General features: G+C 39.7%; 1 protein-coding gene and 1 long non-coding RNA gene across 2 annotated transcripts; both read left to right on the top strand.

Moving 5' to 3' along the window:
• Positions 1-33,221: 33,221 nt before the first annotated feature.
• On the top strand, positions 33,222-49,819 carry LOC122652452. The gene is made up of 3 exons (XR_006331599.1): positions 33,222-33,231; positions 42,366-42,370; positions 49,665-49,819. It is a non-coding gene; the product is annotated as an uncharacterized LOC122652452 (long non-coding RNA).
• A 5,784-nt stretch (positions 49,820-55,603) lies between these two features.
• Positions 55,604-56,507, top strand: LOC122652480 (probable proteasome inhibitor). Its single transcript, XM_043846229.1, has 4 exons — positions 55,604-55,645; positions 55,693-55,917; positions 56,025-56,196; positions 56,380-56,507. The coding sequence occupies exons 2-4, from the start codon at positions 55,743-55,745 to the stop codon at positions 56,393-56,395; spliced, it is 363 nt and encodes a 120-aa protein (XP_043702164.1). The 5' UTR covers positions 55,604-55,645; positions 55,693-55,742; the 3' UTR covers positions 56,396-56,507.
• The last annotated feature ends 15,582 nt before the right edge of the window (positions 56,508-72,089 follow it).

The raw sequence follows: 72,089 nt of genomic DNA on the forward strand, positions 1-72,089 counted from the left end.
TTACCTCGGATGATGAACTGCCCAATAGAAATGAGGTTCGAAATTATGATGCATCAGCTGCTTCGTCAGGAGCACCAGCGGCTGCTCAAGCCACTGCTGCCGCACCTTAGCCAAGTATGGTAGCCAATGAAGCGAGTGTTATGATGACAACCATGATGAGGACCATGCAGCAGCAACAAGAGCTGCTGGGCTAGATGTCCACGCAATTTGCAACCATGATGCATGAGCGTGCAACACCACCTCAGCCACCCAATCGGCCTGTATATTTTTCACCACCTGTACCTCAACACTTGGCAGAAAACTCTACCACTAAGGTGGTGGAAAAATTCAAGAAACTCCTACCGCTCGCATTTTCCAAGATAAATTTCGAGGCAATGCAGCCGGAGCAGTGGATTAGTGCCCTAGAGAAGGCATTTGAAGTGCTTGAGTGCACGAATGCACAAAAGCTAATATACGTGGGTTACTTGCTACAGAATGAGGCCGAAGCGTGGTGGAAAGCTACTAAGACAAATCTGGAAGCCACTCATCCAAATCCCACGTGGAACCAGTTTAAAGAAGTCTTCTTCAAGAACTACATCCCGGAGAGCTTCAGGGACAGGAAAGAAGCTGAGTTCACTGCACTAGTGCTAGGGACCAAGTCAGTGTTGGATTACCAATAGCGGTTTGAAGACCTGCTCCATTTCGCTCTAGGAAACCTGAGAGGGGAAGTTAATAAGGCAAAGAAATTTGAGAAGGGACTCAAAACTAAGATTGGATCAGTTCTGTCAATAATGGACATCCGGGACTATGCTCAAATGGTCAACAAGGCGAAGACAATGGAGGATAGATTTAAAAAGAAGGAGAAAGAGAAAGCTATGAGGTCGCCCGGGTTAGGCAAAAGGCCAAATAATTTCCAAACCTTTGGTTGGCCGAACAAGGTTTTCCGTAGAGCCAATTCATACCCCAACCCGACTCCATACCGCAGGCCGAACATGGGTCAAAACCCTTTTCGCCACACTTTCAACTGACCTGCTCAACCGGCTACGAGTCAGGCGACAACAGCAACTACAGCAGCTCAACCAGCCACAAGTCAAGTGAGCCAAGCCTCTACACCGACTTTTCCACCCTATAAGTGTTACCTATGCAACAAGGAGAGGCACATGGCCAGAGAATGTAGACTTCGTGGGAACAACAATAACTCTCCGAATCAGTCCTACGCTAAACCTTTCCAACCACAGGACAATCGGACACGAGGAAAGGTGTTTGCAATGACAAATGAGGAAGCTGAGGCAAACCCCAATGTACTGACAGGTAAGTTTGTTGAACACTACTTATTATAGGGAATAATTGGTTTACTTTATGTAACCTAAATTATGTACAAACCCTAGGTACGCTGAGTGTCTCAACCATACCTACACGAGTGTTGTTCGACTCGAGCACATCCCACTCTTTTGTTTCTACCACCTTTGCGAGTAGGATGAAAGATCAACCGAGAGACATTGGGCACGAACTAGTAGTCAGCACACCGACAGGTAGTGTCGTGAGTCTGAAAGAAGTCTATGACCCCTATTAGGTAGAAGTTTGTGGGAGGAATTTGACCGCACGATTGATAAAGATCAATATGAAGGACTTTGACGTGATATTAGGCATGGATTGATTGTCCGCCTATGGAGCGAACGTCATGTGTGCGGAGAAGAAGATAGCATTCAAGCTGGAAGATGGGTCAGTTTTCACCTATCAAAGTGAACCAAAATGAAAATTCAGAAGGATAACCTTATCCGCTCTCCAGGCGCAAAAGTTGCTAGGTGAAGGATGCCAAGGCTTTTTGGCCACTGTGATAGACACGGAGGCAAAGATAAAACCCTTGGAGGAACTTGACGTCGTCAGAGAATTTCTTGATGTTTTTCTAGAAGATTTGATCCAACTACCGCCTGACCATGAGACGGAGTTCGCAATTGATCTCACCCCTGGTGCAGCACCGATATCCAAGGTACCATTAGCACCTATCGAATTGAAGGAGTTGCAGATCCAATTGTAAGACTTATTAAAGAAAGGATTTATACGACCCAGCGTGTCTCCCTGGGGAGCACCCGTGCTATTCGAAGAAGAAGGATGGTAGTATGCGGCTGTGTATCGACTACCGCGAGCTGAATAAGCTGACCATCAAGAATCGATACCCATTACCACGCATCGATGACCTGTTTGACCAACTACAAGGAGCGAGAGCTTTCTCCAAGATTGATCTTAGGTCTGGATACCATCAATTGAAGATTAAAAACGATGATATCCATAAAATGGCGTTTGGAACTCAGTACAGACATTATGAATTTTTGGTATTATCGTTCGGGTTAACCAACGCCCTGGCAGCATTCATGGACATGATGAATAGAGTATTCCATGATGTGTTGGATAAATTCGTCATCGTATTCATCGACGACATTCTGGTGTACTCCAAGAGTGAAGAAGAGCATGCTCGGCACCATAAATTCATGCTGCAGCGGTTGCGGGAATACCAACTTTACGCCAAGTTCAGCAAATGTGAATTTTGGCTTCACCAGATTGGATTCCTGGGACACATCATCACCAAGGATGGCATTCAATGGACCCAGATAAGGTGAAAGCGGTTCTCAAGTGGGAGACTCCAAAGAGTGCCACTAAGATCCAATGTTTCTTAGGATTGGCCGGATATTACCGCCGGTTTATTGAGAATTTCTCACGCATCTCGGCACCTATGATAAAACTCACAAAGAAGGGCGCCAAGTTTGAGTGGAATGAAGCATGCAAGAAAAGCTTTCAGGAGTTAAGGAACCGATTGGTAACGGCTCCAGTTTTAACCATTCCGGATGGCACTGGAGGAATGGTAGTATATACCGATGCATCCAGAACAGGATTGGGTGGCGTCTTGATGCAGAAAGGTAAAGTAGTCGCCTACGCCTCCAGCTAATTGAAAGAGTATGAAAAGAACTATCCCACTCATGACCCTAGAGTTGGTAGCGGTAGTCTTCACGTTAAAGATATGGCGGCATTACCTTTATGGTGAAAAGAGTGAAATCTTCAGCGATCACAAAAGTCTGAAGTATTTCTTCACCCAAAAGGAGTTAAATATGAGACTTTATTAGAATTGGTGAAAGACTATGACTCTGAAATCCAGTACCACCCCGGCAAGGCTAACGTTGTTGCGGATGCACTAAGCAAAAAATCTCAGACTGCATCCCTCACTTCCTTGGTTGTAAGCGAACAGTTATACGAAGAAGCTCGGAAGCTTGATCTAGAACTCATGATCGAAGGACCGGGTACACAACTAGCAGCTATGGATTTACAGCCGTCAATACGAGAAGAAATAATTGCAAAGCAACCATTAGACCCCGAGCTAGCCAAGATTATTTGGGAAGTACAACAAGGAGTCCACAAGGACCCAGATTATTTTTTGGTCCATGATGGCGCATTGAAGTTTCGAGATAAATTATGCTTGCCTGATGATTATGATGTCCAAGACCGAATTCTTAAAGAGGCGCACAACTCACCCTATACAATTCACCCTGGGAGCATGAAGATGTACAAAGACTTAAAGAAGTACTACTGGTGGATTTGGATGAAAGAGACCATAGCGATATATGTATCCCAGTGCCTCACCTGTCAACAGATAAGTTACCAATGGAGAAGCTTGCCCAGATATATATCAAAAATATAGTCCGCTTACATGGAGTGCCTGTCAGCATAGTGTCTGATAGAGATACCCGATTTACCTCAAGGTTTTGGAGAAGTCTACAACAGGCACTAGGATCTCAGCTAAATCTTAGTACGACTTTCCATCCTCAGACGGACGGACAATCCGAAAGAACTATCCAGACTCTGGAAGACATGCTCAGAGCCTGTGTTTTAGAAATGAACGATAGTTGGGATGCCCATATACCCTTGGTGGAATTTGCGTACAACAATAGTCACCACTCCACCAGAGGCATGGCACCTTTTGAAGCTCTCTATGGTAGGAAGTGTTGTACCCCGTTATACTGGGATGAGGTTGGAGAGCGAAGATATCTCGGGTCTGAGATGATACAAGCTACTTGTGATAAGGTTGATGTTATTAGAGAAAAGATCAAGGCGGCCCAATCAAGGCAGAAGAGTTACGCCGATCATCGAAGGAAGGATATTCAGTTTGACATCGGAGAAAATGTATTTCCCCGAGTGTCTCCAACGAAGGGATTGCTACGTTTTAACAAGAAAGGCAAGTTAAGCCCAAGATTCATTGGTCCTTATGAAATCCTTAACAGGGTAGGACCCGCAGCATATCGACTGGCATTACCACCAACTTTGCAAGTCGTTCACGATGTCTTTCATGTGTCAATGCTAAGGAGATATATCAACAACTCGACAAATGTATTGTCAGCTGAACCTGAACAGTTGGACGTGGACATGACCTATGAAGAATAGCCTACAAAGATATTGGATAGAAAGGAACATAACCTCCGTAACCGCACGATTGCCTTTGTAAATGTTCGATGGGGAAACAACCCCGTAGAAGAAGCTTTGTGGGAACGTGAGGAAGAAATGAAGGAGAAGTATCCCCAACTCTTTGAGCAACAAGGTAAGCCAAGTTCGAGGATGAAATTTTTGTAAGGTGGGGAGAAATGTCAAACCCTGCCCCTGACAGACTGGAATTTTGATTGAAGGACAGGAACCCCTAACATGGCATCCAAGCAAACTGTGGAGTATCACTCCAGTGATTGAAATTGATGAGGAAACCCTGTGCATGTCTTCTTACATACCTGTCAGAAGGTGGACAGCTGACCCTTGCAACTGCACAGCTCATAGCATAATGTATTGCCTGGACTCCAAGTATTCTCTCTCCTCTTCACAACTGTGGGTCCCAGCCCTAGAAATGTGTGTAAAGGACCCTAAATGACATGTGGGGATAAGGCCCTGACCATAGATCAAACCCCTGTGCAAACCCATAGAGTTTCAGCCTTACTAAAATCTCTAGGAGATGCAGACAACGCCCAGAGCCATCGCTCTGTGTGCATAATAGCATTATTTTAAGGATTTAAATTATGGGGACCACCCATATTGGACATGAGCACCCGCCATAGGTGGAGGGGAGTTTGAGGGACCACCTCATAACCTTGGATCACTATGGACCCCACCTGAGTGCCCAGAATGGCCAATAATGCAGTCAAAAATACATTTTGGAAATGGACCTTAGCAGCCAAACAGGCCCTACTTAACGGTTGGGCTATAAATACCAGTGCCTTGGGTTCATTTTAGACCCTTGGCTACTATTCCAATCATCAGGGAAGGGAGAAGAAAGAAAGGAAAGAAAGGAGAGGAAGAAGAGGAAGAAAAGGGAAGGAGAAGAAGGAAGGGAGTTGCCTTGCCCTCCAAGGCCCTGATTTTGTGCCACCACAAGCCTGTACAGGTATACACAACCTTGCTCTACCTACTGCCCTCTTTGGAATCTCTATACTTTGATGGATTTCTGACCACTGGCAGCCCTGAACAGCTAGAGGCTGCCAAGTACCACCTCAGATCTGCCATGCAAACATGATGCATGGAAGATCTGAGTGCTTAATGATGTTTTACATATCTGATTTACTGATCCAAAACCGAAACTTGGCAGTGCTTGGCTGCACTGCTGTGTTACACAGAGAACTAGCTGTTTGGAGCCCTGGCTGCATGGGACCTAGCCCTAGGTGGTAGTAGCCTTGGATTGTCATTTCACATCTGATTCCAGCTTTGCATGTAGCTAAAACTAAGTTTTATACCTGAAGAATACCCTGTGTTACTATTTATTGGGCTGTCTGGGCAGCCTCTGGCAGCCAAGTGGTGGGCCCAGTTGAAAATCCATAAGGACCAGTGCAAAGTGTGCCCTTGGGGGTCCAAGGTGACCTAGCATGCATTGGGAGAAGATCCATGCACAACCTATGGTTCAAAACCTAGGAATCTCAGCCTGATTCTGGTTTTGCAATCTGTAGGCGATGCAGTCATCGCCCAGAGCCATCGCCCAGTGAAGGAAACTTTACTGTTTTGATGCTTTGACCTGGGGATTCTACCCCTAGGGCCATGATACATTGTAGGGAGGTGCAAAATGACCAGAATGCCCCTTCCCCACATCTGTCCATGGGTGTGAGTACTTGGGGTACCCAAGTGAACCCTGTAAAACTTGGAAACCCTGCCTGTGTTGGTCCTGCAACACTGTCAAGATGGGGACAGCACTGTGAGGCTATTGTGACCTAGGATCATGTACTAAAATGAAAAATGACCATTATGCCCTAGACCACCAACTCTGGATGATGCACCAAGACATAGGCCTAAGGCCCAGTGCAAGGCCCAGGGAATTCCAAGTGAAGATCAACTATACACCGAGTCAACCCAGTGAGCTTAGACCAACCCTAGGGTTTCCAAAAACATATTGGAATATTAAAATGACAATTTTTTATCTATATCTAGGATTTGATCCCACGCTCGAGGCCTACAACCAGACCGCAACCAGAACTGAATTTGCAACTGAATTCTTAGAACCAGACCCAGGTGAATGAAGTATATATCATATATGTATGTGTAACTATGATACTATACCGGCAATTAAACTCTTAAATTGTTAATACTGTGTCATTTAAATTCTGTTTAATTGTTCAAATTACTACACATTGATTGTCTATTGATCAACACTGTGATTCTTATCTGATGATAGTGAATGTTAGACTAGATGTTATAGCCGGCTTGGTAACGAGGCCGGTGGTAGCCTGTAGTATGGGATACGATTGACACCTCCCAACTCGTATGATGCCATATAGACAAGGGGTTAGAGTTTCATAACCCGTGCTACGCACCCTTGCCAATAGGGGTTAAGGTGTTGGATAACCGTGAGGACTACCGTTAAACCCTAGAGGTGTTTATGCCGGGAAGCCTCAGCACAGCTGGGATGCCCCAGGGCAGATTTGCCAGGAAGCCTTGGGCTATAAGCTTGGGAAGCACCGAAAGGTGAATTTATGGCAGAATGCCACATATAATGATTATGCACCGGTTTGGGTGTTCTGATATTGAGTCGGTTACCTCACAAGAGTTAATCCAGAGGATCGGTCGGGTTGTCTTGGATAGGGAGATGCTGGAGCCTGCTGATCTTATCCGACAACTCAATGGGTATATCGCCGGATGGGGTAACCAAGCCCACACCAGGGATACATGTATTTGGGATTGTAGTAGCACTGACCTGACTTAGCTGTATTATTAGGTGGCTAATTAAATAATTTGGACTTGCATATCATGTAGGGACATGTGGATTGTGGTTGCATATGCATGCATGATGATACGTTTTACTCACGAGCTCAGTGGGGCTCACACTCTGTTATATATGTTTTTCTTTAGATGATTATGCAAATCGATGCCACTATGGCATAGAGGCTCGTTACGAGGAGGAGAGCCCTCGTGATTATGACTTTATTGGTATGGACTCCGACAGAGGTCATGCCGATCCTGCGTGTGTTCTCGGTGGTCGTTGATGAAGACCAGTGAAGGGTGCACTTAATGCTTTTTGTCTTGGGGACTCCTTTTTGCTTTTGATAGGAGTTTATCCCTGTCTATGCTTTTGGTTTAGTTGTTCCCTTTCTTTCTTTTTGGGGTTGAGTTATCTCACCCTGTATATATTATGTATATATTTCCTTTTAGCTTTTGTCAGCTTTGTTTCTCTTTGTGGGTTGTATTTGGGTGGGAATGTTTCAAAACACTTTGTATATGTAAATATCACCATCTTTCCTGTATTGCTACACTTTCTCTCTTATTAAACATTGTAGATACTCTGCAGTACTCTGATCTTACCTGTAGTAATGTGATGAATGTGGGACCGTGAATGTATTAACTATTTCTAGATCCGTGGGATTTGGCGGATTGCCGTTATGCAATTCGGGTCACCTACCTAATCCTCCCACGGGGTGGTTTGGGGTGTGACATGAGTTGCTTCAAGATTTGGCCGAGCTTATTTCCACTAGGCCACCGCTTCATTTGACAACTGGTACCCAGCGCATATCAGTTTTTGGGCGTTGGTACATTCCAATACTTCAAAAGCCTTCTCCAGGGCACTAATCCACCTCTCAGGTTGTAGCGAATCTGATTTAACCTTAAAGAAAGATAGAGGGTGGAGTTTCTTGAACTTGTCCATTACTCTAGTAATGGAGTTTTCTAGTGTAACTTGAGGCACAAGAGGAGGAAAGTTTAAGGGATGGTTAGGTTGCGGCATTGCTCTCTGTTGCGTGGCAGCCATGAGTTGTGCGTTCATGCTCGTCATCCGCTCTTGCTATTGCTACTGAATCTACAGTTGAACTTGGTGCTAGTGTTGCATAGAGTGCATCATAGTAGCCATAATTGCAAAGATCTCTCCAACGGTCATAAGTGGTGGAGGTGGGGGTGCATGAGTCAGAGGAATCTCAGGTGCTAGGGGAACCTCATGTGTTTGTGTAGGAGGGACCTCAGGCACGCTCTCAGAGGTAGCAGATGTTTCAATGGTCGGGCCCGGATCACTGGATGGTCCCACTTCTTGTACGAAATGAGATTGCATCTCGCTACAAGCTCGCTTGTTTGACCTTGTCCTAACCATGATTTCTCTCTGAAAGGACGGTGGAGGACACTATACTAGTAATTTTGTGTTCCGAGGTATATCTGAATTTTCTATATATTTCTCAAAGCAATCATACATTCAAGGAATCGTAAATATTAGAACAACATTGTACATACAAGTATGCACAATTTTTGTATTACCAATCCAATTTAGCATGCGTCTTGCACTTTACTAAATGCATGCACATGCATGAATATCCTTAGTTATACATTTGTGTATAGACATACGCATTTTTAGGTACCTGAACTCAACAAGCTAGGCTCTCAAGTCGCTGTCCGGTCATATACGTGTCCACTGTCTAGTAGAAGATGTCGGATCTAGCTTGTTCCGCTAATCCAAGGAAAACTCTCTTTCCTCGATCCTACAGACTTCAGCCTAATCGAAATGTTCTTTTAGTACTCTCTTGGCTGCAGTCTTGATTGCACAGATTCTAGCTAGTCTCTTCCTTAATTTCCTAAGGTAACGCATGCTGCTAGAATTTTGCCAAGTCCAAGCAACATGACCATTCCCTGTCATAGGAAATCGGTTGTTAGTCCATTAGGGATGGTCCAGTCTATGATAGGTTTATCGGTCACATACCCTCATCAATACACAAATAAACATAACCACAGTAGCATAACAACATACTCATGTAGGGTCTTACACAACATCATAATTTCAGCATAGAACACAGTTAGAGACTTACATATCCGAATTAAATTACTCATTTCCCAAGTGTTTTATGCTAAGTAAATAACCGTGCCCACCCATTGAGTTATTGGTCTAATTTAAAATGGATGGATGGTGTTAAAATTGTTCAACCATAAGTTACTGAGTTTAGATGCAATCATGCGTTACATTTTTTGTATATCCATACATACAATCTTGTATATTTATTTTATTTATGTATGTGTATATACATATTTTATTCATATTGGGAGTGTACCCAATTATTACATACATATGCATTTATATATATGATTTTTTTTAAACATTGCAGAAGGGCTCTTAACTTTGTCCATGTTTGCAGATAAAAAAAAATTCAAAAATCTGTTACTATTTTCCTACTGGTCGTTTGGTATTGGTCGATTCAATCAACCAGTGAAATCGACCAGTGCATCAGGCAAGTTATAAGTCCAACCCACGATTCATTATCCTCATTCCTAAATTCTCTTTTGGCTAAGGGAGGGCTTCAAGAACGACCAAAGGGACTTGTACTCATCCTCCTTCATCATTCTAAGGTGGTTTCTAAGGTTCATTGCAATCAATCGAGGTGTCAAGGTGAGTTTTCATGAAAAACCTAAAATTTCTCCATTTCCTTTGCTATTTTTCGTTTTCTTTCTTGTTCTCTTCCAAATAACCTAGGGTTTTTGCATCTCGTCTTGTTTTCTTCATTTCGAGACCCCTTCTAAGTAAAGCCTATGGTTCTATTTCTTCATCTTATTGTATCCATGCTCTTTCATTAGATGTCAACACGCCAAACTCGTGGCAAGGCCAAGGAGGTTGCGACCAACAAACACCCAAGAGTTGAATCTGAGTTTTCATCGTCGAAACCTACATCTCAGGAGTCCTAGGAGTATTCTTCTGAGCATGACTCATCATCAGAAGAAGGTGGGTATGATGAGTTTTGGTTTTCCAACCACCAACATGATCAAGATTGGAGAGGCTTCCAACACAAGAAGATCAAGATTGGGACGATAGTGAAAGTAGATGACTTCCCAGAGTTCAAGGTATATGAGAGGTTCAATGCAATGGGTTGGGCTCCAATGCTAAACCCCAAGTTTTCCTGTTACCCAAATCTGGTTAGGCATTTCTACTGCAATCTCAGGCCAGCTGATAGTGTTGAGTGCCAAGGCTATGGTCTTGCAAGTTGGGTGAAGGGGGTCAAGATAGTGTTTAACTGTGCAGAGCTAGCTGCCTTGCTACAGGTAGCCAACAGAGGTACAAGGTTTTACTGCAGGGCAGGAGCTGACACCATAGAAAATTTCTCCATGGAATCCCGCAATCAGATATTTAAGGCATTGACTGGTAAGGAGGACCTTCCGGGATCAGAAGTTGACTTCAAGCCATCAGCTCGGTTGTTGAGCAGGAGGTGTGTTCAGTACAACATCTGCCCCAAAGGTGGGAACAGGTGAGGTGTTTCTATGTTATGGGCCTTTATTGCCTATTGCTTGTATAGAGCAGGCATTGGGGGTCCCGATATTTGCTTGCCATATCTGATCATGGAGGTGATGATGTATCATGCCAAGCACCCATCGGATGGCAACCTATCATATGGTAGGCTTCTATCCCAAGTGTTCAGGAATTTTAGGGTTGATTTTACTGGTGAGGCTGCAGGAGGGGAGGGCAAAGCTCCTATTAGTTCAAGACTATTGTTTGTCCAGAAATAATACTGCAAGCATACGTGTCGAACACAAGGAGATAAGTCACTCTATCTTACTCATTTAAAGTAACACAAAGTGAACCAGATTAAGATGATTAAACTAAATTAACGGTCATCCACACGCATCTACCGAATTGATGTCCTAACCATTCATCATCTAACCTATCAAAAATTAACACGGATTACGAGATTAATGGATTAAAATCACCACAGTCACAAACAAACAAAGAAAAATAAATCCAAGAGATCAAAGAAATAAAACCCGAAGATAGCTTGACCGGACTGAACTTGATTAGCTTTCCTCTACCACACTTGAATTTGTATCTACCAAAACTGAAAATTAAAACAAAAATTATTAAACTAAGAACTTAACATAAGGCATGAGAATGAGAGTAGATAAAAAATAAAATCCCAATAGAATGGAAGAAATAGAGGGGATGAGAGTGAGAATAAAATAAAGAGAATGAAAGACATAGAGAGAATAAAAATAAAAATAAAGGAAAAAATTAGAATCGATACTCCCTAGTCCCTTCTACCAAACAAGCAATTGAATTTGCTGAATGACCATTACATGAAAGTTGTTAATGAAGCTTTAAAAACTTGAATTAACTTGCATGCCTTCCTCTTCCACTTCTCTAGGTCCTCGCACAAGAATTAAAAACCTAGAACTAGAAAACTTAAAACAAAAACTAGAAGCTAAATATTGAAGAGATCACAACCACAATTGAAGAACACTCCTTGAATTAAACTTGCATAAAAATAATTACAACCATGGAAATAAAATTCATAAAAACAAGCTAGAAAACTAGAAGCCAAAAATATAAAAAAGACTAAAAATTTTGATAGCAATGAACACTCAACACAGCCCCAACCCCCTATGTATTTATAGGGAAAGGAGAAGGAAGAGAGGGGAAGAGAGAGAGAAGGAGGGAGGATCTCCACAATTTTGAGTGGGCCCCACCTTCCTTTTACATCAAAGCTTTGTTGCCAAGAAAAATAAAAAATATGGAAAGTAGAAGATACAAGTTCCTAGCTCAATACACCTGCTATTTTCTAAAAAGAGAGCTTTCCAATTTGACTCTTGTGTTTCCTTTTTCTTACAGGTGTCTTCTCCAAGTAATGTGAACAAGGCTATCTCCAATCTTTGACTTTTCAACTTTCCAATGATGAGAGAATATTCCTCACAAGATATCTATCACTAGTCAAATTCCCATAATGCCCTTGAAAATTTAGTGGAGAGAGAGAGTGTGTGATGATTGGGATTTTTTTCTTCAAGAATTGATTAAATTCCCATTCTGTCTTTCAGAAAAAAGGTGGAGCATGGGGTGCTTATATAGGCCTCACTGTTGCGTTCCTTACAAAAAATCACTCAAAATAGACCCAAATTTCGTCCAATTTGGAATTTGGGAGCCCAAGATATCTCAAGTTGAATTTGGACTGCTCTAAAGCCTTCCAAATGAAATCTTTCGGCTAACAGAAAAGTCAATTCTGGATTTATCGCAATATAGGCGCGTACGCGGAACTTCCGTGCCACGGCACCATTCTGGGTCATCAGATCTGCCTCTAAGAATCGGACTTGATATCAGCCTTTAGATCGGCGGCTACTTGAATTTTAAGATAACTTCTGATAATACGACCCCTCAAATCCGAACTTCTGCTTTACTTTGTCCCCGGCCAATTTTTGATAATTACAAATAAACCCCTACCATAAAAAATGAAAATAGTGGCATGCCATTTTCGCGTGTCATTACGGAAATGGCCGTAACTTCTTCGTTTCAACTCGGAATCAAATGATGTTTGAACCGTTACGAAGCTGATTCAACGGGCTACGCATCCATACTATTAACACCTCAAAATTATGCTAAGGGGTCCACTGTAATCATGTTCAAATTTGACTGATTGGCATGATCCTTTCAGTGCTCAATCCAAACTTGATTTTCTCGACTCCTGGGCGCTTCCGGCTACTGCCAAACACCACTAAACAGCTTAAAATGGCTCCTTAGCATCATTTGTTCTATTTTTACAAGAATTCACCTAAAACCTGAATACATAAACAAAAACCTTGAGTAGCTCCATTCCAAGTATAAAAATGCATGCTTTATGGCCCTAAGATTTCACACATAAATGTGCTCATCAACTACTATCAAGAAGATGGGGCTGATGGGTGCCCCGAGGAGTGATGATGAAGGTGGAAATGCAGGTCAAGCAAATGATCCAGCAGAGGCTGTCGCACAGTCAGGAGACCTTCCAGGTGCGGAACAGTTCACTGCCACGACCTCTCAGGCAGCACTTACTTCCCCAGAGACCTACAACATGAGGGACATGATGATGGAGCTTCGAACTATGGGTTGTCAGCTTAGAGAGCTTTCTACCACCATGCAGCAGGGTTTCTCATCACTAAAGGGCTAGTTGGCCACCATGAGGCAGAGGTTGGATTTTTGGGATGCTCTTTTCCAGGTTGATTCGCATCCACCTCAGCCACCACCTGATCCAGCTCAGCAGTAGTTTTATTTTGATTTTACCAGGGACTCTAGGACTTCATTTTCTGTCGATTTCTACTTTTGATTTTTTTCAAGTTACTAGCTATACTTTTTTTTTAACCTTTCTAGTATGTATTTTGGGAAGTAGTACTTCCCAATTTTTGTGTAATGGCTTTATGCCCCCTCTAAATATTATGTAATTCAAAGCTATGGATTTGAATCAATTCTCTATTATGTCATTCTATTTTATCGTTGTCTATCTATGCTAATGTTCTTATTTTTCTCATAACTAATTTGCTTTAATCCTATTTTCACTGCCTATGAGTTTAGAGAGCCTCTCGCTCTGATACCAAGCTCTGTCCCACCCCAAACCACTCCCTGGGTAGGTTAAGCGGGTGACCTGGATGTCGAACCACATCCGCCAAATCTCCGGGATATAAAAGCAAACACCGCTCAACAGACACATAACATTTATAGTATAATATTGGAAACGAAGTGCAATGGAAGCTAAAGTGTTATATTTTACATTATTAAGCCACCATAATCACATTGTTCAACGGTAACCCACAACCCACAGTACTTCCAGACATACATACATGGCCTTTTCATAGCCCTACATCATGATACAAATATACAAAAGCTACATCTGTAAGCTATACAAAAGAAAAGTGCCATCCGGCTATCCACAAAAAAAAATGTTCTATGAACATCAAAAAGAGAAGACAGCCGCCATCAGATCACCTCCTCCAGCCTAACTCTGTGCATCCGCATCAGAGGGATCACCTCCGTCTGGGTCCATATCAGAATGACCATGATCACCATCACCATACTGTCCGCAATGATCCTCCCATTCAAGGAGATATCTACCTGCAAAATTATCTAAAAGAAGCAATCCACGAGGGATGAGCTCCACCGAGCCTAGCAAATGAATAATAAATCATACAAGCAGGTACAACTATCATCATCATCATACTACATGCTTGAGTTCAATTTTATTACTCTAGTCCACCTAGCAACACAACTAAGTCACTAGGTATATGCTACTTGCAATGACTCGGACGACAACCTCAATCGCTTCTCTTTCATTCTTCGGTTGCCACCTCAATCATTACGAGTGGAACCCGCGCTGGGCAGTGAGCACCAACTTCTCCCTTGACAGATCCCCAAATAATCATGACAACCAATCCTGGATTCTACCCTCCTCGGCTTTCAGGAGGCCATGATCACCCAACACATACATCCCTGTTGGTAAGGGCTGTAGCATAAGGGTATGTTCATCTAGACAAATGATCTACATGATAAGTATGAATTGAGTGGTGTTAACCATATCTCATTCTACGAGCTACCACACACCTCATTTTCAAGTAGTACAGTGCTCCTGCAGCCCATACTACAGCTCACCATACCTTTCATTTCCAAGCCATCTATTACGGCATCCAATCTAACAGTTCACATAGCATGCATTTGAGTCTTTAATCATTCTATCAACATGTTCATAACCACATACCGCAGGCACATCTTGAATTCCAATATCCAAAAGCAGATAATTAATAATATAAAGCAAATATCAATAATGAGAAGTAATTTGTTATCTTCGAAGTGTTCACAAGGTTACACCTACAGGGATGATTCATATCCACTCACCTTGACTATACTCCACTTGTTCCGAAGACTGCCAGACCACAAAAGTGCTCGGATACGCGTCACTGGACAAATAATCAAAGCCTAGGTAAATAAATTAGAAAATTATATTAATACACACCGAATTACCGTAGGATTCTAGGGGTATCCTTGGTCTAGCTTCCAAACCAAAATAGGACACAAAACTGCCATAACAGCAGCAGTGGTCGATTGGCACTGGTCTATCCAATGGACCAATGGCAATGGGCCAGTAGGACTGTTGTGGCCAAAATAAAAAAAACGTTTGTGGGTTCTGACCAAAAAGGGTGCCTAGGTACTATTTTAAGTAACTTCAGGGGTTAAGGTCATGTTATTCAATCATGATCAGTACTGGTTGATTGGACTGGTCAATCTAATGAACCAGTGGCAATCAACCCATTGTTCAAAGTGTAAGAACAGGGCTGAGATGATGGGTTTTATGTTAGGGTTTATACCAATGGCTCTAAAAAGGGTGTTTCAAACCTTGGGGTAGGTTTGAGACAGCATTGGACTAAATTTCCTGTAGTGGTCGATTGGTACTGGTCCATCCAATGGGCCAGTAGGGTCACAGTTGCTAAAAGTGCAGGGGCTTTCAAGGTAATGGCTATGGTTTCACATAAGAGGTCCCTAGGTGTTATTCCAGTGGTACCACCATAGGCTCTTGGTCTCTGTTCCATTTAAACAGGGTTTGGTTGCCCAATACATGTCCCGGGAGTCAGTTCTTCCTTACAGGACAGCTACAGTGCATGGTTTTCACTTGGGCTTCCATGCAGGGTTCCATGCAAAGCAAATCAGGCCACAATTGCTAAAAGTGCAGGGGCTTTCAGGGTAATGGCTATGGTTTCACAAAAGAGGTCCCTAGGTGTTATTCCAGTGGTACCACCATAGGTTCTTGGTCTCGGTTCCATTTAAACAGGGTTTGGTTGCCCAATACATGTCCCAGGAGTCAGTTCTTCCTTACAGGACAGTTGTAGGGCATGGTTTTCACTTGGGCTTTCATGCAGGGTTCCATACAAAGCATCTCAAGCCTGTAGGTAGGTCAGGAATGACACAGGACTTAAAATCCTACAGTGGTCGATTCATAGTGGTTGATCCAATCGACCAGTGCAAGAGCAGCTCGAGAAGATTAAAAGGCACTACTGTTTTAGCTTGGATCTTTGGATCAGCACCATGTATGGATGATCAAAGGTTATAGTATTGGGGCTTTTGGCATCATGGTTAGCATGCATGGCTTTACATGCAAGGAATAGCAGAAATCACACATGACGAGGTTTATATCTGTGCTACAACAATTATATTTTAGGAAAACAATGCCTTGCATCTAACATGCTATGAAGCTAATAAGTTCTATACCCATAAGGCTCATTCAAAACTAACCATGGGCATGTGAATCAATTAAACAAGGCTGGTTTTGACAGTTACAGCATGTGTTCTTCATGAAACAAGTAGATGATAGGCCAAACATGGCAGATTCATACTTGAATGTAAGGATTTAAGCATGAAGGGCTAGTAAAACATGGCTAGCATTATAGGTGCATGAGAATATGGCTGTACAACCAACATCAGAGAATGGATCATAGTTACAACCATGGAAATGGCTAGGAAGAACAGCATAGAACAGCTAAGTTTGGGGGGTTACCTTGTTGGATCCCAAGCACAAGGAGTGCAAGCTCCTCCTTCCTCCACTTCTTCTCCTTCTCTTTCTCTCTTCCTTCTTTCCAACAAAATGAATAGGAGAGAATTTGGGCTGAAGACATGCTTATATAGGCCCAGCCTCTAAGGCCTGTTTGCCTAGTACAGCTTGATGTAAAATGAATTCTAGGCACGAGGGGGTGATTCGGGGTACGAGACACTGGGCCCCTCACATCTGAAGTGGATTTTGTGCAGTACAACAACACTGGTCGATCCAATCGACGAATATGGATGGACCAGTAGGTGAAACCTTGCTATTTTTGCATTTGGGTCCCACAAAGGCGTATGCCATGCCTGGGGCATTGTTCTTGTATAATTTATGGCCATCAAACAGTGTTTAAACATTTAAAAATAATTTAAAACCTAATTTAGTTAACTACGGGTTGTACCTTAGGTTGTTCATCAACTGTGTACAGAACAGCAACACAAGTCTGGTGGTTGTATCTGGACTGGTAGGTATGACATCACTGGGGTTTTCCCTTAAAAAATGATCACCGACTCAGTGCACCACAAGTTGCTAGTGGGTAAGACCCTGGATCCATCGGGTTCCGGACTTACATTCAGAGTTCGGGTCAGGGTTCGGGTACAACTATAACAATATAAATCCCCTAAAACTAGCCATGCATGCAGGATCTAAGCAGCCCTGAAGCTCAAGGCAATGATTCCATAGGAATTCCTACAGAGACAGCCATATGGCTTTGGCGTTTGGGTTCAAAATCAAAGATCAAAAGTGGGTCATGATTAGGAGACTGGTTCTAAGTTTGGTTGGGTTACCTTAGGGTTGTGGAAGATCTGGCCAAGCTCTAAAGGATCCAATCCTCCCTTTTCTTTCTCCTTCTTCTTCTCTTTCTCTCTTCTTTTCCTTCTCTCCACGGTTTTGAACAATAGGAATAACTTGAAATGGGTTGGGTCCCTATTTATAGCTTCTATAGAACTAAGGCCTATTTGGCAAGGCAGCTTCCTAGGCAAAATGCATTTTTAAAGTGATTCTTGCCCAGTTTAGCTATATAGGTAGGGCCCACATGGATTCCAAGATCGGGAAAGGGTTCCTAAAATTCCTAGGTACATATAGGAGGTATCTACAAGCAGTAGGTTCAATTCCCACATGTTTGGAGAAGAAAAATACAGGTTTCAGCATTCTCTGGAGCTTGCACTGGAGCTTTAGGCCAATCGTCGAGTACATCATCCATAGATTGCACTTCTGCTGAAATTTATTGTAGCTTCCACAGGGGTGGGTGCTTTCACATGGTACCTTTCCTGCACCCTACTACCAATGTAACAAGATCATATATAAGGGCATGACCCCTTGGTTCTCTTTAGAGAGAGATTACCTAGAGTCAGAGCTGTACATCAAGTGATGGGCTGAGCAGCTGCATGGGTCTGCATCCCACCTTCTCACAGGTATGCTGGATGTCATCCTTGGGGGTTCTCCACTAATTGTAACCACAAGGGTAATACTCCACAGTGTGCTTGAGTGGTTGGTCACAGGCTCATATCCTTCAGGCAAAGTTCTAGTCAGTTTGGGGCAAGTTTAATAGGACCATAGCCCAAGATCAAAGAATGCGAACGGCGTACGTTCTTCCAGTTTCTCAGATACTACTTTTGTGAGTTCTATTTATTTAATGGATTCTTTACCTTGATCTTTCTCCCTTCCTTTGTTTTCTATAGTTTGAATGATGAATCCAAGCAGTGCTTGCATTAGCAAACCTTTAAAGAGAGGTCTATAGCTACTATCAAAATTGCCCAGAAGGTCTCAAAGGTTTGGCTTTCTCTACAAGCATAATGGAAACATTCAAGTAATAGGGCAGAAAAATTTGGTAAGATAGTTAGAAAAAAGAAAAAGGCCTATGTGCTAAGCCAGAACAGAGGGGGTGTCAGAGGGGGTGTCAAGCCTGTCCCTAACTGGCTAGAAATTTTCAATGAAGGACAGGAATCTCTGGAAAATCATCCAAACACCCTGTGGAGCATCACTCCAGTAGCTGAACCTTTGAGGATGACCTACATACTTGCCAGAAGGTGGATTGTAGCCCCATGCAATTGCAGTGCCCACAGCTTAATGTACTGCATAAACCCTAAGTATTCTCTCTCCTATCCATAAATGTGGGGCCCATACCTGGAAAGATGTGTATTGAACCCTGGGTGAGATGTTAGTGCAAGGCCCAAGCCCCTGTGCAAGCACAGCGGAATTACAGCTTTGTTGTATTCTCTGGGCAATGCACTGGGCGATTCGACCTATCACCCAGTGAATCGCCCAGAGTGGCTGAATTGATTATTTTGGACTCTAGACATATGGGGACCACCTATACAGACCATGGACACTCTTTAGGGGTAGATGGGAATTTTAGGAACCATTACCTACCCTTGGACCCCTATGGACCCCACCTGAGTTGCCAGAATGGCCAAGAATTAGTTTAAAAAATGCATTCTGGAGGAGGGGGTTGGCTGCCAAACAAGCCCTAAATAGGGTTGGCCTGTAAATAGGCAATCCCAGCCTAAATTAAAACCTCTACACTGTTCAAACCGTAGAGGAGAGAAAAGAGAGAAAGAAAAAAAAAAAGAGGAGAGAAGAAGAGAAGCAGAAGCAAAGGAGGGGAAGGAGGACACTCGACTACTACATCCAGCCCCAGTTCCAGCAGCCTAGCCATTACAGGTGTTTACCTGGACTCCTACCCCCATATGCTGCTGCTGTTGTTCCTTATATTCTCCTATGGATCTCTGCTCTGTGGAGGTAAAACTAGCTAAGGACAGCCCAGAACACCTGGGAGCTGCCTTGTGTTGCCTCTGATCTAACATGCAAATCTCTTGCATATAAGATCAAAGCATTTTATGTATAGTATAGTTGTTGTTTTGCATCTGAGACTGAGATCAGTCTCTGTGCCAGACTGCACAGCCTAGTTGCACCCAGAACAGGTAGTCTGGACCTAGATTTTTGCACACAGGCTGCTCCTTGCCTAGCCCTGTATTGGAACAGTTTTTGACTAGGATATTACCCGTGGAATCACTCTTGCATCCAGCTCAAACCATGGCTGCGAAGCTGGAACATAGCTGGTTGCTGTTCTCTGAGCTGTCTGGACAGCTCCTGGCTTCCAATGGCAGACCCAAGCCATGATCCATATGGACCATTGGATTCCACTCCAATTGGGGCCCACAACAACCCCACATGCAAGAAGAATCAACCTAGGCACTGCCCATGCATAAAAATCCAAGAAAATGGGCATATTCACGCCTCAAACAGGCTTTGGGCGATTGCCCTATTACCCAGTGAATCACCCAGAGATTGAAACTGGACTGTACAACTATCCTGTCTCTATGGGCCTTCACCAGTGGGCCATATACAGTGTGAGGAGGTGGTAAATGACCAAAATACCCCCTTCACATCTATTCATTATTATCCATACCTTGGGTACCCAAGTGGGGCCCACAGGGCCTGGCATCGCTGCCAGAGATGGTCTAGCTGAACTGCTGTCCTGTGGACTGATTTGTAAGACTATCAGGACCATGTACAACTGATTACATTGATAAATACCAGATCTGACCCTGATCCACATCTCTGGATGATGCACTAGGACATGGACCCGAAGGCCCAGTGCAAGACTCGAAGAATTCCAAGTGATACCAGACTAAACACCAAGTCAGACCAATGAGCCTAGACCAACACTAGGGTATCCAAAATAGTTTTGAATAATTAAATAATACATTTTTTATTTATTACTTTAGGATTTGATCCCACACTCGAGGTGCACTGCCAGACACCGACCAAAACCGAACTAGTAACAACCTGTAGGACCAGACCAAGGTGAGTGAAATGTCATCGTGTATGTAGGTGTAACATAATTAATATGCTGAAATGAATCTTAACATAATGAATTGTGTTGTATTTTTAATTCATACATCTTGAAACCTGAAAACAACATTATGTTGACTGTTGGAATCTATGGTTGGAATATTGTATGTTGTATGTGATTGTTAGACTAGATGCCGTAGCCGGCTTGAAAATGAGGCATGTGGTAGCCCATAGAATGGGATGCGGTTGACACCACCCGACTCATATGCTCCCATATAGACATTTGGGCTAGAGTTTCATCACCCGTGCTACGCACCCTTGCCAACAGGGGTTAAGGTGTTGGATGCCTGTGGGAGTGACCATATATATGAGAAAAGAAAAGAAATGTTATTACACCGGAAAGGTGAATTATGGGCTTTAAGCCAAAGAAAAGAAAAGTGATGAAAAAAGATGGATGCCTCACAGGTTAATCACAGAGGGCTGGTCGGGCTGACCTTGGTGACTGATGCGGGAGCTGACTGGTCCTCTCCGACAACTCAATAGGTGTATCACTGGAAGGGGTTAAAAACCCGCACCAGGGATACATGTATTGGGGATTGTAGTAGCACTAACCTGCCTTAGTTGTGATGTTAGGTGGCTAATAAATAAAATGACTGCACCTCATGTAGGACTCATATGGTTGTGATTGCATATGCATGCACAATGATGTGTTTCATTCACGGGCTCGGTGGAGCTCACACTCTGTTATACATGTTTTCTGTTAGATGATTCTATAGGTGGATGTCACTGTGGCGGGGAGACTTATTACCTAGAGGAGAGCTATGGTGGTTATGACTATATTGGTGTGGACCCAGACGGAGGTCATACCGATGGTGTGAGTGTTCTCGGTGACTACTGAAGATGACCCGTAAAGGGTGTTGTTGATGCTTTTTTATCTTGGGGACTCCCTTTTTGTTTTGACAAGAGTTTTTCCCCGTATCTACTTTTAGCTTCCTTCTTTTTGGGGCTCGGGCTACCTTGCCCTGCATATATTTCTTTGTATATGATAGATATGTTTTACTATTTTATCTGTGGGTATGGGTGAGGGAATGATTAGACACAGTATTGTACATATTATTATTTCTTGTACTACTTTACTTTTACATGTTTTGAATGAAATTATAGTTTCCACAGCACTCTGAGTATTATGTGATGTATTATGGTGGATATGTATGTCTGTGAATGGATTAACTACTTTTAGATCCGTGGGATTTGGCTGATTGCTGTCATGCAATTCGAGTCACCTACCTAATCCTCCCAGGGGGTGATTTGGGGTGTGACAGGGGGTATTGGTTGTAATACTAGCAGTTATTCAGAAATTTCAACTTCATATGTTATTAATGATGACAGAGGTCCGTTTCTTTCTCTTCTTTCACCCTCTCTCTCTCTCTCTCTCTCTCTCTTACTAACAAGTTGTCCATGATATTGTTAATTCATGTTTACAGTTATTATCGTTTATACTGCTATTGTATTTGCATCTGTTTTTATCTTGTATGGCAGCAATTATCACTTTAGGTATCCTCTGGAGTCCATACAATTTGCTTTCGTTGCATCTGAATGTGGTCACTATGGCAACCACGGTTGCTAGGTCTTTGTAGAAACCACTCAGTGGAGTTTTTGTCTTTTTTTTTCTTCAAATGATTTTAGGTAAGACATCCATTTTTCATTATTTCTCTACAGCCAGGGGTTTTGCATATTGACTTTCCCTGTTTTAAGGACTCCTTTGATCTTTTTCTTTCTCACGTCCCTTTCTTAGAGACAAACAGTTTTTGGGATGATGCTTAGAAAGGAAAACCTTCATCATTCTTGGTTAATGCGATAGGTACCTCTTTCTCTCTCTCTCCCTCTCTGAGTTTTAGAAATACCCATCTGCCCTTTTAATTGTTCTTCGTTTCCTTAAATTCTTTTACTAATAGCCAGACCATTCATAAAGGCCATCAATCGATTGAATCATCTTTGAATATAGTGCAACTAGAAATCGCTTCAAGTTGGCATGTTCTTGCATGTTTTTTTTTTGTTAGAGTTTTTCTCCATCGTGAGTGGGTTGACTACTGTTGGGTTCCTCCTCTTAAATAAGGCCACAAGCTACGGAGCACTAGCGTTGGGATTATATCTTGGGTTTTTCTTTGTATCCATTTGCTACTTTCTTTCTCTAACTTCTTATATAGGTTAAGAGAATTAAAACATATTTGTTTATTTCTTTGCTCTTGGTTCTCCTTGTAAATCAAACACGGGCCAGGCCCGGTCCAAGCCACCCACAAGGGGCAGGCCGGACCTGACCCGATCCGTTGCGCATAGAGAGAACCAACCACTTAAGTGGCTGGGTCTCTTACCCCCTCTTTGATCAATTCCCAGTGGGAGTCTAAATAGGGGCAGGGGTCTTAGGGTTTTGGCTTTAAATAGAAAGCATGTAACTCTAAAACCATATCATCTGAGAAACCAAATTCTCCCGCTCTCCAGTGTTTTGTGTTCTCTTTGGGATCCACCGCTTCCCAGGTATTTGTGGTATGGAGTTCTTCTTCTTGGAAATACCTATCGCGTGGAGATTTGTTCGTGTGCATAAGCTTGGATATTGTTCCTTCTTCCTCTGCCTTTACGTACACATTCAGTTAAGATCCAAACCCTAGTTTATTTGGAACTGGTTTGTGTGATTTAACTGTGGATCAGAGCTACTAGTTTATGGTTCGCATGTTTGGGAAGAGATCTGGTTTTATTATTATTTTTTGGAGTGAACAAAATTTCCTAGTTTGGAAGGAGCATGAGCGTTGCCCATCACGCGCGGTTCATGCCTCCTCCCCTTGCTCCTCTCTCTCTCTCTCTCTCTCTCCCCCCTAGCCACTTGGTTCTAGGCGCACGCACACAGTAGAAACAGGCCACGGCCAGCTGCTGCCATGGGTGTGTACAGGGCACGCACGCACTAGCTGCGCACAGCAGCAGCAGTAGCGTGCCATGGCCTGCGGCTACCACGGGTTTGTGCAGCCAGGCCGCATGTCCTTGGTAAGGGCAGCAGTCGCTAGCTAGGCTAGCAGCCACTATAACCAAAAGAAGAAAAAAAGGGAAAGAAAAAAAGAGAAAGAAAAGAGAAGAATAAAGAAAAAGAAAAAAAATGGGACCTTTTTTTTTTCTTGATTTTGGTTTCTTGTTTATGGATCACATATATTGATCATTAGTATATTCTTAGGTTGATTAATTAATATTTGTGTTTATGATTTGTTCTTGTGACCCTCAACAAATTTGGTGATCTCCTCTGTGAGGGTTTCTTGCGTTTGGGATATATTTTGGGTTGATTTATATTATGTTTTGCTTGCCCATTAGCAAGAAATCATATATTTGAGATCCATGGGAAGGTAATGGGAAATAAGTAATAATCCCTAATCATCCCATATTTTTCCCATGAGTAATGGAGATCACCCTGGGTCTTTACCAATGATCAAGAAATAAATTATACCCTTCTGTGGCGGTATTGACCTTGTTTGACTCTACCATTTGGGTAATGCTGTCAAATCCCTATCCCATGTAACCCATATGATTTTATTTTTTGTATTTCATGGAATGGAATATTGATGCTTGTGTAAGGGATATGTTTTGATGTATGTGCAATAGAGTTGGTACCTGGACATGATACAAAGTGCGGTGCTCCCCAAAAGTGACGTAGTAGGATTCTTGAAAGAGCAGGTTGTAATTTTTAATATTTAATATTTTGAGAAGCCATGTAATGGGAGTCTACTGCACTGCGTATCATAACCTTGTATCAACTCGGCATATCACTTCAAGTACCAATCTGGGTCTCTTTTGTGAGTCACTTGCATACTCGATGTATGGCGCATTAAATTGTGGTTTGGAGATGACCTTTCCTCCAATTTTGTTTGAAATTAATTAAAATTATACGTTCCCAAAACCACACATTGTGAAATTTGAATATGAGCCTAGCAAAATTTCTGGTCTCACTGTGTGGAAGAGGGAACCATTAATTTTAATTAGGGTTTCTTGAACAGAAATATTTTTTTGAATGTATACTAAATGTCCTACCTTGCACATTGTATTGATGGCTACCAAGAATATTATTGCTGAACTTAACCAAGGCAATAAGTTGGATGGAACCAACTATGACATGTGGCATCGTAAGATGAAGTTCTTACTTAATGAACAAGATTGCCTTGAACACCTGACCTCTGAAATGGCTAAACCCGATGAGGGTACTACAGCCCGTCACCGTCAAGAAAAGGAAACCTATGAGGCTTGGTTTAAGAGAGACTGTAGTGCTCGCTTTATCATGTTAAGCTTGATGCACGATGATCTCATCGGCAAGTATGAAAAGTGCGAAACTGCCAAGTCCATGTGGGATCTGGTTAAGTTAGAATGTAGCGGTACATCAACTACAAGGATGCGGACCATGACCTTGAAGTTTGAGATGTATCGTAAGGACCCCAAGCATAGCATGGTTGAACACTTTAGGGTTGTGAAAGACATGATATGAAAGTTAAATGATGTTGGGATACACCTTATCGATGAGCAACAAGGTCAAGTCGTCATTAAGACGTTACCTAATTCCTGGGCCCAAATAAAGGTGATTTTCACACATGACAACATTGTCAAAACTTTTAATGACATTGCCGCTCATGTGGAGCTAGAGGCGACCCAATCACATGCCCTTGTCACCCAAGCGGGGCAACGTAAGACTTTTGGGTCTAAATGTAAGAGATAAAGGAACACAGGGAATCAGGGACAGGCTCAGAATGCTACACCATGTGGAGGCAAATCCGCCAAGCACAAACGTGGCAAGTGAGGTGGAAAAAAAGACATTACCAAGGTCAAGTACTATAACTGCCAGAAGATGAGGCTCTTCTCTCATGATTGCACTGAAACGAAGAAGGTACCATTTCTGTCCTTCTCTCCCTGTACTTTTATCTGTACATATGTTTTGGTTGTCCAAATCCGATCTGATTGGATTGTAGATACAGGAGCAACAAGACATATAGCGCATGATTGAGGGGGTTCGTAGATTATAGAAAGATTTCAGATGGCGTCTAGAACATCGACATGAAAAATGGCACGAGTGAAGCAATTCGAGGAGTTGGTACCTATAATCTCACCTTGCGCACTAGGCGCATCTTACTTCTTCATGATGTGCTATACGTACTGGAAATCCAATATAATCTACTTTCTATTACTACACTTTTGACTTTAGGTTATTCATTTGTTTTTTATGGTGATACTTTTGAGATACTTTTGGATAGGGCTGTAAATGGATAACCGAAAATCCGAATTCGATCCGCATCTATATCCGTTTAGGGGCATCCGTATTCGATTAGAGATATCCGAAAAAAAATCCGAAGACTCTGATAAAAATCCGAATCCGAATACTTAATTATAAAAAATTAAGTAAATAATGATCTTGAGGGTTTTTGAAGATTCAACAGGTTTTAGAATATGAGGAGAAGAGAATCATGATCTAAAATTATGGATTGAGAGTGAATTGTATCCACTAGGGGGAGGAAGGTTTGGGTTACACAAGGCAGAGGTGTAAATGGATGGTCAAAAATCCGAATTCGATCTGCATCCGAATTCGTTTAGAGGTATCCGTATTCGACTAGAAAATATCCGAATCCGATTACATCCGATCCATATCCGAGTCAAATCCGATCCGTTTACAGGCCTACTTTTGGATGGTAGTTCTTTTGGACAATGCAAATTTAAGAATGGTTTTATTAAATTAGACTTAATAACTCCTATGGTTACTTCTTCATTTTTTGTAAATAATACTGATATTTATTCATAATCAATTGCATGCCATGCTAGACTAAGACACATAGGTAGAGATAGGATGGGACGGTTAGCAAGAGAAGGCCTTCTTGGCCCACTCGCTAAGATCAACCTACTGACATGTGAGTCATGTTTAGCTGGTAAGGCCCACCAGAAGCCTTTTGGAAAGGCAATCCGGGCAACCCAGACCCTAGAGCTTGTCCATTCAGACATCTATAGACCAATGAATGTGAAGACACACCATGGTGCTTCTTATTTCCTTACCTTTATAGATGACTATTCGCGATACGGTTATGTCTTTTTGATCACTCACAGCTACGAAGCATTAGATTTCTTCATATGCTTTGCAGCAGTGGTTGAGAATCATCATGGTAAGAGCTTAAAAACTATACGCACCGATCGAGGACGCAAATATTTGTCAGATCAGTTCAAGAAACTGTGTGAGAAAAAATGAATCACCAGACAATTAACTATTCCTTACACTCCACAGTAAAATGGTGTAGCAGAGCGAAGGAATAAGATACTTCTAGATATGGTTAGATCAATGATGGCGCAGGCCAACCTCCCAATATTTTTCTGGGGGGATGCTCTATTGATCGCTGCCTACATCCTTAATCGTGTACCCTTATAGTCAGTTCCTTCCACTCCCTATGAATTATAGAAAGGCGCAAAATCCAGTTTGGGGCCGGACCCGACCTGACCCGCTGCAGTTGGAGAGAACCAGCCAATTGAGTGGCTGGGTCTCTTTCCCCCTCTTTGATCGATTCCCAATGGGAGTCTAAATAGGGGCAGGGGTCTTAGGGTTTTGGCTTTAAATAGGAAACATGTAACCCTAAGACCATATCATCTGAGAAACCAAATTCTCCCTCTCTCTCTTTCTAGTGTTTTGTGTTCTCTTTGGGATTCCATCTCTTCCCAAGGATTTGTGGTGTGGAGTTCTTCTTGCTGGAGAAATCTATCGTGATCGTGGAGATTTGTTTGTGTTCTCGTAACCATAAACTTGACTATTGTTCCTTCTTTCGCTGCCTTTACGTACACATTTAGGTCTAATCCAAACCCTAGTTTATTTGGATCTGGTTTATGTGATTTAACACTCCCAAAAACCCTGTTCCTTCTTTGTAGGAATCTCAAGAACTTACTCTCTCTCCATTTATATTCTGCTTATAGGCTTCGATTATTATCTTTTTCCTTTTAGTTTTTATATTGTAAACTACGTACTTGTAACTTTTTTACCTTGTTTCAATGGTTCCATCATTCATTTGACTAGTTTCTATTCGCATTCTTTTCTACTCATTTTTAATATTTTTTCAAGCGACAACAAATTTTTTTGTTTGATTTTTGTTTCAAGCTATTTCTTCCCACCTACCACTCCCTTCTTTTGTTCTTGAAGTACTTTGCTTTTGGCATTTTTGGTAACCCTTTGTTAATCTCTTCTTGTATTTCAGATTTTGTTATCTTATGTTAAGTTTTGCAGATTTGGTATCTTTGCCTGGTTACATATAGTTTTCTCTTTAGGTTTTTGTATTATGGTTTCTGAATTCTGAGGAGGCTTTTGGGATCCCCACCTCCCAGAACCCTCTTTTTTGCTTTTGTTTTTTCATTCCTTTTGAGGAAAATGGAAAACATTATATTTGATTGCCTTTCAAATTTGTTATAGGGATTCTCTGCTTTGTTTTTCTGTCTTTGTTTATGGATCTTACATAATATGCTTGGTCATTCTTGTGAATCTGACCATGTATTCTTATCTGAGCAAATAAGGTAGCATATGATTGGCAATTCTTTTAATATAGAATTTGAAGGAACATTATGGCAAATATGGGCCAGGTTTAATGAGCCATTTCCTATGATCCAAACATTATGAAAAGGTCCCCTTCTTTGTTTCATTCAATTGTCATTAGTGGTTTTGGCAATTTTCCAGAGTATTAGTTCAATGAAAAATTATTCCAGAATGATGAAACAATTCTCTGAGTTCATAATGATTATTCAAGCATTAAGATTTTCTTGAAAATCATAATTTTCCATGTGGGTTTTTTTTTTGGTAAGATAATTTGCCAAGTGGTTGAAACCTATAAAAGTTTCAATAGTTAATAATCTACGTTGTTTGATGAGCTTTATTTTACAAAATGATAGTATCATTGGCGCATATGATTGTTTTGCATGCCCTTCTAATGTTCTTCTGGGATTTCTAAATTTTTGTGTTATATATCCTTGGAAAGATACTTGTTTTACTGGTTTCAATTATCATTCTTTTCTCCATACAGATTTTTTAATTGGTTGGGTGTTAAACCTATGAGATTCGGATATTCATCAGTGCATTGTAGGACAAAAATATATCCACACTTAGTCGTAAAGTTTGTCCTAGATGATTCTAATTCTTTGCATGTATTGCAATCTATTGTACTCTTAACCTTTCCAGGTAAAGTCAACTGGGAAGATGTATAGTGAAGAAATAACAACTGATGATTAAAGTTCTTTTAACTGCAAGGAAGATAATTTTGTTATAAATTTTATCTGCAAATGTATTTATCGAGCATGTTCTCTTCATTTGTTCTTTTGAGGAGAACAATGCTAGTAATGTTGCTTCTATTGCTCTCATCATGTGGCTCACTCCCAATGATAAGGTATAGATAGAAGCCACATGTGTTTTTCCAAGTAGTTTTGCTCTGATCTACTTTTGTCTTTTTGAAGCTGTGGTCATTGCTCCTGGTGTGCATACTTTGGAAAGACTGCTCGGCTCTGGGACATTACAAACCAAATCAACCATTTCCAAAAAGTAAGCACAGATGTGTTTAATTTTCTTTACTTGTATGGAAGGTGTCCCGGACGGAAAATTTATTTTCAAATAATATAATAAATTTATCTCTAATTTTTAACCTATACCCTATTGTTCTAGTCTCTCGATTTCTGTTGATTTACTAAACTCGTTGAGGACTGCATTTGCGTCATTGATTGACCTGTTAATTCTATACCTCTTCTATCTTAATTCAAGTTTGTGCTGGAAATGCAGGATGAAGTTAGTATCTGTACACCATTTTTCCCTGTGAATTTTTTTTTTTTTTTGTATACTTATTTTCTTTGCCTTTCATAAAATTCATTCTCATTCTTTCTAATGTTTTGGTTCTGTAGAGCTTAATGTCATGAGTGTCATTGCTCTACTAAAAATCCAAAGGAATAGAGATCCACTTACGATGTTATTCACTATGCAGAAAGTATTCAGATTTTTTCTGTAAAAGAAAATGTAGAATTCACATTTGACAGATCCAAACATCCTCGATCTTCTGGAATCTTTCATGAATCATGTGTCTTGTTGTTACGTACGAGATAATCTACAAAATAAAATAACAAAAAGAAGATAAATAATGGGGAGAGGAAGATATGAGAGAGAGATAATAGGGGAAGATAAGAGAGAAGGATAGGGGTTTTGGGGTTTTACAGACGAAGCCACCAGACGTCCTGGCTCAATTGGGAGGTGGCCAATCCTCTTCTCAAGATAGCTCTTAAGAGATAATTTAGGATTTCAAAAGTCCCTTCTTTACTCATTGCTCTACTATTTATAAAACTCAAATTACAATAATAGTTATCCATAACTACTTACCCCTTCCCTAATTTAACTCTAACTACCACACTTCTCTCCACTACTTATAAATATTTAGCCATGTACTACAATAACTTCAATAATTAAACACAATAATAATAATAATAATTAAAACATATAAATGAGGTAATAAAATAAGTGGAGTATTCTCATCTGTTTTTGGAGGGAGAATGAACATGCATGAAAATTATTTATTCAACGGAAGATAAGAAGAATCCTTACTTCAGATGATGACCAGGAACCAGATGCAAGCCTGTCTGCAAAAGTTCACTGATGTGTTCCAGACGCTACCACTTGGCCAATAATCCTGCTCAAAAAAGTACACATATTAAGCCCACAAAGTGTTTAAATGTAACTATTATTAGGCAAACAGTCGAGTGAAAATAAAAAAGTAAATACTAAATATGTCGAGAGAAATTCTTTAGAATTTGAAATTCTAGGATTCTTGAAGGGCACAGACAATATGAATGAAAACAAAAAACACAAAGAAAGCTATCCACAATAACTCAACCATAATTCCATCCACATCAATTTAACAGATTTACATGATAGCAGCTACTCGGAGAACAATTTTCACATCAAACACTTGTAAAACGGGAATACCAAAACCTTCAGATAGCACCTAACCAACCACTCCACACCCCAATCAACCTGCACAAAAAATAAATAAAACAAAATAAAATAAAAACAACAAAGAAGAAAAGAAGAAGTGCCTTAAGCAAATGGGATTCAGACTTATAGTAGTGGTAGTTGAATGATCAACTTATCGGCTAAAACAATAGTCACATCCTTTGATTAGATAAGCACATAAACTGAAGTTGGCTATAGGCGTACATCCAGCTATATATTAAAAAAAATCATCCATTACCTTTCTTGTTGAATGTGAAAATTTCAACTATGGTTCCATTGAATGAGGAGAGTGCAGAGCATGTTCGACACTACACATATATAATAAAATAGTGTACACACTAACAGATGAGTCATCTCTGAACCGCAGGAGATAGTTTGCAATTATATGATTCACCAACTTCACTTATCAAGCTTTCATGATTATCTAGTGTTGATGCCCTAATTAGTAGTAGAAGACGAAACGATTCGATATGAATTGAGCACTATTGTTTCTAATCGAAATGAAAATTGGGAAAAGCAATTCAATGAAGCTTAGAGCATGAAACTGAAAAAACATGGGAACATGAAAACCTCCTAACCTCTTCTTGTCTCTGTATTAGGCCAGGCAAATGCAGCATTCCTGCTTTCCAACAGCGAGAACCAAAAAATCACAAACCCATTAATTCTTTACAGGTTATGAGAGCATCTTTTTGTCTTACTCTGGACTTCTTATGGGATAAGAACTTGCTCAATTTTCATTTCATTTAGCACCTTTTGTCTATCAATAAATTTTCTCCTTCCTCCTCTATTTTCTTCATGGCAGTCCAGTCCTCCAACAAGAAGCATTGCCTTAACATTTGGTAATGTTGAAAAATAAACAACTGCTCTGTTTATATGATCATGATCATAGTACCTTGCTTTCTCTAAGAAAGCTGATTTAAAAAAAAAAAAGGTTAATTCTACACAAAGTAACAAGTAAAAAAGATAATGAAATACCAAAGAAGAGACGATTCAATTCAAGAACACGAATAGAAGTTGTGTAAAGTAATCATGCAAACGCACTTGGTGACATTTGTTCAATGGTGGAGAGAGAAAATGTAACCAGGTGAAGATACCTAGTATAATGCATAATTAATATTTTCAAATTTTTACCTCATCTAAACTTGGAGGACAATTCCATAATCAATTCATTTTCCAGTGTAATAACGGTGAACGTGTAGTACATTATCAAATTGGGCAATAAATTTTGAATTAAGTACACACAACATCGGTAAAGTATAGACAACGTGAAAAGTGAGAAAAATTGTAAAGATACCATCACTCAAAGATAGAGAGGTAATGGACTCCAAGTTTCTACTATTTACATTTCACATATAATGCATAAGGTACAAAATCAATGCAGTTACTGACCTGCCATATTCATTTATAATCCCAAATATTATACAACATGTCATCCAATAAAGCAAATAATTGTAAAAAAAATATATATTACAATTCCCTTTGGTGAGCTTGTCAGCAATTTTTGTGCCTTGTGGACTCGGAGCTCATAAGGCAACCAAACATGACTGCTCCTAGTCAGTTATAACTTTTCAAGCACCGAAAATAGGCATGATACAATCTGGTGTTAATGGGCAAGATAGCAGGATAGCAAGATAGAACGAGAAATAGGGGAGGTATGAGAGACAGAGGAATGAGGGAGGGAAAGGGTTTGCAAAATAGAAGAAAAGTGGAGAGGACGACAGAGAAGAAGAGGGAGAGAGAGGAACGCAAAATCTCATACTTGTAAAGTAGAAATGCTTGTTAATGGCGAATCGAAGCCTCTTCAATCTGAGAGCCAATAAGCTTCACTCATCAGGTGGAATGTACTGTCAAGGCGAGATTGGAAACGCGACAAACACCCCACTTCCAAAGTTCCACTGCTGCAGTAACTAAACATCATAAATTAAATAAAATCAACTTTCTCAACAAGTCAATTACAAATTGAAGCCCAAATTAGGGAGACCCAAACAATTGTAAAACCTTCAATTTGTTCTACTGAAAACGGATAGAACAGGTACTGCATCTTCACCCAAAAACAAAAACAAAAAAAGAAAAAAGAAACCAATGATAGAAAATTAAAGTAGAAGCAGAAACAATGGTATAATCAGAGTAATATTGAAGCTTTTCTTTAGTGATTAAAACCTTCCCCAACTGCCCATACACTTTCAGAATTCACACGACGTGCCACTGGGGTGGAGTTCTTATATATAAAGTCAAATGTTCTCTGAGTAGCAGGGCAGGGTACACTAGCACCTCATTATCAACTTGCTGGTTTCTTATGTATGATATTGTTTTAATGCACATCATTGTTAATCTTACCTATGCCGTGCTTGCTCAGAGATCCCTCTCCCAAAATTTATTTAGAATGGAGTTTCCTTTCACCAATGGTGAAAAAAGAGAATTTATTCAATCGCTAAATTGATCCTTTGATTCAACAGAGTAATTTAGACATTCCCCAATTGAGGGAGGCTTTTAATGATGAAACTCACTATTTCATGAGTCTAATCATAACAACAAATTGCCATAGATGAAGAGATTTTCTCTGTTCACAATGGGTGACAAAAAACAGTTGCATTAGAGATGTGATTGGAATCCTGTGTCATCATTAACTCCCAACCATTAGTATATAAGGTTGAAAGCACCCTTCCCCATGCTAATCAAAGGGTTTAGATTAGGGTTTGAAAACCTAAAATCAGGATTTGGATCAATCTTAGTCGAATCCTGTCGATCACGATCGGTGAGGAATTAGTAAAAATCGGCCCAAAGTTCCCCTAACATAAGATTTTAGAATGAGATTGACCGATCCTAATCATCCATAATCGAGATAGTCTATCTGTATCAGTCGATTCGGACAATGATATTTAAAACCCTGGTTTAGATCTCCATCAGGGTTTTAAGATTCAGTCGATCCATACCGGAATTGGTCGAGGCCGATCTATTAACACAATGGGTGGATTTTGCCCTTTTATTAATTGAAATATGAACAGCTTGGCAAATGTATGGACGTTCAACCTATTTAACTACTTTTGCTACCATTCCTTTTATTTTTCCCCTTTAATATTGTACAATATCCGAAGGTTTCCCTGGTAGTAGAATAGAGATATTGTTCAGGCCTTCAAGTGTTTTATCTCAAAGGGAGGGAAGATCATTCTTATTATGTCTGACCTCTCTACCATTTTGACTTCTGATATGCCCTTGTTCTTAATGCAGCATTTTTGCCTCTAAATTTGGAAAGAATGCAGCATTCTTTGAAGGAAAGAAATGCTGCTTCAGGAAAGGACCAGCAAGAAAGTGGGTAGTGACGATACAATTCAGTTTTGAGAGGATTGTTTAGGCCTGTGTGTGTTGGGGGGGGGGGGGGGACATTTGTTCTTGGGAAGGACACAACAATCAACCATCATGATCATGGGGTACAGGAATTTGAAAACTAGGTGTCTTGTAGGGTTTCCGGAGTTCATTAGGAATTTGAAAAGCAGTCTAATCACGATCATGGTCTATGTGATTGTAATTGAAACTTGTTGTCTATTTTATGGAATGGAATAACAAATTTTGAGGAATGGAACCCCTTCTTTTTAAGGTTCGATGGCAAGCCTTTTCACTTTCTACGATGAATGGTACTTGTTTTCTTTTTTCTTATCATTAGTTTTCTGCACGTCCATTGCAGATAAATGCTTCTTTTGTTTCTGATCAGTTTATTCGTATTGCTTTCACATTAGTTGATTGGTTTTACCATTCAGATTTGCATTCTCTAGATTCTTGTTAGCTTGGCTCTTAAACCTTATTTCGGTGATAAAATTCAGATTTCTGTCCATGCCTTATTCAACTAGAACCTATTTCATTCTAGCATTCCTATTTTGGCCCATTACCTGTACGGTCTCCAATTTTCCTTCACAACGCTAAGACTTTGGCGGGTTCTCTTTAGTACCCCAATCAATCTGAGAGCAATGCCCGTTTTGGCTAAATGGCATTGGAACTTTCGGTAAAAAAGAAAAGGCAATAGAAGTGCTGTCCCAAAAAATTGAGAGGAACTAAATATTATAGTCAGTTGTCTCTAAGGTCTGTAAGTTTCAATTGAGAGGTTTTAAGAAGGATAGAAGGAAAGTTATTTTGTAAATTTCTGATTTCTTGTTTTACACAGTTCTTCCCTTGAAGAGGATTGGCCTTGGTGCAATAGTAAGGTTGTTCTATTGCAACCTAGCGATCGCGAGTTCGAGTCAGTAAACAGCCTCTCTGCAAAGCGGGGGTAAGGCTGCGTACATTATGAACCTCCCCAGACCCCACAGTGGTGGGAACCTCGTGTACTGGGTACGCACTTTCTTTTAAGGTTGTTCTCTTTAATACAGGAATGGTTTCTGCCCACTTTTATAGAATTTTTAAATTGAAAGTTATACTCCAAAGAATAATCAATAAACAGCAAATCTACAGAAAACATAATTAGAAAAAACATTTCAACCCAAGAATATCATTAAGCAGGGGACGACACATTGGATGATAAAAAATAAATAAGCATAGAGATTTGCAGTCTTTAACACTAAAAGAGACTTAATAAACTTGCTCAAGCCAAACTTGATTGTTGATGCCGAATCAATATGTATCCTTGAAGTAACTTACAATGCATGACCAAGAACCTATTGTAGAACCACAAAACCCAATATAGGGTTATGGGGTTAACTGATAGCTCATACCTTCCAGCATACGGAAAGCAGGGGGAGCTTTGATTCATCAATATGGGTATTGAGCCGTTACTTGATGAAAATATAAAGCAAAATGAGCAGGAAATCCATAATAAATATCTTGAACTGAAAAGGCTTTCGAAAATATCACATACCGCATTCATCAAGGGCACGTAAATCGCGTCTGTAAGATGAGCCAAGGTTGTACCACTGTCGATTATAGTCTCTTGGTTAGCTAATGCACTTTCCGGAAGTTCTAGATGGTATATTCCCATCCATAAATTAAATGATTGTTCCCGGTGTAGCGATGTATTGGTAAAAATAAACAAATAATGGTTCCTCATTTGATAATTAAAATAAATTCATTGATTTATTTATCTGAAAGAGAAGGAGATTACCTGGAAGCCGAAGAGCGGCCAAGGAACCCATTTTCTGTCCCATCATCGATCAAGTAGTCTGCTCTATCTCCCTCTCCATCCCAACTGTTCAGTGCCTCCCTGGGGAAGGCAGACCCCCTGAATGCATGGAGAAGAACAGGGGTTCTCACTGAAGAAGCACAGATAATTCTGGTCGCGGCAATGGCTGCGGTGCCGGGTCAGGGTTGCTCGGCGACCGAGACACTGTTGTCGAATTGGGCTGAGAGATAGGACTGAGATTTCTCAAGCGTAAGCGCCCAACACACGAGAGAGATCCAAAGTCATGAAAGAGCGAGGGGAGAAGCAAAAACCCTAAGAGGTGAAAGAATGAAACACGTTGGTGGAAAGACATTGAATTTTAGAACTAAAAATTAAAAATAAATAAACAAATCAAGTTAGGGGTAAGTACGGAAAAAAAAAGAGTAAGACCAAAAAACATTATTAAGAGAAATATGGTATTTAAATAGAAGTAGAAGACAAAGATGTCACGTGAAAAAGTAGCCACAAAGCATGCATTGTGCATTTGTGCCTTAATGGTAAACTTCAGTTTAGGAAATATTGCAATTCTTAATATTGAAGGAAAATCTTTGTGATTCTAATCCTAAATTACTGCATAAGTATCTTTGTGGCATTAATTGTTCAGAACATGAATGAGTCAATGACAATAACAGTTGGAAATGTTTCAAGTATTAGGATTAGAGGGCTTTAGTTCCATTCTTCCCTCTGATCCTCTAGTAAGATCTCTTTCTTTTGGGGCGAGGGGGGGTCAAATATCAGGGTTGAATCGGGCATGTTACATCCGTAACCAAACCTATACTAATTTAAACTCGTGTGTAAGGGTGGAGCTCTATTATGTTGGGGACTTCTAGAACATCGCCATGAAACCAACCTATAGGGTCTTCAATATGTCTGATGGCGAACCTGTTGAGGAAAAGTTCCTCAATAGGATTCAAAGAAGGTTCATCAACGATTCCACACATGTCAACCTTCCCTCGGCACTACCCTCCTTGGACGAATGAAGGTGTGTTCATTTTACATTATTATATTTCCAATTATGCCCTTGGAAAATTGGGTGTGCCAACGCTCATGATTGATGTCTATTATTACCCACCTCGCTTGTTTGGACCCACTCAAGAGGCCCTAACCCTGTAGGACCTACAAAGCTGTCATTTAGGGCTGGCGGCTCTTACAGCAAGATATCTGGCAGATGCTGCATAAACCGCCAGTACATGAGCTGCAAGATGTCGAAATGCTTCTCTGTGAAGCTAAGACCAGGTTGGTTCGACTTACCCTAGGGCTTAGCAATTGCCTATTTTAGGCTATTTGGGACCCAACTAGACCCTAAACCCATAAACTAATGGTCTATTTAGGTTAGATCATGTACCAAATCCATTTTGGACCTTAAAATCATTCCCCAACCAAACAACGCCTAAGCCACTTAGCTAAACCCAGCCAAAACCAGACTATCTCTTCATTTCTCTCATTTCACTACACCAAGAAAGGGGGAAAACGTGGAGAGCAAGAAAGGAAGAGAGAGGGTGCTAGAAGGGAGAAGGGAGAGAGAAGAAGGGAGGTTCCACCTCCATTGAAGACCCATTGGAGCTCACCTCGCCCTCCTAGCTAGCTGCCTCCATCCTTGGCTCTTGGAGCCATTGGGAATAACTATTTGGAGTTCCATTTCAGCCATTGAAGGTTCCCACTTGGCTGTTCTAGCTCAGGATTTGGTAAATCTCAAACCTTAGTGATTTCCTAGCTAGTACATGCTTAGATTTGATTGGAATCCATTCAATCTTGCATCTAATCTTAGGGATGTTCATACTTGATGATATATCTATCTAATTGCATGCCTACTACATTAATTGGAAGTCTTGGTTGGGCTACTCTAAGTCCTATGGCTATAGTGCCATGAAAGCCCCATTATAGAACTCCATTTTCATGGATTTTTGTGTTTGGGTCAAGTCTTGCTTACTGGATCCCAATTAAATCAAAACCAAGGGTAGGATAGCTTAATTGGATACCCTTAGTATCCCTACACTGACCCCTAATGGCTACTTGGCCATTAACCAAAGTTTGGCAGCAATCCATGCCAAATCTTGAGTTCTCGAACTCTGATGGACGATGCAACAGGAGGCTGATGCATGAGCCGTCAGGAAATGCCGAGCATGAGCCGCCTAGTGCAAATGCTGTTGTTTTGGGGTTTGAGCCCCAGACCTCTGACCAGACCTCTTCTCACTTGTTGTACACCTGTATATTCTCATGTTAGGCTAGTATACACGTACGAGAGGAGCGTGTACTGTGTGGGAGCGAAAGATACTTATACTTCGACAGAGAGTGGATCAAACACTTGAACTATTTTATTGCGTGTTTCTCATTAGGCATTAAACTAGTTGTGCATGCTGATTTGGATGAATGATATGTATAATTGATCCAACCTTGTCTTCTCTATTAATAGAATTGGATATTAAACGTAATGAAACATGATCAGTTATGCATGATGCTATATATGAGAATGAGATATGGTTAGTTTAAGATATTTTATATATGGAATTCTTTACAATGATTAATTGATGGATTTGATTCGGGTGGTGACCGGTCGACCGTTATTTTGGTATCACACTCGATGTATTGATACTTGGTGTTGGTGTAAGTTGGAGAGAGGAGAAGATAGTTGACCTCCGGTGTAGGCACTATGGACTCAATCTCCAGGCTACACTCGCACACGCGAGATTATATATATTTATGCATTCAATAGTTGTTTGCTGGCTAGGATGTAACTTACTCAGTGCTACGGCCCTTCCGACAGGGGTATAGGTGTTAGGTAAACCCATGGGTCCCGACCGTATTTTGGGTAGCCCACCGAGAAGTCACCACCGTATTTCGGTAGACGCCAGGACGGGGTTTGTATTGGGGGCTCTCGGAGAACTCGTTGCGCTCCGGTCTCACGGGTTTCCTTGGTAACATGGGGTCGACATGGTCAGAATACCATCCTCTTCTATGGCACCGTTATTTGTCATCCGTTTATGGTACCGTTTGCCGACAATGATGCCTGTGTTATTGTAGTACTTGACCCGACTTAGAATGTAATACCCCGACCAAAGAATTGTCTTTTAACATTATTTATTTTTGAATTTATGGAATGATTGGACTGGATGGAAGGGAATCAATTTTCATGGTTGATATTCCCAATTTATGGAAAGTTTACATATATTTATGATTTTTGCATGTTTTAAAATGAATTATGAGCATGCGTATGATTGTTGGTAATCTATAGTCATGTAAGGGTATTTATGTAATTTTATAATCCTTGATCGATGTATATACACTATGTATTGATTTTATACACTATGGTAAATTTTTATATACTATGATTTATAATTATAAACTATGATTTAAAGTATATGAAATATATGTTTAGTTTACTATTTGATTTACGGTTTATTATTTGGTTCATGTTGGTTCTTGTGAGTTACTTTTTGGTTCAATGAAATAGGAAAACAATGACATTATAGGAAACTCACTAGAAAGATCCCAGATACTAATTCACTATAGGTTGTGAACAAAAGGAAAAGAAGAATTTAAGTGAGGGTTTAATGGGAAAGTTACAAAGGGTAAAAGAAGATAAAGGAAGGGCATAAGAGAGATTTCAAGAAAGATATAAATTAATGAGGAGATAAAATAAGAAAGAAAAAGATAAAGGACGGGCATAAGGGAGATTTCAAGTGAGATAAAATTAAAGAAAGAGTGAGTCACTCTAACAAAAGATTTCCTTAGCTTAAGGGAGAAGATAAAGAAGAGAAAAAAGGGAAAAGAGGGAAATAGCTTGGAAATGAAGATTGGAAGATCAATTTGATGAAATTAGAGGCTTAAGGCTTGTTTTGAAGAGGGAAGTTCATGCTATGAATTTTGAGGTAATGAACTTAGTTTTTGCTAAGGAACCTTGTGTTTTATTGATGAATCAATCAAAGTGATGGGCTTAAACATCTAATTAGGATGTTTTATGATTAGGTTATTGAAGGATTTGAACGATTGCAAGGTTTGATTGAAGGTCCTAGTGAAGAACTCATGGAATTTGAGAATTTTTCATTCAAGTGAAAGGTAGGTTACTTTTTATCCTCAAATTGATTAAATTCATTGTTCAAAGAGGATTCTAAGAGGTTTTGAAGTCTTCTTTTGATGATATTTAATTCTGGAAATCATGTATGGAAGCTTAGAACCAAGATCCTCAAGAAAACTTAGAGTTTTAATGAAGTTCCCTAAATTTCGGATTTCTTTCTGTATTTTATTTTCGGGCAGATTGACCTATGTGTAGTAAATATATCATATCTCACTCATTTTAAATCGTAATTGAGTGATTCTTATTTCTGGTGAAAGAAGACTTTCGTGGCTTTATGTTTTGTGAAATAAGGTTTTCCCAAAATCTGCTCGAAAGGGAGTCAAATATCCCCATGAAGTTACCCCATGTCTTGCTGTATTTTTTCCTAGGTATAATGGTCCCGAAAAATGAATTTTTGATTTTTGGAAAAATTTTTATATGGTATGGTTTTATAATTTGGTCAATCTTTGGACATCAAGAAAGACATAAAATGGGTTATTTTGATGACCCTTAGGGCCTCTTGAAGATCGATTCAAAGCTGGAAATCCAGGAAGCAATGAAAGGTGAGTAACGATACTCAATTGTGTTAGGTCATGTAGTTGTTAAGCTATGCATGTTTGATGAATGATTTCAATGAATGGATGTCATGCTATATGCTAGTATTATGTACTATGTATACAGAAAAGATGTAAAGAATGTATAATTCTAAGTATGTAAGCTTCATGTGAAAGAATGATATGCATTGTGTTAGTATGTTTGTATGAATATGATTGAGAATGTAAATGCAAGGTTTTGACATATGAAAATACCATGTTTATACCCCTATGTTTACTATGATGCAAATGGATGAAGGAGTGCTTGATTACATGAAACTAAGAATAGACAAAAGAATGAAAAGAAGTTAATGCACCTATGTTGTGCATATAAATATGATAGGTTCCTATGTATCATGTATATGCTCATGATATTAAGAATGGATTGTGTTAGGTAATAAAGGATGCATGGTAGAATGTAAGTATGATGGCTCAATGTGATAGGAGATGTTAATTAAGCATTAAAGGTATGGTGAATGACAAGAAGGATAAAAATGTGTAATAGATGGTTTATAAGTGGGAAGCTTAAGACAAAGTTATGATGATGATTATATAATATTTATCACACAGATATAATACGATGCGAATGATAGAATGGATGCATGAGTACATAGGACTATGAATAAACTAAGAAAAAAATTGAATGTATGTACTCTTATTGTACATGCAATTATGATAAACTCCTTCTCTATCTAGGGATGTAAACGGATCGAATTCGGTCGGATAGTGGCATTATCATATTCGTATCCGTTTATATTCGGACGGATTCGGATAATATCCTATCGGTATTCGGACGGATTCGAATAATTTTCGGATAATGATTTTTTGAATACAGGTTCTCCTAAATGGATATGAATACAGATCGAATACGATTTTTCGACTATCCATTGACATAGTTACCGTTTTTATGATGAAGGTTAGGGTTGAAACTTGAGAGTTTAGTTATTACCCTTTCTTTTACTCTTCTTAGTCTTTTATTCTCTTACGTTTTTTACTTTTGATTTTTTAATAGATATGTAATTCCATGTAGCACATTGCATAAAATAATATATATAAACCAATAACAAATCTAGAAAAAGAATCACATTATCTTAACTTATAAATTTATAAAAATAAGATAACAAAATCCAATAAGGTAACTTAAAAGGATAGACAAACACAAAGTTATATTTCACATATTTTATTATCATTGGACTGCTAAACGAATCGGATAATAATCGATCGGATAGGGGGATTATCATATTCGTATCCAATTAATTTTGGACGGATTTGGATTCTTCTAAATGGATACGAACGCGGATCGAATACGGATTTACGAATATCCATTTACATCCCTATCTGTATCATGTACATGTTCTTGATAATGTTAAGGATCATAATGGAACGGTACTTTTAGTACTCAATAAATGGTCAATGGAATGGAATAGAATGAAAGTTATGTATCTAAGTTGTGTATACAATTATGGTAGGTATTTTATGTATCATGTATAAATCATGATGTTATGAATGGTTTATGGATTGGTATTTTACTGTACCATGAATGTTCAAGGATAAAGAAAGAAAGTTAAATGAAGCTCTAATTCAATAAGAAATGGTGTCATAGAGTCATTGAGGCTAAAGCCAAAGCATAACTAAACGGAAAGGGAAAAAGAGACATTGAGGCTAAAGCCAATAAATGACTTGACATAAAGGCAATGAAAGACGTCAAAGCTACTGTGGAGACACAATCCGACATAAAAGAATAACACATCCAAAGGTATGTTGAGGATAAGATTAAAAATATATATCTATACGGAATTGGGTAACTTATGAATGGTCAAAGAAATGATAGAAATAATATAAGATTCATGTTGTCCTAGGAATGGTTATGCATTATGTATATGTATAGTTATGCATGATTGTTTATCTTGCTCACTGGGCTTTCAAGCTCATTCTATTATTGTTGAATGATTTTTACAGGGCAAGGAGCTAAAGTTGAAAGAAAAGGTTTAGTTGTTGAGCAAGACCACTCTTACTGGTGAAGACCTTTATATTCATGAAGTTTATTTAAGGTTAATATTCTAAATATTTAAACTGTTGTCGTGATGAATGTTTTTAAATAATGGTTTAAAGGATGACTGTATTTAACAGGAATAGAAGCCAACAGTATTACTACCTAATGGACGGGTATTGAAGTATGTAGGATTATTGATTTTAACTTCAATGCCCTAAACTTGGAGGTTTTCGCTAAATCTTTGATGGATATTGTGTCATGGATCTCTTGAATGAATAACTATAATGATTTAGACTCCAGAAAAGTTTATAATCCATGTACGGAATGTATTAAGTGTCAATGTTGAAGTTTAATTTGCTCCATCCTCAGTTAGATCCAGTATCGTGGGCCCCACTAGGTCTAGTCGTTTTGGGGGTGTGACATAGAATCTTGTTTCTAGGGGAAAAATTGAACAAAAGCATTCATGCATCATAAGTGATGTAAAAAGATGGATGATGCAATGCAAATATGGGAAAGCATGAGGAAGTAGGATTTATTCCCTGATTCTCAGACGTATGCTGAAGTTATCAGAGGTTTCTTGAGGTATGGTTCACCTGCAGATGCCATGAATATTTACGAGGACATGAAGAAGTCTCCTGACCCACCAGAGGAGTTTTCCTTTAGGATTTTGCTGAAGGGCCTCTTGCCACATCCACTGTTAAGAAACAGAGTCAAACAAGACTTTGAGGAGATGTTTCCTGATCGGCATGTCTATGACCCTCCTGAGGAGATATTTGGAATTCGTTGAGGTATGCAGTTCACACTTTGATTTGTTTTTCAGTCTTTGTTTCCTCTACTTATTTGGATTAGGACTATTGGGTTGATGTATAAATTTCTCAGACTCCTTTTACTTTTTCATATTTTTTGGGGTTGGTTCTGAATTTGATGCGAAATAAGTGTAGTGGTTTGTAATTGATTTTATTCTCCAAAAATGGTTAGTTTATCATTTTGAACTCGTTAATATGAATAATTTCAATGAAAATATAATTTAATGTATACTGCTGTATTTAATATCTCATAAATTGGTTACTTTTTAATTAATTAAAATATATTGCTGAGGCCATAAATGCTTTTTCTTGGGTTTGTAGGTCAATAATATGAGCAAATGTTGGATTATGAATTACTTGTCCTTGTAGCCTTTCCACAAATAACAAATGAAGGCTGATTGAGTTCTGATCTTGTAGTAGTTTTTGGAACAGTAAAGAATTATGATCAGATTTTAATTTTTTGGATCCTTCGGCATTAAATGTTTTTTTGCTTTTGTAAAAATGAAGCTGCACCATACTTTTTTTTTCCCGTCTTTTCTGTGCTTTTTACCTCTCATTGTTTACAAAATTTAGTGGAATATGATGTATTTCAGGTGCTACTAGTTTCATGATAGTGTTGCACAAGCAAGTGGGGAGTAACTGAGATTCACTTATTGGGAGGAATAATAGTGTTGGGAATCTAAACCAGCAATGGGTTATTAATTGTCACTAGACTCACTACCACTTTCAATGAACAGAACTTCGAACTTTTGCCACTAATGTTTATACTAGAGTACCTACCATAAGGGCTTTTAACATAGACATTTTTTCATATTCGTACCATTTTATGTATGTTCAGGGTCTATCTAGGTCTATATTGCAACTGGAATGTAGGGTTTCTACTCCCTATTTTGACATGTTTCTTTTTGTGCTAAAGACTGTAGTTTATGAGACCAGATTGTTTGGAATATCGGCAAATACCTTCCTTCCAATCTTTCACCTTAATGGGGACACTGATAATTAATTCTCCTACTAGTTGTTACCTATTGATTTCGAGTTTTAGACAGCACCTGCATCAGCTTGTTTTGGAAAAGAAAGAAAATTTCTTGTGCAAGCTGATGTATGCCTCCAGATAGATGGTTTTATCATTTGTTAGGATAAAAGCTTTTGTTGCCTTTCTTTTTTATTTGTTGCATTGTCTGTTTCAAAGAACATAATTATGCTTATTTCGTTTCACTGTGCATTTGATATCGTGGTACTTGTACTTTGGATGCTAGTTGCATCTGATAAATTTTAATCCGTCTTAAGAGCAATATTTTTTTTTTAATGAGCCTATTGTTTGGCAAAAATCATATTGATTGGCCATGTTCGTCAACTATGGACGTTGCCCACCAGCTTGTCAATCTAGAGTTTAAGTCACATGTTTAGTGGTGCATGACCAAGACAAGAGCAGACTTAATACACCATTTGATTCAGCAAACAAAACTATTAATGACGCATTTTAGAAATTTTGCCTTGCAGTATATAGATCATTTCAGGTCTCAGGTCCTTGGAGAGATAACTCAGGGCTTACATCCATAGCAGCATGAGTAGTAGTAACAAGCTGAATCATTCTTCAAAACAGTGGGAAAAATTTGAAGCATTTCATTTTAGAGGAATTGCAATCATTTGTACTTCTTTTGGTTTGGGCTAGGGAGCAACTCTTATATCTTGCAAAACTCTTGGCAGTGGCAAAAGAATACAGGGAGAGAAACACTGTAGGAAATCTGAAACGGTGGGAAAATTGTAGTGTTTCTTGAATATACGGTACAATGGGAAAAGAATACAGGGAGAGAGACACTATAGATAGATGTGATTTTTATTTGTGCCAAAATGCAAAAAAAAGAATTTTATCTTTGCGTTTAGCAATGCCAGTATCATATATTCTCTGAAGAGATGTGGTTTACGAAATCTTAAATTTTCAGTTGTTCCATGTGTAAATTGTCTTGTATAGTTCAAGTTGTTCTTAGTCAATGTAATTCACTATGCTCTTTCTGCAACTGCAAACTAGGTGGGTGGGCTTCTCTCTAAGCCATCCTGGCCTTGACAGAAACTTCTTTCATGGTTACTGGATACTTTGACTGTATGTGTTGAGTCAACTAGGGCTCTGAGGAGTTATTAAAATGCAAATCTAATAATAGTAGAGTTCTATACCTGCTGGCAACAGGCTTACATTGCATGGAACTAAATCTTGGTCGCAACTTGTAGTTTTGATCGAGATATCTCGGTTTTGCAAGAGACCAAGATGAGATGGTCATTGACTTTAAAAGGTCTCATGTTTTTATCCAACTCGACTAGTTTTGACCAAATTTTGACCTGAACATTTATATGTGTCATTTATCCCCATTGAAACTTGAGTAAACCAAGACAATCACTTATATATGTAAGAAACCAAGCTAGACACTTATTTATGCCTAACATTATTTAAGTAATGAAGAATTACTTGTATTCCCTATGTACTATGGCCCGATTGCCTGATACATCTCATACACCCAATTTTTCAAGCAATTATTTGACGCCCCATGAAACTTGACGGTGTTAGTCTGCTGCCAGTGGTTGAATGGAACAATCCATTTTACCCTTATCACCTATTCAATTGAAAATAGTGAAGTTAAAATTACCAACTTACTCTTTAACAACTTCTTTAATTCTTCTTCTTCTTCTTCTTTCTCTTGAAACCACACCTCCTGCTGCAACCCACCCACCCCTACCCCTTGAACATCACGCCACCCCATCGCCATCCTCCTCACCACCCCTGCCTCTGCCATCCCTATTCTTCTTTTTCTTCCACTCTCCAAAGAAACAATCAGCAATAGGGAATGAATGAGCCATGATGTCACAACTGATGGAACTATTTGTGCATTTGAATGAATGAGTGAATCTCCTTTTGCTCTCCATTAAAATGGAAGAAGGGACTGGTTGCACCCACTTCTCATGACAATGGGGTTTCTCCCATACCTCCTATTGTTTTTCACTTTAATTCTGTTAGGTTGTCATGGGATCATCATCCATGGTTGCCCATGGGAAATCAATCAAAGGAAATTTATTACACCAATCTCTTATTGTCATCCCATAAGAATTAAGGCAAAAACAATAAGAGAAAGAACCTCTCTTTCTTGTCCCATATCAATTTAGGAAAGCAACAACAAAAGAAAGAATCATCTCTTTTCATCACATAAAAAGAAGAAACCATCCCATACCAAATGTGAAACAGAAAGAGATCGATTTGGGTTTTCTTTCGCATCCCATGAATAACAAATAATTAAAGCCTTAATGCATGTTAATAAAACATCAAGATTTGGTAACTTGGAGAGCCTCAAGTGTTGCTCCTCATACAAATAATCGTTATTCTTCAATGAGCACTTCAAGAAAGCAGTTCTTGAACCTTCTTGATGCAACCAAAAATTCTTCAAGTCAAAGCAACAAACTTCTCCACGAAAAGATCCAATCTTTCCAAAACCAAAGTTTCAGAAAACCCAAAACCTCACCACTCAGTATGAGAGTAAGAGATCATGGGTGCATCATTATGCCATGGATATTCCAGATGCCACGTCTCATCTATCTCCTCCGCTCAATCAAGTCTTCAAAGTTGGTTATTTGCAACTCCATAAGCTTTGAACACCACATGTAGATCAACATCAACATGCCTTGGGAGACCTAACACTGCTAAAAATTACAACAAAAACCTAAGAAAAATATATACATTTTTCTTTTCGAAGATAAAGAAACCAATCCACCATTTGGGCTACCCATGGGGTGGAGTACATTTGTTTATAAAAAAAAAAGATGGGGAGAAAGTGAGAGAGAGAGAGAGAACCATCACATCCACCTATAACCCATAAAGAAAACAAATGCATCATATGCATAAAAATGCCATCCATTTTATTAGAAAGCCAATCCCATAATCACATAGCCAATGCAACATTATGCATGTGCATTACCAATCAAGAAAACAAGCCTTATAGATTCCACCAAAAATTAAACAACCACATCACATGTGATAACATGTACCCAAGCCGACAAAAATAAATATTTAATTTTAATTCTAAGTGGGTGGAGAGTCTCTTCACCCATCTTCTTCCTCCAAGCCCTAAACCAATTTAAAAAAATAATTTTTTCAATTCTAATATTTTTTTTATTTTATTTTTTAAGGAAAAAAACTCCGTTGTCAAAATACAGGATAGAGCGCAAACACAAACCATAGGCAACACCCACAAGCCGCACACGCGTGGTACAGGCCGTGACCTTGCTACAACTGCGCATTGGCAACAAGGGTGTGGGCAGTGGGCAGGGGTAGGGCGCATGGCGGGTAGGGGTCCTGAGCAGTGAGCGCTCAACCCCCATGTGCCATGCCCCATCTTTGATTCCCTTGCTTTGGACATACTTTTTAAATTGGGAAAAAATAGGGTTCTAAACCCATGGTAAAAAATTAACCAATCTCCATGGAAAATAATTGCGGTAATCCAATTACAAAATATGGGCAAGATCCCATAATTAATTAAAGAGAATATATCCATGAGAAAGAATCTATAAAAGTAATCTTGATTTCTCCCCAAAAGAAATCAAGAAACCATAACCATATTAAAATACTGAATCTTGAATTCAAGAATTGATATCTCATACATAATAATTGCATTTAACAAGTAATTACGTGATATCAATGGGTGAGAAAGGTGGTTTTGATACCACACTGTTGGCAGTCATGGGATCATTTATCGGTTCACACAAAAGACCAATGTTAAATTTTCTTGATCACCTCCATGGTTGCCCTTGAGAAACCAATAAATATTATACTTAGGATTATGAAAATTTTACCAAACCATCTCTTTTCTTGTCCCATAAAAATTAGGATTTTGCAAGAAAAGATAAGAACGTCTCTTTTCCATCCTATGGAAAAAGGAAACCATCTCATACCCGAATGCGCAATGGAAAAAGATCGATTCAGGTTTCTTTCACATCCTATGGTTAACAAATAATTAATAAAACATAATGAATAAAATAAACATTTAAGATTTGGTAACCTGTAGAGCCTCAACTGTTGCTCCTCCTCCAAATAATGGTTCTTCCCCTAACGAGCACTTCAAGAAAATCCTAACTTGAACCTCCTTGATGCAATAAAAGATCCACAAGCCAAACCAAACCAAACCTCTTCTCCAAGAACAGGATCCAATCCAGAAAACTAGGGTTTCCAAAACCTTAAAACATCTTCACCACTCAAGAGAGCAAGAGAGAAGAGAGAGGAGAGAGAATTAGGGTTCCACAAGGGGGCAGAAAATTCATCTAGCCTATGCGAGTCATCCCCCTTTGTGTGTGTTTATATAGATAGGGCTCTAAAGAGCCCCCCCCCCCCTCCCCTCTAATATTCCCAGTGAGAGTCTGACACTCGCTCTCCTGTTTGACTTAAAACACTAATGGGCTTCCTTGATGGGATTCTAATTAGTGAAGAAGCAGAATCTAAAAGGGAAATAAAAATAATTCAAATTGTAATCTTTAATGAGCCATTAAATATTATATGCATCAAGCCCATTTAAGATTAAATAAAGGGGAAATATCACCCCTCCCCTCTAAGTATCCTTAATATCAACCCAGAACCCAAGTTTTGAATAATGATAATGCCCTCCCCTACTTTCCCAATATTTTATATATCAATCATACCCTAACCGTTAAAAAACGTCATTAAGTGATGATGTGGCATGTACAAAACTCCCAAAACCCCAAAATACCCTAATATAATTCTATTTCAATTTTGCCCTCCCCTACTTTCCCTTTTGCTGTCTTCTTCTCTCATTTCCTCTTCTTCCTCTGTGCGTTTATTCTTCTTCTTCTTCTTCCGCTAGCACCATTGCAAGCACCACTGCCATTCTTTTGAAGGACAAAGATTGAAGAGGTATTTATAGAGGTGAAAGGACTTCTAGAATCGTAGGAAGGAGGATTCTAAGAGGTGTGATTGGAACCGAGAGATCCGAGAAAGTAAGATGGAGCAGACTAAGATTTTGGGCGAAGGAACCTCTACCCTAGGACGACCTAACCCCTAAGATTTCACCCTTCACTACCCTTCTTGGTATAAAATTGAAACCAGAAACTAGAAACTAGAGGTGGTTTCCCTGTCGCCGTCCAGAGCTGTTTCAGCAATATCTTAATCGAGTAACACTTATAATAGTTTGGGTTTATGCTTGGATGATCTTAGTAGGCCTGAGTTTTACGAAGTCTTACTTGAAATTTGAGGGGGGGGTTCCATCCATTGAAATCTCCCATTTGAAGCAGGTCTAGTCCACCGTAGGAAGCCCCATTGTGAGGTTGAAGACAACCTCATATATTTCAAGAGGAGTGTTACGCCACAGGCCCATAGTCGCGGTTCTAAACTTCTAATCGATTCCCATCTGTACTAAAAAAAAAATCGATTCCCAGAACTCAGAATTCTCCTATAAGTCAAGAAAAAGGAGAGGGGCGATGGTTATGGGAGGAAATCGGTGAAATTGGTGTGACTATCTTGACCGCAAAAACTCAAGAAGACATCATATTTCCACCGACAGGAGGCAGAAGAGGTTCCATAGGTCATCTCGACAGCCATGGACAAATCACAAGATCAGATGAATGATGATTTTTTACTACCCCAAGAAAGAGGGGTGGGTAACAGGGACACTGCCATAAGATAAGTAAACACATGGAAAGGGGGACTGCGCAGGCTGTATTAAAAGAATTCTTTTTCTTGATCCAATCAAGAAAAAGGCAGAGAGAGAAATTGTACCTATAAGTCACATCTGTGTGAGAAGATGAACAGAAGGAGGGATGATGGTCGTTATATCTGCTTACATAACTATCCTATATAAACATCTGAAATCTCTTACTACCAGAGAAGATGACAGTGAAGAAACCTTTGGAACTTAATAGCAACTTAATGGCTTCTCTCCCGAAAGCCTCTCTCTCTCAAGTCAGGAAGAAAAGGTTTTAGGGCTTTAGAGGATGACAATGGCGTCGAAATCGGGAGGGAAACAGCTAAACCGCTCGTGCTCAAATCCAATTAAAGCAAACAATTTCAATTTTTCTTCGCTTGATCTTTAAAATCTTAAAGAGCTCAAGTTCGGTTGCTGCGACTCGGCTTTATCATTTTGGTTTTTAATGGAAATAATTATGGAAACAAGTTTCAAGGTCCAACGTGTGGAAGCAGAATAGGCAATCCTAAGCGGCGGTGGTGGTGCTAGCAGTGGAAGAGGATCAGAGGCGACAGTGGCAGCGATGGTGCTGGTGTTGACGGAAGAAGAAGACGCAAAAGGGAAAGTAGGAGAGGGAAAAATTGGAATAGAATCATATTAAGGGTATTTTGGGGTTTTAAAAATTTTGTACATGCCACGTCATCAGTTAATGGTGTTTTTTAACAGTTAGGGTACTGTTGATAGAATCTTGGGAAAGTATGGGAGGGCATTATCATTATTCAAAACTTGGATACCGGATTGATATTATGAATACTTAGAGGGGAGGGGGATGATATTTCCCCTTAAATAAATTAATTATTAGTTAGTAAATCTCAGAAATACCCTTGCATAACAATTATGCACCAACCCTTCACTAAACAACATCATCATCATGGAATCTAGGACATGCACACTAGTACTGTCAAACCCCATTCCATAGTACATGTCCATATCGGAGCGTCTGTGTAGGCAATCAGAATCCGCAAAAATTGATTAAAATTTTTTAGGGAAAATTACACTGCCACTCCTGAGGTTTGTAATAAATACAGAGCGACCCCCTGTGTTTCTAAATTATACAACCGCACCCCCTAAGTGGATGGTGTTAAATAATACAATATAAAATGCTAACATTGCCCTCTTCTAAGATCATTAACCAAAAACTGTTAAATAACACAATTTAAAGTATCATCTTTGCTGTAAAGCAGAAGAAACCTGCTCCAGAAATTGGGGATTCTTTGACCTCCCAGAATTTTGGGATTTCCAACAAGAAAATAGAACCGAAATTAATTATCTCTTGTTTCTCAACAGAGAAAGAGTTAAATAAAAAAAAAGAAAGAAAAGAGAATAGAATAGCTTATGGAGTCAAAACCAAGTAAGGAATGTTCAAAATGTTTTCAACCTCAACATGACCTCTCTGAAATTCTTCTACAATGGGGAGATGGGGTTTTAGGGTTTCGTAGAAGAAGAGATCGGGAGATGGATGTTTAAGCATTCCCAGAATACCGGCTTTGATTCCCTTGAACCTCAGTCATTGGTGAACCAAAGAATACATTCAAATCATGCAATGACAAGGCCCTCTCAAGTATTGGGTCTCGGTGACGCATGTCTATCGCAAACCTACATCTAGCCGTAATACATGAGGGAATCGACAACATAAGATTCTTCGTCAATACACACCCATATGTGTACTCGCATTCGTACCCTGGCATTAACATGTCTAGGCATACCCAATGCGACGACCATATGATAAGGGTGTTGCCCAAAGCCTAGTCATGACTACCAATTTAAAGTGAAACTTATGGACATCATTGCTCAAAAAGTTTATATCGCATGTGATTATATTAAACCAAAATGTATGAAATATTTCATACAAAGTAAACTGGGTTGAACCAGATTAAACCAGGTTTGATGGACATATACAAATCCAACACCACCCCCTAGGAGAAATTCCCTAGAATCCGGTGTTCGATGCTCTCGGAGAAAGGGCAAAGAACGTTGGTGGTTGCACCGGCTTTCGACATAGAATGGTTAGTTTTTTCAATTGTCTTCTTCTATGGTTCCATCAATGGCATTTCGACAATTACATCCCCTCTTTCTCTCTCTCCCTCACCCAATCGGTGGTAGTGTCACAAAAGAGTGGTCGGTTTCTCATGCCAAGCATCCACACCTCTCAAGGCCTGATTCATTCTACCTATCTTTGTCCTATGAATTTGATTATTGTGAGATAAATTATTTTCCAATGGACTCCCAAATGATTTCTCTTCACAGATTAATCGAGATGAAGACTTCCATCCCTCACTACCACCCCTGGGTACAACCGTTGTAGATGGTAGGTCCTTCTATTACAATGAATAACCATCTTCCACTTTCTCAATATAGTTGTTTTGGTTGGAAACCAGGGAACATATGAGAGGGGAAAAGTATCATCTGGTAATCTGGCTGTATGTATGTACGTGTTGAAACCAAACCAATCCCAATACCATGGCTCTACCATCAGAATACGAAGAAGGTTGAGATTGAGCATGCATTACTATGAAGAAATATTGACAATATAATATCACATGGGCATTCCAAACAAGGGCAACCCACTTTATGTCCTTACAAGTGTTGGAGAAAAAACTCGCGTCAAAGATGGTGCTTCTGGAGTGCTTGCAACTTATTGGATTGGGCTGAAAAAGACGGAGTTTTTTTTTTTTTTTTTTTGGGCGGGTGGGGTGGGGTTGTTAAAATTGAACAGGAACAGAGTTCCATGTCTCGAAGACCCAAAACTGTTGAAGTTAGTGACACCTAAAGCATATGAAAGGGGAGGGGGTGTTGGATTTGTATGTCCATCAAACCCGATTTACTTTATATTAAACATTTCATACATTTTGGTTTAATATGATCACATGCAATATAAACTTTTTGAGCTATGTATGTCCATAAGTTTTACTTTGAATTGGTAGTCAGGACTAGGGTCTGGGCTAGGCACCCTTATCATATGGTCGTCACATTGGGTATGCCTAGATAAGCTGATATCAGGGTACGAATGCGAGTACACACATGGGTGTGTGTTGGCGAAAATTCTTAATTTGTCAATTTTCTCATGTATTACTGTCAGATGTAGGTTTGAGATAAACATGCATCACCGAAATCCAGTACCTGAGAGGGCCTTGTCATTGCATAATGTGAACGTATTCTTTGGTTCACTTATGACTGAGGTTTAAGAAACATAAAGCTGGTGTTTTGGGAATGCTTCAATATTATGGGAGTGAAAGAATGACTCAACATGGTCTTCACTGCTCGATTGAGAAATATCATGGGGAGTTAGTCTGGGGATGATTGGATAAGAATTAGGATCTTGTACCGTTTTGTAAATGATTTTGCAAAACATATTTTCACATAAAATGATATATTATATTTATGTGTTGATTAAATGATTTAATCGGTTTTTGCAGATTTCGATTGTACATAGATGCTCCGATATGGACATGTACCATGGAGTGGGGTTTGGCAGTACTAGTGTGCATGTCCTAGATTCCATGGTGATGATGTTTTTTTTTTGGTAGAATGATGATGATGTTGTTTAGCAGAGGGTTGGTGCATAATTGTTATGCAAGGGTATTTCAGGGATTTACTAATTAGTAATTAATTTATTTAATCTTAAATGGACTTGATGCATATAATATTTAATGGCCCATTAAAGTTTAAAGTTTTAATATTTTTATTTTTCTTTTAGATTATGCTTCTTCACTAATTAGAAGTCCATCAAGGAAGCCCATTAGCGTTTTGCCAATCAAAAGAGCGAGTGGCCGACTCTCACTGGGAATGCTAGAGGGGGCTCTATATAAACACACACAAGGGGGGATGACCGCCATAGGCTGGACGAATTTTCTACCACTCTCTCTTGCTCTCTTGAGTGGTGAAGTTGTTTTAGGGTTTTGGAAATCCTAGTTTTCTGGATTGGATCTTATTCTTGGAGAAGAGGTTTTGGTTTGGCTTGTGGATCTTCTACTGCATCAAGGAGGTTCAAGTTAGGGCTTTATTGAAGTGCTCGTTAGGGGAATAACCATTATCTAGAGGATGAGCAACACTTGAGGCTCTACATGTTATCAAATCTTAAATGTTTATTTTATTCATTAAATTTTATTAATTTTTTAGTAACCATGGGATGTGAAATAAACCCAAATCGATCTCTTTTCGTTGCGCATGCGGGTATGTGATGGTTTCATTTTTCCATCCCAGATGTTTTTCTCTTTTTTTGCAAAACTCTAATTTTTATGAGATAAGAAAAGAGATGGTTTGGTAAATTTTTCAACCCCACGTATAATATTTATTGGTTTCCCATGAGCAACCATGGAGGTGATCAGGAAAATATAACCATGGAATTGGGTGAACCAAGAGATGATCCCATCACTGCCAACAAGGGGCGGACGCTGGACCTTCTTCTCGTTGGACTCCAACGACAAGTTCTCTTGCTACAAAGAAAGTGACTAGAGTTATCCCAATCCTCCATGTGAAATGACGAAAACTAGCCTAGTTTAAAAGTAGACAAATGATGTAGGGATGGGTAAACAAGTAAGGTTACAACTAGGGCTGCAACAGGGTCGGGTTGGGCCGGGCTTTTTAAAACCCTAGCCCAACCCTATGTCCCCTTAGTTGGGCCTAAGCCCGCCCTGACCCTGAGGGACCAAGCCCAACCCAAACCCGCCTTGATTGACCCTGCAATAAGCAAATTAAAATAACAAGTGTAGGGAAGATGTGAAAGTGGCTTGAACCAAAGACCTCCTTATAGCAATTGGCTTTTATGCACTACGAACTACAAAGTGCGCCATGCACTTGTTTATATCTTTATTACCTTCTATTGTTTAATAAATAAAGAATTTTCTTCGGGGCGATCAAGGTTAAAAATCAAGGTCGGACTGAGCCCGAGGTCTCAACCCTGACCCAACCCGACCTTGACTCAAGGCCAGGAATTTCTGACCCTAACCCACTCTCAGGGCCAGAAATCTTAGCCCAGGCCCTATTCGGGCTCAGGGCGGGTTCGGGCCGACAGGGCCAAACTTGCAACCCTAGTTACAACAATTCATTCTAACCCCCAGGTTGGTTACAAACAGCTTTACCCACACCAACCCCACCCTCCAAAAAAAAAAAAAAATCCCGATTCCACAGGGCTAAAAGGATAGGATGTAAACGGACCGGATTCAGCTCGGATAGTGCTATATCCGCATCCGCATCCACATCTGATTAGCTTTTGGATGGATTTGGATAGTGCTAAATGGATACGGACACGGATATGAATCTAATGTTTTATCTATTTACATGTAAATTTAGCTTTTCAGATAGGTATAGTCTATCCGTATCCACATCCGTTTAGCTTTCAGTCGCATTCAGATAGTGTTAACCAGATATGGACACAGATACGAAAACAAATTTTGGCTTTTCATTTCCACCCCTACTAAAAGGGTATCGCCTAATTAGTTGTTAATTTCTCTATCGTCAGTTCTAAACTGAACCATGTCAGACCAAGAAAGAATTTTTTTCGTCTACCGCCTCTTGTGAGATGCAGAATTGCATCGGTCAAAGAACCGTAGACGATAACGATTCGACCAAGAAGGGTCAGAAGTTGCCGATCTTCATAGCTTACGTGGAAATTAGATGACGTGGACCTTCGTACAAGTTCCACATTTCCACTTCGATTCCGAGCAACCGCCAAAGTTGTTACTCTCGATTCTCGAACCATCTTCTTCCGCCCTTTTGTATTCTTAAGAAGGTTGTTCTATACACTTGATTGTTGTATACACTTGATTGTTGACACAGTTCTTACTTGAAAATTAACTTCTAGACACAGAGACCCAAATCAGGAAACAATGGTCACTGCAGACTCCATTTTGGCGTTGATTATGGCTTATAGGACTTCTTTTAGAAACCCTCACGACAAAATAGCATTAGCTGTTCACGCTTCCTTTCTCGCCTCTGGATGTATTCTTGTTGCCACTGGGCTTCCTGCTTTCTCCGACACTGTTTTGTCCTCTCCTTCTACAGGTAATCTATCCATTGTTTTTGAGTCGTCTATTTCTGCTGTTTGTTTTTTCCTCTTGCAGTTTCTTTCCTTTGGTGTGGATAATGATCTTCTTTCTTGAATTGGGTAGATGAAGTTGGGATGGAGTGTAACGGAAAACGCTTATGCTTTCCTCTACCGCAAAGAGGAAAACGGTGCCAAGAAATTGGTCTTAGAAAAATGTTTGCGATGGGGGTTAAATTGATTGTGGATGCACTGGTCGTGGGAGGTGGAGAGGAGAAACGTGTCACCCTCCAAATCGAGTAAATTTTTTCTTTTTTGTTTTATAATTTTTATTTCCTTGAGCTTACGTTGAATTTGTGGCATTATTATATAAGAAAAGGGGATGGCTGGGTTTTGGAACTGTTTTAATTCTAAATGAGTGGATGTCGGGATTGTGGAATTCCTTTGATTCTGCAACTCTTACGGGTTTGTGGTTTATGCAGTGTTTTACAAGTATGATGGGGGAAGTGAGAGCACTAACTATTCTGACATGTATAAGAATTTTGAGGAGCTTGTGAGTATGTTGAATTCCATTATTCTGGCTAAATTGGATGAATCATCGACATCTAACGGTTTAAGGTACCTAATTTAAATTACAGTATTGCCCTTGTTTTCTGATGCTATCACTATTTTTGTGAAGAACTCTGTTACTTGAATTTTGGTAGGCAATTTTTTTTAGTGTTCCGAGGAAAATACCATTTCATGATAACACAAAGTTGGAGAAACATTGTCGAAGGAACAAATTTGGCTCAATTTGGTTGCAAGGGAAATTAAAGAAATTGAAGTGAAACCAGATCTATACTAAAATGCAAACTTTTAATATGATTGTGACTAATTCTAAAATTGTTTACAACTCCAAAACATTCCAAATATAGTTATTAAATTACGCAGACGTCCCCTGTACTATGACCTAAATACACACACCTCCCCTGTGATTCCAACAATTACAACTGTCTCACTTTTATTGATGGTGTTATATATAAAACATAAATGACAATTTTAACCACCTCACTAAGCTCAACCCACTCAACCCTTATTTGGACCCTTAACCAGTAGAATATCCCACTTTTTTAACCCTCTTCCCTGCAAGTAACGTCGTTCCCCTTCATCCAAGGTTTTAAGTATCGTTCCGTATCCTTCGATACTAACCGATACGTGTCATATCTTAAGTACCGATACGCTATAGTACTAATACGATACCTAAATTTTTTTTGGAATTAGTACATGTAAGATACCTCATCCTGTATATATAATTAATTGAATGCACTTGTCTTGTCGTACTTTGTTCTCCTTTTTATACATGATATATTTTACATATTACTTATTTATAGTGTTTATGCTTCAAAACTGTTTTTGGCATATATCCTAAGCATTTGCATATGTTTCTTGACCATTTCCATACATATCTAGCGTATCTTGCGTCTCTCTGATACGATACGATACAATACATCTATTAAAATACCCTTCTGATATGATTCCCGATACCGATACGTTAAACCTTGCCTTCATCTCCTGAGGACTTGCAACTCATCAGTGACCTGCAAGACCTGCAACTCCTTCCAGTGTTGCAGTATGAGTTTCTTCGTAAGTATGTGAATAAGAGGCTCTCCTTTAAGAACTGCAGGAGAACCTTTTTGGATGTAGAAACAGGGAAGCTTCCAGAAAATGGTTCTATCCCTTGCTGTTCTTGGGTCACTTTTGCCTAAGAAGAAGGTCCATGGAAATCATCAATGGTGTGTCGTATTTTCTTGCCAACAATGTATTTTTATCCTGAGAAGAAGGTTGATGCAGATCTGAAGGTGTATTCAAGGAAGAAGAAGAAGAGGGCTGTTGCTTAGCAGCGACGATTAGGCAGCAGCCACGTTTTTTTTTAATCTCGGGTTGTTGAGTTGTTTTGTCTTTGTAGAGCCGTTTAGTTCAGTTTAAGTTGTGGTCCGTTCTAGTGGTCTAGCTGAAGTTACTTACCTTCTATTTTCATTGTTAGTAGTTACTATCTATTTCCATTGTTAGTAATTGTCAACAATTAGTTCACATTAGTTAAGAAACTGATTGTGTCGGGACCAAATTGGAAACTTCCTAATTTGGGAACCTTCTAATTTTGGACCCCTTCTGTTCCCTTCTATTATTATATAAAGCAGCCCAAGAGGCACAAGGGGCCCACGATTTCTTCTTCAACTCATTGCTGCTGTTTGCATGCTTGCTACCCATGGAGTTTCCTTAGTGTTTGATCTAAGGTGGAAGGGGCTGGTGTTTGATCCAGTCGACTCTTTGTGGTAGGAAGCCCGGGAGGCTGTTATCAACTTGTGTTCTTCATCCTTTTACTACTCTAAAACCATTAGAAGGTTGTCTTCATTCTTCAACAATTAGTCCACTGTTGAGTAAGTTTTGCCATTCAATTCTGTTAGTTTCTAATTCTGTTCCCTAAACCTTCCAATTTCTTATTCCCCAAGTCTACCACTCCTACTCCAATCCACCCATCAGAACTGGCCAATAATTTGATCGAGTTTTAGTCCACCCAGCAGGGGAATTCGATTAGAATTTCAGACCAAACTGACCACATGATCTGCAGTATTCACTTTCTCCCACAACCAGTCTCTGTGTTAAGTTTTTCTGCAGTTTTGATCTGTTTTATGAAATCGGTAGGAAGGCTTAAGCCTGCTGATTGCATAGAGGCCTTTGGCATTAAACCCTACTTTGAAGAACATCTGAGAAGTTATTTCACCGGTGATCTGCCCACACCCAATCGACACACGGGTGACTCTAAAAAAATCAAGCTAGAACTCGAAGAGTATTCGGGTAAGCATGTTCCCCAAGTGTTTTATGATTGGTTGGCAGCGTTAGATGATTATTTTGATTGGTATGAATTATCTGAGGCACAAGTTAGTTGGTGCTACACGTAAGTGGTGGAGAACACGGGTGCAGAGCAGGTCATCAGGAGATGCCGAGTTTGCCAGCTAGCTAAGGGTGCCAAGCAGAGCACGAGTCTCTATTCACCATTGCCGATCCCTCACCAGCCTTGGGTTGACATCAGGTTGGATTCTATACTTGGGCTTCCCCCTACCAGAGAGAGATTTGACTCCATCATGGTGGTTGTTGACTGATTCACCAAGATGGCTCATTTTATCCCCTGTCGAAAAACACTTGATGCTTCCCACATTGCCAAGTTGTTTTTCAAGGAGATAGTTCACATCTATGGGCTGCCGAGTACTAGTCTCTGACTGAGATGTGAAATTTATGAGCTACTTCTGGAAGACTCTATGGCTGAAGACAAACACCAAGCTTCTGTTCTCTACTGCCTTCCACCCCCGACTGATGGACAGACGGAGATGGTTAACAGGAGCCTGTAATCTACTGAGATGTTTGGTCAGAGATTGTGCGAAAACATGGCCGTCCATTCTTGACATTGCTGAGTTTGCTTACAATACCTAGGTAAACAGGACCACCGGACATACCCCTTTCGAGATTCTTCTAGGGATACAACCCAAACGTCCCATTGATCTTGTTCCTTTACCCCCTCAAGCTAGGGTAAGTGTGGAAGCAGATGAGTTCCTCCGCCATATCACCAAGGTACACGCTGATGTTCGAAGGAAGATGGCCCTCAGTACTGAGCATTACAAAGCCACTGCTGACAAACATCGCCGGTTCGTTGAGTTCAAGCCTGGAGAAATGGTCTTGGTCAGGGTGAACCAAGAGAGACACCAGCCAGGTGTCAATAGTAAACTCCATCCGAAGAAGATGGGTCCATACAAGGTGCTGAAACGTATTGGACCCAATGCTTATGTTCTCGAGTTGCATGTTGCTATGGTGGGCATAAGTAATGTGTTTAATGTGGCTGGTCTCTACTTGTACACGGGACATCACTCAGATGATGGTGATTCGGAGCATATGTTGAGGATGCCCCAACTCAAGGCACCCACTGAAGATGTGATTGAGGAGGTCCTAGACAACATGCATAAGACCCCTCGACATGGCATAGGTTACCATTCTTTCCTTGTCAAGTGGAAAGGTCGCCCACGCCAGGACAATACTTGGATCCATGCAGATGATTTCAAGAGGCTTGATCCCGAGTTGTATGATCGATACATGGTCTTCACTCATTCATCGGAGATGAATGTTTCTAAGCCGGGGAGAGCTGATATAGGTCCAAGCACTAGGAAGAAGAAGAAGCCTTGAGAAGGCTGCTGAGTTTTGTTTTTCGTGGGAGCCTTTCTATACTTAGTTTTTTTTCCAGCATTTTATTAAGGGCAAATTAGTCTTTTAGCTTTTTTTAATTATTTTAGTTGTTTTATTTTACTTCCCCTCCACAAGTTCCATTAGAAAGCTAGCTTTGTTTTGTAGTCAGATTTGGAGTCCAAATCTGAATGTTCTATTTGTAATTAGAAATCAGATTAGGATTACAAGTCCTAGTCTGAGTAGGATTTGATTTCAGTTTTGATTAATAAATAAGCAAATCGTGGGAGGCTCCCCCACAGTTCAATAATTCAATTTATGCTTTCAAGCTTGCTGCCATTGCTGCCATTGCTCTCTGAGTGTTACATCCTTGTAGATCTCAAGGTGGATAGGGTGGGTGGACTCTTGCGACTCCTTGCATCGAGAAGATCGGGAGGTTTCTTCAATTTTCAAGCTGCTGCCTTTGAGTTCTTCAAACCAGTAAGTTTGATTCAAAGTTTCTGTTTACACTTTCTACTTCTTACCCTTTAACCTAGGCCTACCCTCTTTCCATCAATCCTAATCAGATCATTAAACCAGCCTTCCATCCCCCTCCATTAAACCTGCAACTTCTCCATTAAAACCTTGGCTTGATTTTCAAGCAACCCACTTCCAGCCATTAGATCATCCCCAATCTTCTATCGAGTCCTTCATTCATCCCCTCCTACACTCGATCCAAAACCCAGCCCTTCATTCCAACCCTAACCTCTCCATCACCTTACTCCATTAAAACCCAAAACCCAAAACCCGATAGGTCAATTCTGCCCTAATTTGCAGAGTTTTCAAACTCATCTAAACCCTAATCTTCTTATACCATAATAACCCCCTAGACCTGCCCATTAAAACCCTATAAACCTTTTCTTTAACATCCAACTCTAACCCTAGTTTGCCCTAAAATTACTAAACCCTAATCCAATCGGCCAGCCTTGTTTGTGATCCTATTACCTTGGTTCCTAGTGGGAATAATTCGTACCTGGACTACATTACAAACTTTATCAGGTTTCTTAATAATTTATGAGCAAGTAATATTTTCTATTGTTGGATTTGGTTAGTTGCATCTTAAAGGAGAGTTTAAGAAGATAAGTGATGCAGATTCATTATCAAATAAGGCTTGTTTCATTGGGAATAAGTGTAGGGTTGGGATATATATATGTTGGGCCTTTGTTCCCAAGGGTTTTCTATGTATTAGGCCACTTTAGTGGGCCTGAAATAGGGGTATATAGGTTGCATACGGGATTAGCCCAATACTTAGTTTTTATTTTGTGTTTTTAATTGAACCGGTTTAAATTGGTTGCATCCAATTGGTTCAATTGGTCTAATTTAAGTGAAGTGATCCTATTGGCTACTAGGGAATCTTCTTTATTTTAAGTAGTTTAAGTTGTTTTAAGTCATTAGGACTCTATTTTGAGTCTATTTGAGTTTCCTAGTCAGTTTAAGTTGCCTAATAGGTTAGGGATAAGGTTAGGCCATTCCTATTTAGTGTCTAAGTCTATTTTTGAGTCTTCTATATAAGTTTGTAAGGGAGGCCAGCATTGTACACGAATTTGATTAATAAAAATTAGCTTTATGCTTGCTGCCTTTGTTGCTGCCTTTGCTCCATCGTGAATGTGCCTTGTGAGTAATATCCAGGTTGAAGGGATTGGTGGACTCCGATCGACTCCTTGCATCTTGTAGATCGGGAGGTCCTTCTTCTAGTTCTTCAAAGCTGCTACCATTGAAGATTTAATCTTTCAAGTAAGTAGTTTATTAATTCAGCATTTAACCTTCTTCTTCTAATCCTCTAACCTAAGCTCCATCTACTCCTATTATCATCCCTTCCATTAATCCATAGATCCATTAGAACCCTAAAACCCTAAATCCAATTCTGCCCTAAATTGCAGAATTTTGTAACTCATCCAAACCCTAACTTCTTTATACCAAAATAACCCCCTAGACCTGCCCATTAATACCCTATAAACCTCTTTCCTAAAATCTGCCCCTAAACCCTAGATCTTACAAACAGTCCATTTTCATAAGGCATCCTACCCAAAACCCTAGAATTCCAACCTCAACCAAATTTGATCCAATTTATACCATTAGACTCATAAAATTCTGCATATCATTACCAAATAAAACCCTAAGTCGAAACCCTAACCATAACCCTAATTCTGCCCTAATTAGCCTAAGCTGTCCCAATCGGCCAGCCTTGTTAAGAGATCCTATTACCCTGGTTCCTAGTGGGATTACTCCTACCTAGGACTACATTAATAAGTGGATGTTTCAGAGAAGTAGATAATTTTGCATGAAGAATTTTAGTGATAAGGATGATGATACTGCGTAATCCGTCATTTTCAAAGTTAAACTCTTTAATGTCTTAGGGTCTTTTTTTTGGTGGGGGGTGGTAAGTGAAAATTTATTGATAATCAAACACAAGGATAGAACAAGCCTTCAAAGGAAGAACTGCCATAACTGGTATACAACAAGAACAAAGAAGACCATCTCAAATGAAAATGGTAATCTCACGAAGGAATGCATCCCCATACCTAGGCTGCGCAACTCCCTGTTGATGCAATCCCGGGTTGTGAAACCCTGCTATGGGATAATTGTGGGGCCACAAGAATACTAAATTATTCAAATCAAGAGTTCAGTGGAATGTGAACAGTTTAGGCTACCTTTTGGGAGAAGAAACAAAGTCAGGACTCAATTGGAAATAATTGCTTAAATAAGGGTTATTCTGGAACTTAAATGAAGAGGATAAAACAGAAACAAATTAAAAGAAAGGGTTTTTGTGTAATTACCGTCAATTCTGGTCTTACTTTATATAAGAGGACTTTATGTCTTCTTCTCTTGTTAGAGTTAAGGGATGGTGGAAATGAAAATAGAAGACTTAATCGGACTCTCTTCTGGGTGTTCATGGAAGTTATGTTTTTGGCGAGAGGAATGAAGAGGGGATCTCAGTCTTAGATTTTTCTGTCGTCTATGATTTATCCATTGTAAACACTTTTTTTGAAAAGAGAGAGGAGTATATAGTCACCTATAAAATGATTATTCTCGGGTTACTTGGGTTTACCTTTTGAAACACAAGAGTGATGTCTATGGTGCATTTAAAATTTTTTATGAGTTAGTGTATACCCAATTTCAAACTCGGATCCAAATTGTTCGTTTTGACAAAGGTGGGCAATTTATGCATAGCGGTTTGGAAACCTTTTTTTTTGACCATGGCATTATTCATCAGGTGGCCTGTGTTGATATCCCACAACAAAATGGGGTGGCTGAAAGAAAAAATCGCCATCTCCTTGAAGTGGCTAGATCCTTTTGGTTTACCATGCATGTTCCAAAAACTTTTTGGTTTGATGCTCTACTCACTCCTGTCTTTCTTATTAATCATATGCCGTCTAGTGTCTTGAACTTTAAGGTTCCTCTTGATGTCTTACCCTCACGGTCTTCTTCCTTTTCTCTTCCTCCAAGGGTGTTTGGTTGTATTTGCTATGTACATATTAGCAAATCTGCCCGCACTAAATTGGATCCTAAGGCTCTAAAGTGCATCTTTCTTGGATATTCCTCTACCTTCAAAGGGTAAAAATGCTATCATCCTCCTACTTGTCGGTGGCTTCTCTCCAAAGATGTCCATTTCTTTGAAACCATACCGTATTTTCAGTCACCTCTTCAGGGGGAGTGTTCATCTCCAGGTGGTGATGTTGAAGGTGAAGAGGTTCCCGAGTTTTTTTCATTTCCTTTCTCCTCTCCTGTCCCTATTTCCCCTTTTCAGGTTGATAAGGGAAAGAAAAATTCTGTGCATACTGTTGTTGAGGGGGAGCCTCCTAGTGCACAGGTGGACAGTGAACAGGGGGAGCTACTGGTGTATACGAAGGACAGGAGAAATCCTTCTTCATGGCTTCTTATAAAGAAGACCTGCCAGAATCCTTCTTCGTCTCCTCATCCTGAGCCTCCATCTATTGAGACAGGTATACTTCCCTCTACTTCTACGTCCTCAGACTTAGATCTTCCTATTGCTCACCGCAAGGGAGCTCGGGCATGTACTAATCCCATTGCCAAGTTTGTTTCCTATGATTTTATCTCCCCTATGGGTATAGCCTTCACTATAGCTATCTCATCCATATCTATTCCCAAGAATGTAGCAGAGATTATAGCAGTTCCACAATGGAGAGAGGCAATGAATACAGAGATGTTGGCTCTTGAGAAGAATCACACTTGGGACCTTGTTGAACTCCCTAAAGGGAGAATCCTTGTTGGATGCAGATGGGTATTCACAGTCAAGTTCAAGTCTGATGGTACTGTGGAGAGGTATAAGGCAAGACTTGTCACCAAGGGTTATACATAGGTGTATGGCATTGACTATCAGGAAACCTTTGCTCCGGTGGCCAAGCATAACTCCATTCGTGTACTTCTCTCAATGGCTGCAAACCTTGATTGGCCGTTGTACCAACTTGATGTAAAGAATGCATTCTTACATGGTGACCTAGAAGAAGAGGTATATATGCACTCTCCTCCTGGGTTCAAGCATCCTGGTGACAATGGGAAAGTGTGTCATCTTAGGAAGGCTCTCTATGGACTCAAACAGTCTCCTAAGGCTTGGTTTGAGAGGTTCAGACAAGCCCTCTTGCAAAATGGATATACTCAAAGTTAAACTGATCACACATTGTTTATACAAAGGAAGGACAGCACTATTACAGCTTTCATTGTTTATGTTGATGACATTGTGGTCACGGGAAATAGTGAAACTGAAATCTCAAAGCTTAAGCTTTATTTGGCTTGGCAGTTTGAGATCAAAGATCTCGGTCCATTGAAGTATTTTCTGGGGATTGAAGTTTCGAGATCCAAGCAAGGGATCAATGTTTGCCAAAGGAAGTTTGTTCTTGATCTACTTACAGAGATAGACTACTTAGGGTACGAACCAATCTCCTCCCCTATTGAGCAGAACCACAAACTAGGAGAAGATTGTGGTGAACCTCTTGTGGATGCTGAAAAGTATAAGAGATTAGTAGGTAAGCTAATCTATCTCTCCCTCACCCGGCCTGACATCACCTATGCTGTTGGAGTTGTGAGTCAGTTTATGCATGCACCCAAGATGGGACATTTTGATGCAGTTTACAGGATCCTCAGGTTTTTGAAGTCATGCCCTGGGAAAGGCCTTCTCTTCTCTAGGAATGGTCACTTGAGAATTGAAGCATAAACAGATGCTGATTGGGCTGGGCCTATTTCTGATAGAAGATCCACCTCTGGATACTGTACCTTTGTTGGGGGAAATTTAGTCACCTGGAGAAGTAAGAAGCAACCTGTGGTAGCTAGGTCAAGTGCTGAAGCAGAGTTTAGAGCTATGGCCCATGGTGTGTGCGAAATCTTGTGGTTGAAGAAACTTGTTTAAGAGTTGGGATTTGAGATGACTGAACCTATGAGTCTATATTGCGATAACAAGGCAGCCATAAGTATTACTCATAATCCAGTTCAACATGATAGGACAAAGCAGGTTGAGGTTGACAGACACTTCATCAAGGAGAAGATAGACTCTAAGACTATTTGTACTCCTTTTGTGAAGACAAATGAACTAGTGGCAGACATCTTCACCAAAGGACTTAGCTCATCACTTTAGTTTTATGTTAGACAAGCTGGGTATGTATGACATATACCACCCAGCTTGAGGGGGAGTGTTAAGAGTAGCTGTATCAGGGGTATATATGTACATAACCCCTCTTTTATGTATTCTTTGTGTCATTTGTATGAGGCTAAGGGCCTGTATGTAATTATATATTCTTTTCAATATAGGCTGTTAGTCTCTTGTTTTTGAGACATAACACACAAAACCAAAACCGTGGCTGCTCTCTTGAAGTCTCTTCTCTTCTTCTTCCTCCACTCTAAAAGCTAACAAGTAACGCCAAGTTAGAGTTATGGAGATCAACCTTGGAATCAAGAGATTTTAAGATAATGTAGAACAAAGACGGAGTATATGATGCGCAATTTTAGCCAAACTAAGATGGATAATGAAATGGTGAAAATCGAGGGGAGAGAGATACCGCAAAGTGATTATTTTAAGTATCTAGGGTTAACCATAAATAAAGAAGGTGATATAGAGGATGATGTTTCAATAGGATCTACCCGAGGTCATACACAGCACCAGACCTATACTGTGCATGTCCTTTCTCACAACTTCTTCTATGGTCATTTTAGGCCTGCCCTTCGCTCTTTTAGCTCCATCAATCGGAATTAAATCACCTCTTTAGTCTACCCAATTTAATAAAAGATTACATGTTAATCCCTAGATAGAAATAAATCCTATCCTACTAGACCCAAAGCCCAAATTGAACCCGGTTCATGTCTGTCTGGACAAATGAGTTTGGGCCGGTCCAAGATAGTGCTTCTGCATCACCTGTTTGGCTAGATGATGAGCTATCTTATTAGCAGTTCTAGGCTTACGTTGGAACATAGATTCCAGCCAACTAGCAAATTGCCTATTATACTGAATGAGATGAACAAAACCTCCAAGGTTCATCGGGTCAGGCTTCCAAGTGATCATATTTTTATGACCTTTCACAACTAACCTGTCATAGACTTTCTGAAGAACAAAATCTCATGGTCATTTTCAGTCTTTAACTATTTTAATCCCTTGACAGTTGAATAAGTTCAGACTAGGGAGGCTGTTCTACTTCGTTTGCTTGTGTTAGATAATAAACACTGTTAAACTTAATTAGTCAATGGTTTATATTTGTCGAACCTGTAGTGGGTTTCTTTTGTGGGGGTACTTAATTAGTCATTGGTTTGATATTTGTCGAACTTGTAGTGTATTTCTTTTTTTGAGGGGGGGGGTTGGTATGGGGTGTGATATTTCAGCTATTAGTGTCATAATTAGTGATTGTGGACCTATTTACCAAGGAAAAAAAATTAATGTAAGAAGCCTAGGAGATCACTTCATATAGCGTTTTCATTACCTATTTTTGGCCTACTTTTGGATGTCAAAACTTGTCTACTTGACATGATTTAGCTGCTGTTTGAAAGCATAACAATTCGGCTTTCTAAGGAGAATCTGTTTTCGAATGGCTAATTTACTCAAGAGTATAACGGGCTGTGATGGGATTTCTATTTTTGAAAATTTATGTCAAAAAATGAGTTCTAGTTTAGTTTCTGTTTATTTTATTTACCCTTCTATTGATTTGGAAAACACTCATGAAGAAGTCTCAGGTATGCCTTGATGTCTAATCTTCTACCTCTTACTGTTCCGTTTAATCTATTCATTGCTTACCTGTAGCAGAAAAACATTTATTTGGAAAACACTCGTGAAGAAGTTGCTAAGTTTTTAGTTAGAGAGAAAATAGTTACTAGAAAACATTTTAGAGAATAAGGGTCTCTTTGGTATGGTTTATATTTATGTTTATTTGAGACAAACATAAATAGAGTTTTATGGTATAATTTATATTCTTTATTTATATTTAAAATAAATTAAATAAACTAAAATCCATAATGAGGTGGAGAGTTGATGCATATATGTCACTTAGAGGGCTTATTTTAGTGGAAATAAGCCTTGGGATGGGTTATGTATGTATTGGGCCTTTGATTCTATGTGTTTATTTTGTAATTGGCCTATTTAATGAGCCTAAAATAGGGGTAGAAAGTAGGAAAACGGGATTTGCTTCATTAGTTTATTCAGAGTCCAATTATGAGTCTTTTTTCTTTACTATCTCACTTTCTTAGTCAATTTATGATACCTTATTAGTTAAGGATTGTGTTAGGCCTTTCTTTTTTAGTGTCCAAGTCTATTTTTGAGTCTTCTATATAAGTTTATCACCCCTGGGGTTTCAAACAATTACGTTTACACCCCTGGAGTTTCAAAAATTACTTCCGTACCCCTGAGTATTAACTGTTAATTTTGGAAAGAAATGACAATTTTGCCCTTTCATATTTCTTATAAGAAATAAACTCATTCCACCCCACCCCTTTTACTATCAATCTTCTTCCATCTCTGGTAGCGTTCCTGCCCTGTATCTCAGCCAAGTTGTCCAGCACCGGCTGATCCATGAACCCTGCCGTTAAGTCTGGCATCTTCATATCTTCACTTATGCTTACTATCTTCTGGTCTAGTTGTTGTTGATGCTGTTGAGGATGGAACCGAAACACCGATATTTCTGTTTTTTATTTGTTTGAGTTGCATACATAGGATTAGTTTCAGTTTCATAGTCTAATTAGGAGTCTCTGTTATTTTCCCTTTTAAATACTTGCATGTAACCCAACATTTGAAACAGTGAATTGAATAGAAATTTATTGGGTTTTGCTCCGTGAGAGAGTGTAATTGTGTGAATTCTTTCCCCTCCCCTTGTAACTCTGAAATCCTATCTCAGAGTTTACCCTTCTCCTATCCGGCCTTCAACCAATTTGGTATCAGAGCCGAAGGATCCATCTCCTTCCCCATCCACCTCTCATTCTCTTCCTATTGATCCTATTTCTGTTCCCCTGCCGATAGCTGCAATAAAAAGAAAAATAAAATCACAGTACCACTGTGACAGCGCAGCCCTCCATCTCCCTAACCCCCTCCTGACTCCGACCGCAACCTTTTATCCCCCTTCTTCTTCTTCCCCTGTGACAGCGAACCGCCCCCCCCGGCCCCCCCAAAAAAAAAAAAAAAAAAAAAAAAACTTGAAAAGAAAAGGACTTCGAACCAGTGAAACTCTACGTCATCCCATCCTCCACTGAAACCCCTGTTAGGAAACCCAACCCAAACCCCTCTCCAAATCAGAAACCTAGAACCTCTTCGATTCTCCTAGTAACCAACCCCTTCAAATCCACAGAACCACCCTCACTGCCCCCCACCCCATCTTTACCTCGCCTTCGACTGACCCCTTCTGAGGGTTCCTCCATAAAGAAGAAAAAAAGAAAAAGAAAAAGAAAAAGAAAAGTCTAAGAGAAGCGAGAGTGAGTACCAATCTCGAACCAAAAAAAAAAAACCCGTACCTGGTTCAGGACCCCTCACCGCCGTCGACTCTCCACATCAGCGTCCTCCGTCGACCGTCGCAGTTGAAGCCCCAGTACTCCACCCCTCCTCTTTGTAAGTTCCTTCCTCACCTCTTGTTGGTTCCACGTTTTTGTTGAAGACTACCCAAACACCACCAGCGAGGTAAATTCCTTTTCTCCCCACTCTTCCCCACTTTTTCCAATCTTGTCCCCCACCCTTTTCCCATCTCCCTTTTTGTTAGACCTATATTTGTTTTGTTCTTTTTATTTTTTTCCCATATTGCCCTGCCCCTCTTCTTATTCCTTTTCAAATTTTATTCTTCTTTTTCCATGAATACCCCTCATCAACACTCGTTGGATTTGTTCCCTTTGCTAGCTTAATTCAGTTTATTTACAATTCTATCACCATCCTTATATTTATTGTTTTGTCATTCGTCTTTGAGTTTTTTCCAACTTACCTTCACCATGGTAGCCAACAGTGAGATTCTCCAACAGCTCAACTTATACAAAGGTGAAACTGATGCAAAAGGTGACACCCTCACTCTGCATGTCGATACACCCCTATCGCAGCTGTCAGTTCCCTCAAGATGATGATGACAACCAGACAAAGATTCTATTGATCAACTGGTGGCTGCTGATAAAGGGAAGAGTCCCTGATGCAGGTTCATCATAGAAGTTGGCTTATTTCTTTAGAAATAGGCCTAGGGTTGGGTTATATACATGTTGGGCTTTTGTTCCCAAGGGTTTTCTATGTATTAGGCCACTTTAATGAGCCTAAACTAGGGGTACATAGGTTGCATACGGGATTAGCCCAATACTTAGTTTTTTTTTATGTTTTTTTAATTGAATCGGTTCAAATTGGTTGCATCCAATTGGTTCAATTTAAGTGATCATGTGACTTGGTTAGGTGGTCATGTGACAACTTAAGTGGTCATGTGATGTAAGTTGGGCTGGATTAGGACTCTATAAGTCCAACCATGTTTTAAGTCTATTTCTTTTAGTATTCTAGTTTCCTAGTCAGTTTAAGTTACCTAATAGGTTAGGGATAGGGTTAGGCCATTCCTTTTTAGTCTATTTTTGAGTCTTCTATATAAGTTGGTAAGGGAGGCCAGCATTACATACGAATTTAATTAATGAAAAAGCTTTTGTTTGCTGCCATAGCTGCTGCTTTGCTCTGTTGAGTGAACCTTGTGAGTAATATCAAGGCTACCTTGTGGGTAATATCAAGGTGAAGGGATTGGTGGACTCCGATCGATGCCTTGCATCTTGTAGATCAGGAGGTCATTTTCTTCAATCAAGCTTCTTCAAGCTACTGTTGTGGCAGATCTGCAAAAACAGGCCTACTTCAAGTTGGCTTATTTCTTTAGAAATAGGCCTACTTCAGGCCTACTTCTATGATGAACCTGCATCAGTCCCATGCACTCTGGGGATTCTTCTAACTCCATCGCACAAGATCCGCCATCACCACAACAACATCATACACCACCAATGGCACCACCACCACCACCACCACATCAAACATCACCAATGGCGCCACCACCACCACCCTATGAAGCTGGTCATTATGATGATTATGGAGCTCAAAGAGCAGTGAAGCTCTGGATGTTCTTGAATTTTATGGAGACAAAAATCCAGAACAGTACCTTGACTGGATTCACAGTTTGGAGACCTTTTTCAGATGGTACAGTTTGACTGAGGCTAGGAAAATCTTATTTGCGAAGGCTAAATTGAAAGGCACAATTTGAGTATGGTAGATCAAGCAACAACAACATAATCAAACCTGAGGCATTGAGTTAGTCACTACTTGCACTGAGATGGGTGTATTGGGTAACCTAGAGCGGGGTGAATAGGTTACCACTAATGGATTTTGCCTTTTTTTCGATTAGTTGCACACTTAGATTAAATATAGCAATGTAAAAAGCAAAAATAAATGAGGCATAAGATATATAGTGGCTCGGCTAATTTAGCCTACACCCACTCCTCTCAACCTTGAGAGAATTCCACTAGTATTTCCCTTTCAATACAATAGGTGGGGAAATTACACCTTTACAACTCTTTTTAACAGGATAAGAGGATCCATACAATCTTAGTTCTAGGACAAGAGTATCATTTCAATCTTATTTACAGGACAAGAGTATTCTTTCAATCTCTTATGAATGAGAGGGTCGTTATACTAATCTAAGTACGGTCTAGATTAAAACAACAATGCTTTCTCAAATCAAAAAGCATAAACAAAACCAATACAATAAGAAGTTGTGGTATAAATACCTATCAAAGGGTTGTGACACTTTACCCTTTGAGTGATGTCAGTACACAATGATATGAATGATGTCGATGATAATGATGCACCTTTGATCTCCTAATGCACTTCTCTTGATAATATAACTTGGAGAAGTTGTGGAGAATAGAGAGCTTGAGTTCTTGGACAAGAACAATAAATTGGCGTTTTGAGCTCAACACTAAAGAATGCTCTCAATAATGATTTAAAACTCTCTTCAGGTGATCTCAATTGGATGTGTATATAGTATGTTCAAGGGCTGCTTTTAGAGCCATTTTGATGCTCTATTTATAGCAAAAAGATTGATTAAGTTTTGGTCCCAACGGATATAAAACGGTCACATTTATGTCGGTCGACCTATAAAACTTGTAGGTCAACCACCAAAAACTAGCCGTTAAAGTCAATTTGGGGCTGTAGGTCAATGGTTGGTCAACCGATGGATCGATCTATAGGTGTCGGTCAACCGGCAGTTCTATCGGTTGCAACCGACAGGCTACTGCAATTAGATGTGTGTTTTACATCTGTTGTAGGTTGACCGACAGACAGTTTTGCCTGTATTTGACTGTCTATCATGGGGTTTTTGATCCGGCTTGCTTGGGACTTCATGGGGGTTTGGTCCAATACTTTTATGGCCATGTTCTTAAGTCTAGGGCATGAAAATAAGTTCCTCCTAGTCTCTCTAAAACATGCGCATGCAATATGATGTGCACGTGAGTTACATGTGATGAA

Source organism: Telopea speciosissima, chromosome 2 (genome assembly GCF_018873765.1).
Source record: "Telopea speciosissima isolate NSW1024214 ecotype Mountain lineage chromosome 2, Tspe_v1, whole genome shotgun sequence".
Lineage (NCBI taxonomy): Eukaryota > Viridiplantae > Streptophyta > Magnoliopsida > Proteales > Proteaceae > Telopea > Telopea speciosissima.

Bases quoted from the DNA above. Each gene is read 5' to 3' on its own strand.
- LOC122652480 (XM_043846229.1), top strand. From the start codon at position 55,743: ATGGTCACTGCAGACTCCATTTTGGCGTTGATTATGGCTTATAGGACT. The intron at 55,918-56,024 runs GTAATCTATCCA...TGAATTGGGTAG, and splicing joins TTTGTCCTCTCCTTCTACAG to ATGAAGTTGGGATGGAGTGT.